We start from the raw sequence: 72,089 nt of genomic DNA on the forward strand, positions 1-72,089 counted from the left end.
CAGTCAAGAATGGCACTCGTCCCATTAAGCAAGCTCAAAGGCGCTTTAGGCCGGACTTGGTTCCCCTGATTGAAACTAAAGTTAACAAATTAATCGAAGCTGGCTATATTTGTGAAGTTAAATACCCAACATGGGTTTCAAGAATTGTCCCCGTAAGGAAGAAGAATGGCCAAATTCGTATGTGTGTCGACTTTAGGGATCTCAAGAATGGATGCCCTATTGATGAATTTTCGCTTCCTATTCTAGAGCTTATGATTGATTCTACCACTAGGTACGGGGCAATGTCATTCATTGATGGTTCTTCGGGCTATAACCAAATTCGCATGGCGCCAAAAGATGAAGAGCTTACTGTATTCCGTACCCCAAAGGTTATTTATTGCTACAAGGTAATGCCTTTCGGATTGAAGAATGCTGGTGCTACTTACCAAAGAGCTATGTAGAATATCTTTGATGACCTTCTCCACAAGAATGTCTAATGCTATGTTGACGACTTGGTGGTAAAATCAAGAAAGTAGAGCGACCACTTAAAAGACTTGTGAATGGTGTTTGAGTTGCTCCGGAGGTACTAACTTAGGATGCATACATTGAAATGTGCCTTTGGAGTTACTTCTGGAAAGTTCCTTGGTTTCATTGTTTGGCATCGAGGGATCGAAATTGATCAAGCCAAAGTGGATGCCATTTTGAAAATGCCTGAGACTCGGGATATTCATGAATTAAAACGTCTGCAAGGAAAGCTAGCGTACCTTAGGAGATTCATTTCAAACCTACCTGGGAGGTGCCAACCATTTAGTCGCCTCATGAAGAAAGGCGATCCTTTCAAATGGGACCAAGCTTGTAGAAATGCCCTTGAAAGTATAAAAACTTACTTGATGGAGCCTCCAGTTTTGGCAGCCCCTATACCTCGGATGTCGTTGATACTATACATTTTGGCACAAGAAAGGTCTGTTGGAACACTGTTGGCCCAAGAAAATAGTGAAAGGAAAGAAAACTCCCTTTACTACTTGAGCAGGATGATAAAACCAAACGAGCTGAATTATTCGCCAATCAAAAAGTTATGTTTTTCCCTAGTCTTCTCAATTCAAAAGTTGAATCACTACTTTCAAGCTCATGTCGTTCGTGTTGTTTCTAGGGAAAATCCCATCAAGTTTGTAATGTCAAAACCAGATCTTAGCGATCGACAAGCAAGATGGTACCTCTAATTTCAACAATTCGAGATTGTGTACGTTTCTCAACAGGATATAAAAGGACAATCTTTAGTAGACTTCGTGATATACCTGATGGTTGGGAGCTAAATGATGAACTACCTGACGACGACGCAATGGTTGTTGAAGTATAACCTCCATGGAAGATGTACTTTGATGGTGCTGCACATCATGGAAGAGCTGGTGCTGGCGTAGTATTTGTCATTTCTCAAGGGGAATTTCTACCTTACTCCTTCACTTTGACACAACTCTGTTCCAACAAGGTTGCTGAGTATCATGCATTAATACTTGGGCTTGAAATGGTGTCAATATGAAGCAGTTTCGATTGCAAGTCTTTGGTGACTCTCAGTTAGTGAACAACCAGGGTTTAGGTAGTTACGAGGTCAAGAAACATAAACTACACCCATATCATGATTATGCTAAGAAATTAATGGGGTGGGTCGGTGACGTGACTATTCAACATGTGCATAGGAAAGAAAATAAGAAGGCTGATTCTTTAGCTGCCCTAGCTTCATCGTTAACCCTGCCTAATCAAGCACAAGTTACTATCTGCCAAAAATAGGTAGTACCGCCACCAAAGGATGATGAAAGTAAAGAAAATGAACTAGAACATCTTGTGGCCATTTTTGAAGATGAGAAGGAAGATTGGCTACAACCCATTATTGATTACTTAAGCTATGGGATACTCCTAGAAAATCCAAGGAGAAGGACTGAAATCCATCGGCATGCACCTCGCTTCCTTTACTATAAAGATACTCTATATAGAAGATCATTTGAGGGAGTAGTCTTGCGATGATTAGGGGAATATGAAGCACTCCAAGCTTTGCAAGAAGCATATTCTCGGGGTATGTGGATCATATCAGTCTGGACTAAAGCTCTACTTTCATATAAAAAGTATGGGATATTATTGGCCAATGATGGAAAAAGACTGCTTGGTCTATGCTTGAAGATGCAAGGCTTGCCAATTCCATGCAAATTTTATTCATCAGTCACCTGAAGTGTTACATCCGACTATTGCATCATGGCCATTTGAATCTTGGGGACTAGATATTATTGGACCATTGCCAAAATCCTTTGTGGACACTTATACATCTTGGCTGCAACTGACTATTTCTCAAAATGGGCTGCAATTGTTGCTCTTAAGGAGGTAAAGAAGGAAAATGTTGCAAGTTTCATCCGAGTAAACATCATCTATCGCTTTGGCATTCCCCGTTACATAATAACGGATAATGGCAAGCCATTCGACAATAGGTTGATGAATAAGATTTGTGAGCTCTTTGGCTTCAAGCAACATAACTCTTCGATGTACAATGCTACCGCCAATGGTCTAGCAGAGGCATTCAAGAAGACTCTATACAACTTATTAAAGAAAGTCGTCTCCAAATCCAAACGAGATTGAAATGACCGTATGGAAGAAGCTCTATGGGCATATAGGACGACTCACCGCACGCCAACACAGGTGACTCCTTATTCACTCATTTATGGAGTCGAAGACGTTTTTCCACTAGAGCATCAAATATCTTCATTACGATTAGCTGTTTAAGAAGGGATCACTGATGAAGAAAATGCCCGAATTCGATTAGTAGAGTTGTAGGATCTTGATGAGAAGATGATGGAAGCTCCACAGAGTCTTGAATTTTATCATGCTCGATTATCTCGCACCTTCAATAAAAGAGTTCGCCCAAGATCCTTTCAAGTAGGAGATCAAGTCCTTGCCATGCGAAGACCCATTATTACTTCATATAAACCTGTAGGGAAGTTCACTTCAAAATGGGATGGGCCATATGTCGTGCAAGAAGCCTATTCAAGTGGAGCCTACAAGCTGGTTGATTTAGAAGGCATGAGAATCGGCCCTATCAATGGCAAGTTTTTGAAGAAGTATCATCCTTGAAGTTGTAACTCTCCTGGATGCACGAGCCTAAATTGCATGTCATGAAACTCTTCAAATTTGAGCAAAATCTTCAGGTTGTAAAGCTCCTCAAAATATGGCTTCAATTGCAAATCGCTACGTTCCTTAATGCAAGAGCATACACTGCATGCTACTCCTGGCCCGCAAGAGTATAAACTTTTTACACCCCCCCCCCCCAAAAAAAAGTCTGCTAGGTTGAAAACCTCGAAAGAGGAAGACTATGGAAAAGTTAGGACATAAAAAAAACCCATTCTGAACTACGGTATGACTTGATCCTCTTCACCGAGGTATGTAGGAAACTTAGAGTTTCATTCTAAGTTCAGTCGCATGAGTTCAAAAAATACATAGTGTCCCAATCGTTGTTCAAATGAGGTATGGTGCAATGTAATTTAGTCAATCAACACTTGAAAATTGAGCTGAGATACCATTGTTCTGTTAAACATTGGATCCCATTTGATTTAAAGAGGGCAAGCCGCTATGGTAAATTGGAGTCTTCAACAAAATGATTATAGTCTTTTGGGAGGCTATAAGGTATTTGCATTGAATTCTGGGGATTCTCTATGTCTTCATATTCACATAACTTTCAAATTTGTTGGTCTTCATAACCGCTCGCTGCCCTAAAAATAAGGGGAAGTGAAAAGAGGTGTCAAAAGGGAACATAAGTATAAGAAGAAAGATTGCTTGGAACAACGTTTCAAATTCAGTGAGAATTGAACCAAAGATATTTGTGAGAATGGAGCCCTTGAATTTTGATTGATAGCAAGAAAAATGTCTTGTGATCCTGAGGCTTCTATACCAAAACATAAAGGTTTTGGCGAAGTCACACCAATTCGGAACTGTGAGTATATCAAAATCTGATGTTGATTTTGAAATACTATCTGAAACTATCCTTAAGGTATTAAATACTAAATTTTGGATATATTTTAGATTTTGAAATCTTGTTTTCTATAAATAAAACGGTTTGTAATTTTCACGTTCTTACATCAAGATATAAAATATTTTGTGAAGTCGCGCATGTTTGAAATCGTCAGCATGTTAGTATTTTACGTTGAATGCAAAATTTTATCGGAAACTATCCTTAAGGTATTAAATCTTGAAACTTGGAAGGTTTAGATTTTGAAGTTTTGTTTCCAATATATCAAACGGTTTGTGATTTAGATGTCCGTACACTAAGATACAAATATGTTTGTGAAGCTGCACAAGTCTAAAACTATCAACATGTCGGAATTTAAAGTTAGTTTCAGAATAATATCTGGTACGATTTTGAAAGTGTTTGATTCCGAATTTTGGATATGTATTAGGTTTTGAAATCTAGTTTCCAAGAAATCAAACAGTTTGTGATTTCAACATTTTTGATGAGGCTGCGCAAATCTGAAATTGACAGCTTGGTGCAATATAAAGTTGGTTTCAAAATATTGTCTAGGACGATTCTGAAATTGTTTGATTGCGGATATTGGATACGAGTTAAATTTTAAAGTTTAATTTCTATGAAATAAAATGACTCATATTTTTGACATTCTCACATATAGATATATCCTTCCTACCGTAAAGCTACAAAGGCAAAGAACAATATTATCTTTAAAGAAAAAGGACGATATATCTTTAAATACAGAGAACTTCGAGAGATGAACGACAACAATGTTTAAAAGAGAGCCAAATTCTATTACGTAGACATCAATGCATCGTCCTAAGCAAGCAATTATTGATATTGATCCAAAAAAGGGAAACATCAATGAAAACGCACAATATAAAGTAAAACATATAGAGTTTTCATTTCCAAGAATAGTCGCTAGTTAACCAAATGCAAGAATAAAAAACAAGAGGCAAATAAAATACTCTATATAGGCTAATCTAAACACAACTTGTAATTGACTAAGTCTTTAAGGGTGGCCTCTAAGTGTTGTTGCTTCGTCTCCATGTCAGCCAAGTCATCAGCAGTCACCAAGGAAATATCAGAACATCTACGGTACTTCTCTTAAACCACTTCAACCTCTTTCTTGGTAGCATCTCAGAGAGCTCTTATCTGTTTCACCTTCTCCTTAGCCTCTTTGAGAGGTTGACTGGTGCCATGCAATTCCTCAACCTTCTCCCCTTTTTTAGTCAAGACAAGATCAAGAGATTCCATGGATTTTAAAAATAGCTCTAATTTTTCAACGTCCACAACCTTATCAGAAAGAATTGATTTTGCCTGGTCATATGAAGTGGAAAGCTTAAAGAAAGACGTCAATAGGTCTTTTAGAAGGGAAATATCCATACCCATTCCATCCATCTCCTCAAGAATCACTTGGATCTGGAATTGAAAAGAAGAAGCATTTTCTGCAGTAAGGTCGGAGAGTTTGGCATGAATTTTAGCCCAAACATTCAAGATGAAATCATTGCGAAGAGTCAAGGCAACCTTTCTTCCGTCAAAGATAGACTTTATTGGTTCTAATCATTGGTGATAATTTCGCCCCGATTTTGCTTTAAGATTAGGAATGGAAGTCGCCTCTAGGTCTGACTTAGATATTGGAAGTGATTTCCTCGAGTCTGGATCAGCCACAGATTCGCTACTACCCTATGGCTTGCTTTGGTGTGATGTTATCGAAATTCGATCACCGTTTGGCTGCATAGAAAACAATAGATAGACAGTTAGTGAAGTTACTTGTATATTATAAGATAATATGAAAGTTTGAAGCATTACCTCTTTAATGACCGTCAATGTCCTTGAAGCACTGCCAATACAATCAGTAATCTCGACTACACCCAAATCAGTGTCTCCTTGTTTGTTTGAATATGGCTTCACCCGCTTGAAGTTTTGATCGCCATGACTACTATCACTCTCACTTTTGGGATAGGCGTTTGTTGGAGGTAGGGGCAACAATGCCTAAAGGAAAGGAACCCTCATTGACTTGATGAGCTTGAGAAGGTCCCTTCTTTTCTTGAACTTCTTTATATGGAGGTCCTTTGATGTAGCGTGGTACAATGTCACAGCAGTGATTGTCCCAACAAAAATCACATAAGATTCTAAATAATCTTCAAGAAAGCTCCCATGCACTCTTGTCAACCAGGATCTGTACTATGACGAAAATAGATTTTTTGCCGTAGATATAGCTGGGGGAAAGTTCGCCCTCGAGTTGGGGGAATTATGTGACACACAAAAAATATGAGTCCTTCTAATGAGGCGCTACGAAGGTCATTTAACAAAATAACAGGCTTAGTCTGATAAAATCCAAATTGATGGCTGAATCAATGTGGACTATATGGTTCATGCATGAAAGAGTTCCCATACCTCAAAGGGAGATAACTAAAATGGATACTCATAAATTGGGAAAAGTGATTTTTGATATGCTCGAGCTGCGAGGACTTGCAGATCTTGTTCAAACCATAGTATATGCTCGCCAGAACTGGGATTACAAGGTTGAATTTCCATCTATATGCTATCATATAGATGGAATGAAATCAACATCTTGAGAGGGAATTACAAATCCACACAACCAACAAGATACGAATGGCACCAGATATGTGCCTTCTCTCTTTTCATGTCGAACCCCAAGAATAGCAAACATCGTAGCATCCGCACTAGACCATGCAACAACTTATGATATAACTCTAGTGGGATTGTGCGTTGACTTCAAATGGGTAGATTTTTTCTCCCTCCTTATTGGAGCAGGTTTATATCTCAAGTCCCTCTTGCACCAAAATTCAATCCACATGATAATGAGACCTTTGGATCATGACTCTCCTCTTCTTGAACATGGTTAAAGGTGGTAATTGGGTATCCATAAGCTCAAGGAGTAAATCATTCATTCTTCTCATTAACACCTGTGATTTCGATAGCTTCAGGCACAACTTCTTCGTAAGGAGAACCTCCAATAGGTAAACCACCAGTGGTATGTAAATCCCACAGAGATATTGATAGTTCTACGGCTGATATAAGTATGGTATTTGTTGTGGGACACCAAGCTTCATGAAATGCTAGCAGGATGTTTGAATTTTGATCATATGTAAAAAAAGAAGCATAGAAGGCATCATAAACTCTTGCTGTCACCAAAGCCCGTGGACTTCTACCAAGTATGTCTTCAGCCCATTCCCAATATCCCGAGATATGATAATATTCACCGTCAATTCTCAAAGTATCTCCCCGACGTATCTCCATTTGAATCATACGCCCTCCCAGGCAAGGAAGGGTACTCGCGATATTGAGTTTTCGTTGGTAAGGAGTCTGAAGAGACCACACTTTAGTTGTCTTTTGGTTGTGCTCTGAAGTACAATCTACCATATGGAGGGAATTCTGCAGAGGTAGCCACAAATTTGCATATCGACTAACTAGTGGAGTGTAAGTCAACAACTTGGTTATAACCCCTCCATTCTTAGAATCAGTTACGAGATACTTGCGCTTGGAGGATGGAGATGTGTATTCTTTGAAGAGAACTATCTCTTCAAAACTGTATAAGCGAAAAAACAATTGGTAAATATTAAGTCAATGACAATTGACAAAAGAAGAATAAAATTCTAGTCATTTGTGCTTTAGGCAAATTTCTATATGCAATTAAGAAATTGTTTCCTTCTATATGCTATCATGGGTTTAATCTTCTATACGTTGATATGGATTTGTCCATCTATATAGTGATGTTTATTTGTCCGCATATATGGTGATGTGGATTTGTCTATCTATATGGTGATGTGGATTTGTCCGTCTCTACGGTGATGTGGATTTATCTGTCTGTATGGTGATGTGGATTTTTCATCTATGTATTGAGATGTATTTGTCCTTTGATACGTTGCGAGGGATTTGGCCTGCTATATATTGTTGAGGATTTGATCATCTATATGTCGTGATGAATTTATCCTTCTATGGAACGTCATTAAGTTTCCCGTCAACTTAGCACTGAACGACTTCTCTCTTCTTGGCCTACGAAAAACAAAAAGAATATAAAAACGCAGAAGAAATAAATTCTCATGTCGATGATGGACTGGCTTGAGCGCAATACGAACTGATAATACAATTAAAAAGCACGTTGCTTTATATAGATAGCAAAGTACTAGTACCACTCTAGTAAACACCGCGTCCAGATGTACCTGGAACTGCACATGAAATGCAGAGTGTAGTATGAATACAACCAACCAAATGTACTTAATAAGTAATGGACTAACCTTGGGCTGCAAATAGTGACGAGGTCAGAAAGATACAGTCCGAATCAAAATAATGACAACACAGATTTAACAAAGATAATGACAGTAATAACTCAAAGAAACTTCCATATTCACTCGTTCACAATACAGAAATTTAGGCATGCTTTCTAGTTCAACAATGTAAGCCCAACACTTATAAAATGTGCCAAGTACAACTAGCATGAGGAATGCTACATCTCTATGCCTACATGTCAAATATGCATGTCAAATGTAATGTATCACAGTGACAATCACAGGTACTCACACTCTCGGAGTACTCAATTTGTCTATCTCAATTCCCACCAATCACACACAATCACTCAGCACTGTACAAGTGGCTGGCATCAATGCCACTCACCAAAGCACGTGTATATAAATCGTTGTGCCTGCACTCACTACTGGTATGCCATATTCTGGACGGGATGATCTTGTCCAAGCATTAATATAAAGCATATAAGGCCTGTTGCGACCTGCATCCCGATCCATAATAATTAATAAGCCAATAAGGCTCGTTGCGGCTCGCAACCTGCTCCAAAATAACACTCACAAATTCGGCTCTCAGGACTAACTCAGTCATCAATCTCTCTAGTCTCACAGGCTCACAAGTGGCATACTACTCAGCACAAACAATGATAACATGATGTAACAATAAATGATAACATAGACTAAGATATCATATGCAAATGAATAAACATGACTGAGTACATATTTGCAGTTTAAGAAAACATCTCAACAATAAACATAACCACAGTGGGTCTCAACAGAATAAGCACATAGCCTAAACATGATTTGTAACATGAATAACAACTCAAGTACTCTAACACATAGGAATTACATGGATAAAACAAGACTAGATAACTACACAGTACCACAAAAATCAACCGCATAATAATTACCACGGTGCACGCCCACACGCCCATCACCTAGCATGTGTGTCACCCCAACACCAACCATATAACATGTATTCCATGGATTCATACCCTCAGTACCAATATTAGAAGTGTTACTAACCTCAAAGTGCACAACTCAATGCTCCAACAAACCCTTGCCTCGCGATTCGGCCTCTGAACGACTCGAATCTAGTTACAAACAACTTAATATAATTAATACAAGCTATAGGAATCGATCCCATATGATGAAGCTAAATTCTTTAACCGAATTCAAAAAGTCAGCCCCGGGCCCATGCTTCGGAACCCAAAATAATTCACAAATTTCGAACACCTATTCAATAACGAGGCCAACCATGCCAAAGTCATCCTATTTCGACCATAAATCAAACCTCAAATCCTTAAATCTTACTCTCTAATACATAAACCACAAATCCCCCAAATTTTACCTCAAAACACATAATCTAGGTGGGAAAATCAATGGGGATTCAATATTAATGAGTAACAGTGATCATAAGTTGCTTACCTCATAATTATGGTGAAATCCCTCTCAAATATCGCCACTACCCGAGCTTCTAAAGTCCGAAAAGGAGAAAAATATCCAAATCATCGCTTTTAACATTCTGTCCAGCATTGTCGCTTCTGCAGGCTCACCGACCACATCTACGGCTCCGCTTTTGCGGAAATTCCTTTGTTACTGCAAAATTTCATTAACTTTCTCGACCAGCCGCTTCTGCTGCTGTCCATGGTCCGCTTTTGACACAACAACCTCCCCGTCCAAATCTGCTTATGCGACCACCTACCCGCATCTGCACGCTCGTAGGTGCGGAAAAAACCTCGCACCTGCGATCACTGCCCAACCTTGCCAACCTTTGCATCTGCGCCTTCTTGGCCGCTTCTGCGACTCCACACCTGAGGCCAAATCCTCGCACGTGCAGTTACACCAGATCTGCTGCCATCAGAAATTGCTTAAGTTTTATTATTACTCGGATTTCAATCTGAATCAAACACGAGGCCCCCAGGACCCCATCTAAACATACCAAAATATCCTAAAACATCATACGAACTCAGTTGAAGCCTCAAACGTATCAAACAATATAAAAAATACGAATCGCTCCCCAATTCAATCCTACTGAAACTAATGGATTTCCAAGTTCTACAATAGATGCCGAAACCTATCAAACCAAATCCGATTGACCTCAAATTTTGCACACAAGTCATAAATGACACAACGGACCTATTGAAACTCCAGGAAACAAAATCCGTGCCCGGTATCAACAAAGTCAACTCTCGGTCAAACTTCTCAACTTTTCAAACCTTCAGCTTTTCAACCAGTCAGCTCGTTACATTCTTCCCCTCTTAAACAAACTTTTGTCATCGAACGAGTCTAGAATCATACCTGGAGTATCAAATAGGTGTGAATAGCTACTACGCATCTCCCCCTCAGTCTCCCAAGTAGCCTCCTCGGCTGGCTGGCCTCTCTACTAAACTTTCACTGAAGTTATATTCTTTGATCTCAACTTTCAAACTTGCTGGTCAAAAATGGCCACCGACTCCACATCATAAGTCAAATCCCCATCTAACTGAACCGTTCTGAAATCTAGAACATGAGACGGATCACCATAAAACTTCTAGAGCATGAAAACATGAAACACTAGGTGAACACTCGATAGACTAGGTGGTAATGCAAGCTTGTAGGCCACCTCTCCAATCCTCTCAAGCACCTCAAAAGGGCCAATATACCGAGGGATCAACTTGCCCTTCTTTCCGAACCTCATCACACCCTTCATGGACGATACTCAGAGCAATACCTTCTCTCCCACCATATATGCAATATCACAAACCTTTCAATCAGTGTAACTCTTCTGTCTAGACTGTGTCGTGCGAACCCGATCCTGAATCAACTTGACCTTTTCCAAGGCATCCTAAACAAGATCCATTCCCAACAACCTGGCCTCCCCCGGCACAAACCACCCAACTGGAGATCGAAACGGCCTCCTATATAAAGCCTCAAAAGGAGCCATCTGAATACTCGATTGGTAGTTGTTGTTATAGGTAAACTCTATAAGAAATAGAAATTGAACCGAAGAACCCACGAAATCCATAACACAAGCGCGTAGCGTATCTTGCAATATCTGAATGGTGCGCTTGGACTATCCGTCCATCTGGGGTTGAAATGTTGTACTCAACTCAACCCATGTGCCTAACTCTCGTTGCACTGTTCTACAAAACTGCAATGTGAATTGTGTGCCCCTATTAGAAAAAATGGACACCGGCACACCATGAAGACAAAAACTCTTGCGGATATAGATTTCAACCAACCACTCTGAAGAATAGGTAGTCACGATCGGAATGAAATGTGCGGACTTAGTCAACTGGTCCACAATCACCCAAATAGCATAAAATTTCTTTAAAGTTCGTAGGAGTCCAACAACGACGTCTATAGTGATACGCTCCCATTGCCACTCAGGAATCTCAAGCCTCTAAAGAAAATTGCCCGACCTCTGATGCTCGTACTTTACCTGCTAACAGTTCAAACACTAAGCCACATACTCCACTATATCGTTCTTCATTCTTCTCCACTAATATTGCTGCTTGAAGTCCCAATACATTTTTGTGGCACCCGAATGAGTGGAATACCGCAAACTGTGGGCCTCCTCAAGAATCAACTCACGTAACCCATCCACATTAGGCACACAAATCCGACCCTGCATCCGCAACACCCCATCATTTCCAATAGAAACCTCCTTGGCATCACCGTGCTATATCGTATCCTTAAGAGAAAGCAAACGGGGGTCATCATACTGACGCTCTCTGATGCGCTCATATAAAGAACATAGAGAAACCACGCAAGCTAGAACCCGACTACACTCTGAAACATCCAACCTCCCGAACTGATTGGCCAAGGCCTAAACATCTGATGCTAGCGGTCTCTCACCAAGTGGAATATATGTAAGGCTACCCATACTCACTGACTTTCTACTCAAGGCATCGGACATCACATTGGCCATCCCAGGATGATACAAAATGGTAATATCATAGTCTTTTAACAACTCCAACCATCGCCACAGCCTCAAATTTAGATCCTTTTACTTGAAAAAGTGTTGTAGACTCCAATGATCTGTAAGTACATCACAAGACACGCCGTAGAGGTAATGCTTTCAAATCTTCAATGTATGAACATTGGTTGCTAACTCTAAATCATGAACGGGATAGTTCTTCCCGTGGGGCTTCAACTAGTGAAGCATAAGTAATCACCCTACCCTCATGCATCAAGACACACCCAATATCAATCCGAGAAGTGTCATAATACACCGTATATAAAGCCGATGCTGAAGGTAAAACTTGTACTGGAGTTGTGGTTAAGGTAGTTTTGAGCTTCTGGAAGCTCTCCTCAAATTCATCAGACCATATGAATGGGGCACCCTTCTGGGTCAATCTAGTCAAAGGTGCAGCAATGGACAAGAAACCCTCCACAGAACGACGATAATATCCTGCCAAGCTAAGAAAACTCTGAATCTCAGTAGTGGAAGATGGTCTGGGCCAACTCTGAACTGCCTCGATCTTCTTATGATCAACCTTTATCCCTCACTGCATATCATGTGTCCCAAGAACGCCACAGAATCAAGACAGAGCTCACACTTGGAGAATTTAGAATAAACCTTCTTCTCCCTCAACGTCTGTAATACAATCCTCAGATGCTGCACATGCTCCTTCTGGCTATGTGAGTGCACCATAATATTATCATTAAATACTATGATAAAAGAATCAAGATATGGCTGGAATACACTGTTTATCAAATGCATAAATATTGCTGGGGCATTGGTCAGACCAAAAGACATCGCGAGGAACTCGTAGTGATTGTAGAGGGTCTTGAATACCGTCATCAGGATATCAGAATCCTGAATCTTCAACTAGTGACACCTAGACCTCAAATCAATCTAAGAGAACACTTTCGCACCCTGAAGCTGGTCAAATAAGTCATCAATGCAAGACACTTGGTACTTGTTCTGAATTATAACTTTGTTTAACTGCCTATAATCAATGCACATCCACATAGTACCATTATTCTACTTCTCAAACAGAACTGGTGCACCCCAAGGTGACACACTAGGCCTAGTGAACCCTTTATCGAGAAGCTCTTGAAGTTTCTCTTTCAATTCCTTAAACTCTACTAGCACCACATGATACAGAGGTATAGAATGAGCTGAGTGCCCGACACCAACTCAATACCAAAATCAATATTCCTGTCGGGTGGCATGCCTGGCAGGTTTGTGACGAGTGCAAAACACACACTTAATTTATGCCCGATAATCAAAGATAGTATAGTATAATATCGTATCCACATGGATTGGATTTAAACAATATTCTTGTATTTTCTAGCTAGATTTCTATTCAGGAGGATCAACAGTTGAGATTTATATGAGTAATAACTAAAATTAACTAAGAATCTAAAGGTATTGACTAGTGACTATCAAGACAAAGGCGAAGCAAACAAAGTTATCAGCGGGAGAAGATAGGGTTTTGATAGATAGGTGCAAGATAGTTATTCGGGATATATATCTAGACAATTCACTTCTAATGTTCAAGTGAGTCTCTCGAATTCACTCAATTATTAGTTCAAACGTTAAGTAGAAACTCCTCTCTCGATTAAGTCTTAACCTCACGAGATGAACCAATTTAAGCACTGTGAAGATATGCAAGAATGCATAGTGGATTGGTCTTTAGGAAAACCTCTTTCGATTATTCTCCTAACTAGGTTTAATCAATGATTAAACTTGCCTCTTTCGATTATTTAGAAGAATCTATGAACTCAACCAACAAAATAATGCAAAGATATCACAAGTTATGCCTCTTTAGATTACATGAACTAGTGAATATAGATGCAATAATTAAATCATCCAAAACGTTTCTATACATAAAACAACAACAACAACAACAACAATCCAATATAATCCCACTAGTGGGGTCTGGGAAGGGTAGTGTGTACGCAGACCTTACCCCTACCATATTGTAGAGAGGCTAATTCCAATAGACCCTCAGCATCCTTCCCTCTAAGAACTCTCCACCTTGCTCTTGGGGTTACTCGAACTCACAACCTCTTGGTTGGAAGTGGAGGTTGCTTACCATCAGAGCAACCCCTCTTGTCTTGAAACTAGAGTTATAATCCACAAACAATCATCAATACACTAAATCCATCGAACCCTAAAGGCAACTACTCCATAGATATGGAGAAATTCATCACAAATATAATTAAATTATAGGAAAACATAAATTCGATCCAAACTACGGTCTTGACTGAGAAAGAAATGATATAATCCTTGTGCTTATGTTCTTCCAACTCTTCCATAGCTTTATTCGGTCGAACGTATGTCAAAAGTACAGAAAATAACGTTTCCATGTATTTATACCAAGTAGGGTCGGGCTAGATGAAATCAACCTTTCTTAGCCGAAGTAGGATTTTCACTCTGTAAAACTTGCAGAGGTGCGCCGCATGGGGCGACACGCCATGCAAGGCATTAGTAGAGAACATCAGGGGGCTACACAATTGACAACATGCTGGATTTGTACAGCCGCAGCGCACCACGCGTCGCCCCACACACCGCGGCATTGCACATTTCTCATAGTACGACTCTGAGCTTCATTTTTGACGTCCAAACGTGGTCCTCGACCCCAAAACATGATCCCAGATTAATCCCTTGAGCTTTTACTCAAACTAAAAATATCCAAATAGCTCGAATTAGCTCCACAATATCTACATAGTTAAGAATAACTCCTACAAGGCATAAAACCCACAATAAGTGTAAAAAACTACCAATTAAAGCTCAACACAAGTAAAGTGTAGTGAATTAGAGTGCAATAAGAGACTAAAACACGTAATTATAGCCTACCATCAGTCTATAGGAAATACATCCGGAAAGCCTCGCACTACTGGAACGGAATCAATGGTAGGAGTATCAACACCAACACAAAGGCCAAATATGCCAGAGATCTCTTCCCAAGCATCCGTTGGGCCTTCAAATGTGAAATCACTCTACTAGGAACATAGTCCTGAGAACCTCTCCACTTAATCCTAAGAAATCCCGGCATCGCCAATAGGATAACCAATCCATTCCAAGAATCACGTCAAAATAAATCATGATAAGCATTAAGAGATCAACTCTTGTCTCCAACCCCCAATATTCACTACACACAACCAATACACGTGGTCCACAATAATATAATCACCCACCAGCGTAGATACATGAACATGTGTAACTAAGGAATCATGGGGAATATCCAAATAACGAGCAAAGTACGATGATACATATGAATAAGTGGAATTAGGGTCAAATAATATAGAAGCATCCCTGTGGCACACTGGAGAAATACATGTGATAACTGCATTTGAAGCAACGACCTTTGGACTTGAAGGACCTTTGAAGTAACGACCTTTCGACCTGAGTCTCACCCGAGTTGGCTGAGCGGGTGGTGAAGTAAGTAGTGCAGAATTCATAGCCTGACCTCTCTGCTGAACTGGACCTCCCATAAGAGGGGGACAATAACTTCTCACATTCCCCAATGCTCCACAATAGAAGAAACCTTGATCCGACAATGGCAACGGGGATCGAATCGGACCCCGAGAACCAGAATAATAACTAGAAGAACCTAGTACAAATGAACCCTGGATTGGTGGAGCACGAGATGAACTTTGAGCTAGGAGGGAGCTAAAATATGGATGATCTGAACGAGCACTGTATGAACCATGGCTAGCTGATGCACTTCGATGAGCCTGACGAGCCATCTTAGCAGGCCTATAAGGACGGCTCTACTGTGGTGGGACTATCCTCCTAATGAGGCACTGTTGAAACCACCCAAACCACGAGGCCACTTGGACTCTCTCTCCTTACGCTCCTGACTATGAACCAACTCTAGGTGTCTAGCAATATTAACCACCTCATCAAATTTCACACCCGTCGTAATCTCCCGAGTCATGATGCAACGCAGTCCATAGTTGAGGCCATCAATGAACCTCATAATACTCTACCTATCAATGGGAACCAACAATACCGCATGACGAGCAAACTCTGAAAACCTCATCTCATACTGGGTTATTGACATACCCTCTTGGCGTTACTGATCAAACTGCCTACACAACTCCTTGAAAGAGGGTGTAGATTTATTAAAGTCTTTAAAAGAATACTTATCTCTTATGATTGAAAGAGTATGTCTATAGTGTTTGTGTTTTTAAAAAAACCTTATGAGATATGGCTAAGTTATAAAATATTTTGTCTTTAAATGAATATGGCTATTTATATATAACTCTAGTAAAGTAAGAGTATTGTAAAGAAATGAGTCAAAGATATAACTTGGTTTTCAAATCTAATTTTCTAACATAGAAGGAATCATTAGAAGCCCTTTGGCTGGGCATCAACACTTGTTGTTTTTTTTGTAGAAAAATGGCGATTTAGGAGACAAATTTTCAAATTCCGTTTCTGGTTTATCTACTACAAAGTCTAATATTTCTTTTAATCTTATGCTTTTAGGGCTTGTCTAGATTATCCACATAATTCAAAGATATAAAATAAAGCATTCAATCAAATACGGTAAGTGTTATATACATGTGTAAAACAATAATAAACATAAATAAAGTAGTAGAGAAGAAGTAGTGAACTCTGGTTTGGGCTTGAAAAGAAGCAGGCCCAGCAGGTAGCAAGAACAGACAATAGCAACTTCCGACTCCGATATGCGCATGTATAGGACTTGGGCCTAAGTTCTTTGGGAATTCGAATTGTTACACATGTTCAATTGAGAAAAAGAAGGTCATTATATATTCTACTCAATGTACATAATTACACATGAAATAAACTAGTATGGGCCTAAGACAATTGATAACAATCAATAACAATCCAGAATATGAGAACTAGTGTGGAGTCATAGATGGTAAAGGGGTTCACAATGAAAGCCATTGTTTTCATTAAACAATAAACCTAAAAAGGATTAATAAATATCAATAGACTAGAGGCTAAGGGCAGAATTCCATTCATGGCCAAGGTACTCGTTGGATCACTAGCATATCAAAGTTCCATGGGTTCTCGAGGCCCAGGGCAGTGCTTGTGTTAGAGAGAGTAGCTCAACCAAGAACTAAAATCTACTCCCAAATACCCCTGACTACTAACACTTACTCTTCCCTACATGTTTGAGTGCTAATTAGGTACTCAATGTAGATCCCTATACCATAGTGATACCATACCACTGAAATATATACATTTCTCATAACATCTATACAAAATACCACAAGATCATAATACATCCAATTTCACATTGTTTTAATAACAAGTCAAACCTAAGTATATGATTATAACATGTTAGGCATTCTAAAAGAAATTAACTGCAGACAAACAAAAACAAGATAATTTAGTAGATTACTTTTAGAAACCTGAATAACTGAATCACATGTCTTAAGAGTAGAGTAAATGCATGGTTCAAACCTACAAAAGTCCCTCGGAATAGATACAGTCTCTTAACAACCTTCAATTAGATTTGTCAAGGATTGGTTTAACTAAGTCTTATCTGCTAGCATACACACAAGTTAACAATTTAAATTGAAACTTCTAAAGAGTATTAACAAATATGCAGGTTAACAACATCAATTAACACTTCTACAGAGTATTAACAGAGGTATAGGCTAACAATCCTATTTTATTCTAAAGCAAATAGCATGATTACTTCTTTATAAAAGCTTTTAGCTTTATACTAATCTCATTGGAGAATAAAGCATGTATTATACTTAAACAGTAGCAATAGAAGATTTACCTCAGGTTCATAGGTTAGACCTAATTCATTTAAGTGAGCTTAGTGAAGATTTTAAGGACAATATAGATATGTATATGATTATGAAAGACAAGAATATGTATTGAAGAACAAGATGAGTTTAGGGTATCTAAGAGAATACCCAAATTGGACGTTTAACCGGGGTCACATCATTACAAACATGAATAGAGTGTTGTGATCAGGAAATCAGGCTAACAGTGTCACTGCATGAGTTTCAGAAAAGGGGTAGGGGTATCATTGCATTAAGGATCTGTTATGCAAATAAAGTGTGGGGTTTCAGATATAGTGAAGCTTAATTCCAATACTTTAGCACAACAAATGAAATATCATAATATGAACACATCTTAACCAAACCTCATAGCTTCAGTTAAGTTTATGGCAATTATCAGAATACACACAAAGGTGATACAAGAATCCAATAAGCTTAGGACATGTTTATATAGTGTTATCAAACAATCATGAGTTTAATCAGATGATCAATGACCTTCTAAAAATTAACAGAATCACAGAGGCATGCCAGAAAAGAGAGATTGGTTAAAATGTTATGAACTGTTGTTCCTAAACTAAGGTGACAATCTTATCTTCACTACTAAACAAGTTCATATTCACTTTAGTCTAGTTTATCAGGTGAATCACTATAAAATGCAAATAATATCCAAGAAAGATTAGTATAGTAGTCATGGTAGTTCCAATAGAACATCAAGGAGGTTGGAAGCTAGCTATTAGAATTGTTTGAGAGTTGTTTAGTTATTTTCAAAGCTTAACAATGGATATGGGTTATGAGATGTTCATTAGGACCAATACACAATTCTCATTTCAACAACTTAAGGAAACTTATGATTCCAGAATCCATTTATAAGCCATATGTCATTGACAAACACACAAAACAATCAACCATAGATTCTCAATAATGCCATTAAGTAAAAGATAACATAACAAGTCATGCTTAAGAATTCAAACGATTAAAAGGAAGTATAAAATTGAGGTTTTACTGACCTTTTTTAGGGAAACAAACCAAACAAAGGACTTAATTTAGCCGTTTAGGAATCCAAGACTCAGACTCCAATCAGTGAGTAGCTCAGAACCAGAAAAGAAAGGAATCATAAATCGAGTGAGAAGTTAACCTCCATTGAAAAGATCCTAAACACTATGTATTAATTCTTTCAAATTGTTAGGTGTTGTTGGTGATGTTGGGTAAGAGCATTAAAGGCTCCTATTTATTGTGGCCATTGAAGCCTTAGGATTCCAGTATATTCAAGTTAGATAGTGGAAGATGATGAAGGGTGGATGATGATAGCAAGGCAGGTGAATCAGAGAAAAACAGAGGAAGGATAATCATCAAGGAAATTTACCTTGAAACAAGGATCAAAGATTTGATCGTTGAGAGTGAGGATCCATCGATCAAAGCTCCATGTCTAGAGGTCATTGCGTTTGACCTCCGGATAACAAATGATGATGATGAATCTGGAGATATCAACCATACATGCTTCGATTTGAAAGAACGAGTGAGAAAATCAGACGAATCAAGTTTCATCTTTTAGGACTAGGGTTTCAAATTGGGCTTTTGAATTTAATGATGAATGGGGAAAGAATCAGGCGCAATTCACAGATATAGGAGACAAATTGATTGTTGTAAGATTCGAAGTTGTGACCTTGCACCGATTTGTGAAAGGTTTCATAATTGATGGGCATGGAGGGTTTGAGAGAATAGATAGGGAAAGAGGAAAGCGGGGCGGCCGATCAACGTGGTAAATGATTAGAGTTAGAGGTCTGGTCTCTAAGTTAAAAATGCAAGACAGAGTCTGGGCCGCTGGATCATTTGATCAACGACCCTGATAATTGAGGTCTTAATGTTTTAAAGAAAAGGTTATTAGGAAACAATGGGGTCCGTTTGATCGGGTCTGTTAGATATGTATGATCAAACAGTTGAGATAATATCTGGCGTGGGGTTAAAAATAAAGGGAAAAATAGGATTAAATGTGGACCGTCAATGATTTAGATCGATGACCCAGATCAAATGTGTTTCTTTTGTGAGTGTGTGGATGGGTGACGTGGCATGATCTTATTGGACAAGAAGAGGCAACACGGATTGCCAAGGTGGAGACGAGGGAATTTGACATGGGTCAGATTTGGCTTTGGGCTTGCTAATTTGGGCCAAAATAATTTAAATGGTAACCATATTTAAAGAATTACAACTATATCCTTATAGCCTTTTAACCTTTTTGAAATCAATTTAAGTAAACTTATTTATTTTCACTAAAATGTAGAAAAAGTTATAACTATAGTATATGCTACAAATTATTGTAATTAATTATTTGTAAAATACTTTGTCTTCTAAATTATGACACTAATTTTGAATTATTAACATAGTAGTCTAATTAATTAAAAATTAAGGACTAATTCATTAAATAAATTATAAAGCCTATGTGTTGTATATAAAATTTATTTAAGTAATATTAAAATAGTAAGTATGATATACTTGTAATTACATAATACTAAATCATTAATTTCAACACTATTAATACTTAATTAATTTTGTAAAATAGGTATTTTTGCTTGAAAATAATTTCAAAGCATTCATTGCAAATTATTAACTATAAATAATTTAATTTTAAAAGGGAGTGTCAAAATTGTCCATCCACAGCTACCCCTCTTTGATCGTTGACGATAAAAGCGTTTGCGGACAAAGATATTCAACCAAGGCCAATTTTATCCCGACTTTAGGCATGCCTTGCATGAATGTCTTTTAGATTAAGGAAGATTATGAGTTGTAGGGTTATGGGTTAAGAAGGATTCCAGGAAGATTTTTGGGGTGTTCGGGCCGAATTATGGCTTTGAATTACTTACAAACCTCGAGCTTAATGAGGATCTGGCCTCATGTAGTTTTGTAGTGAAGATTTTGGGGAAGAGATGCTCTCATGAATTCTCCCAGAATCATATTATGACGATATCGTGAGATGGAAGACTTGGTACCCAATATATCTTTGAGTTGCAGCTTGATTTGAAGAATAAGAGTTCCACTGATCGTATTTGAGTTTGAGCTCGGATCCTTGGCCTGCTTATGAGTTTGATGTCCCTCATAGCGTTGTAGCTTGGTTTGATGCTTAGAAGGAGTTCCACGTTGCGATCTTTGTTCCTGCAAAAAGAATGAAATACACACATACCAAGATATTGGAATGCAGAATATACTAAGATGAAATATAAATGATGCAAGAATGATGATGCCTAGCTGCCGGCTAGCCGCTATTTGGTATTGGGATGATGAGATACTTGAATTTATACTAGATTGTTAGCCGGGCTGTGTACCATCCCACAGCTGTCAGAGAATTAAGTCTCCTCATGTTGGGAGTATCTCCGCGCGATGGGAGTAGTTGAATTGTAATGTATATGCATCCCCGCTTACTGGGTGAAGTTGCATTCAAATGTAAAGTATCTCCGCGTGATGGGAGTGATTGAACTAAAATGTAAAGTATCTCCACACGATGGGAGTTTCTGACTTAAAAAATGCAATCATGCATGTAAGCTGCATGAGCAAAATGTCAAAACGTTCGAGATAAAATAAAGAAATGAGGAGCATGCCCAAGAGGCACTCTTCACTAAAAAACTAAATCATGGACGTCACTTGGCAGAATGTTGGTGATGAGGTTTGCAGCTATCTATTCTTATCTCCGATGTGGCAGAGCGGCGGTATGGATCACTCATCTTGGCAAAGCGAACAATTTGCTATATACAAGGATTTGATTGGCGAAGCCGAGGTTCGACTAGACAGTTTGCAATATACAATATGCTTCTTCTAAGTCAACAACCTGTTTCCAAGATACATGCACAAATCTGAGAGTTAGTTTTTAGTTATATAAGGAAAAATTGAATAAGGAAAAAATGGTGATAATTATGAGGGAGTGGCGGAACCGTCATTGCCTCAGTGTGTTCCAGCACTTCTTTATGTCATGTTGGCCCTGAATTAGAAGAAATATTCTTAGCAGGGGGTGTTGGTTTGTGTTGACCATCGTCCTGCCTTTGCCCCGGTCCCGATGAGGTTACGCCATGAAGTTTGGTAGGTGGAGCGAATTATGATATCTTTAGAAAATATTTTGGATGTCATCTTTCCGGATTATGACATGTTTCAGAAGTTCCTCAAATATGAGCGTTGTTTCTTGATGAATCTATCCTATTGATGTCTATCCCCCATGATGCTTATGACGATGTGGATTCTTGCTGTTTTACTAGGGTTATGACCAAACCCTTTCAGGTTTTACTAGGGTTATGACCAAACCCTTTCAGGTTGCCTACATATCTGAAATGGAATAAGGTATGAACATAGCGCGTGGGTAATGGTAAAGAAAATAAGATGAAGATGACCGAGCCTAACTCAGACAGTCTACATATCCAAATAGAATTAGGTCAAAACGTAGTCCGATTACCACAGATGCAAAATGATGAGATTGAAAATGAAGTGGCTGAGTATGACTCTGACTGCCTACGTATCCAAAATGGAATCAGGCCATAACGTAATTCAATTACAAAAGATGGCTGAATCCAATGAGGATTGCCTACGTATTCCTTCACAAGAAAATCAAGTAGTGGCGTAGTTCCGATTACATACAAGATGATATTTGGATCTCCTATTACAAAAGAGGGGGGGGGGGAGAGAAAAAATTAACATTATGTCGGTTGCCTACGTATCCCTCCATGGGAAGTCAGGTTGAGCGTAGTTCAGTTCAACCAAAACCTAACTCTATTGTCTTCAAACATAACATCTTTTGATTGCATCCGCATTGATAGGGTTTGTGTTGATTCTTTCATCTATCTCTGCCAAGATCAAAGCTCCCCCCGATAACACTCAGTGAACCACGCAAGTAATTTGCCAATTTTGTGCGAACCTTCCTTTGGCCTCATCATGATGAGGGGAATATTTTCTTCAAAACCAACTACCCTGATATGAACTGGCGAGGCTTCACCATTTTGTTGAGTGCATTGGCCGTCCTATTTTGATACAATTGACTATGGCATACCGCATCCATTCTCTTCTCGTCAATGAGCATGCGTTGCTCCTACCTGACTCGTATCCATTTTGTGTCGTCTAACATGGCTTCTTGAATGACTCTTAAAGATGGTATCTCGACCTCTGCGGGTATCACAACATCAATGCCGTATACTATCATGTATGGTGTTTCCCTAGTGGATGTCCACATTATTCTATGATAACCTAGTAAGGGGGAGGATAATTTCTCGTGCATTAGCTATGATTGTCCACTATCTTTAGTATAATACTTTTGATGTTTTTGTTGGACGCTTCAACTTCTCCATTCATTTGCGGTCTGTACGCTGTAAAGTTACGGTGGACAATTCATAACTTCTCGCAAATTTCTCTCATGAGATCAATGCTGAGATTTGCTGCATTGTCAGTGATGACTGAATTGGGTATCCCAAACCGACAAACTATGTTGTTACCGATGCAATTCGCTAGTACTTTCTTTGTGACGGCCTTGTATATAGATGCTTCGACCTATTTGGTGTTTTAGTCAATGGCTACCAAGATAAAATGGTGCCCAATTGATGCAACACACTCTATAGGTCCAATCGCATCCATGCCCCAAGCAGCAAATGACCAAGGCGAACACATTACTTTTACCTCTTTAGGCAGAACCCAGATAAAATCCGTGTGGATCTGGCACTGGTGACACTTATGCATATAAAAGATACTATCTATTTATATAGTTATCCAAAAGCATCCAGCTCTGTATTTTGTATTTGCTAAGGTGAAGCCATTCACATGGGGTCCACACGTTCCTTCATGTATTTCTTCTAGAGATCTAGTTGCTTCAACGACATCTACACATCTTAATAGAGTTAGGTTTGCCAGCCATTCACATGGGGTCCTCCTATAAAAGACTTCCCCGTTAAGGAAAAATTGATTTGCCAGCCTTCTGAGTGTTTGCTTCTTACTATTAATAGCATTCTCTGGATACTCTCTTATTTCAAGGAATCTTTTGATGTTGTTGTACCATGGATTATCATCTAGCTCTGTATTTATATGAAAACAGTACGCATGTTGAACCTTGATCTCTATCTTGATAGGGTCGATGTAATTTTTATCTGGATGCTGAATCATGGATGACAAGGTTGCAATGGCTTCGGCAAACCCATACTGGATCCTGGAAATGTGCTTGAACTCGATCTTTGTGAACTTCTTGCTTAGCTCCTACCATACAATGCATGTATGGTAGTATCATGACATTCTTGGTAGTCCATTCTGATTGAACTTGATATATCAATTGATCAAAAGATCTTTGATATTCATGTCAACCTCCATCCTGATCCCGATGATACATATTTTGTACTTGGCCATATTATTGGTGCAAGGGAACCTTATATTTGTTGATGCCGGGTAATGATGTCCTGATTCTGAAATTAGAATTTCCCCTATTCCTACTCCTTTGAAATTCGCCGATCTGTCGAAGAACATTCCCCACCCTATGTATGACTCTGTGATATCTTCTTCGGCGAACAACACCTCCTCATTTAGGAAGTACGTACCGAGTTTCTTATAATACTTGTCCATTGGATTCTCTGCAAGGTGATAAGTTAAGGTTCGTCCTTTGATGACCTTCTGCGTTATGTACATAGTGTCAAATTCACTGAGGAGAATCTGCCATTTGGCTAGTTTTCCTATAGGCATTATCTTCTAAAAGATATACTTGAGTGGGTCGATTCGGGATATGAGATGCGTGGTGTATGCTGACATGTAATGACTTAAGTTCTGGGCCATCCATGTCAAGGTACAACTAGTGCGCTGTATCAGATTTTATTTGGCCTCGCATGGTGTGAACTTCTTTCTTAAGGAACACATGACCTACTCCTTTCTTCCAGTATTATCATGTTGTTCCAAAACACATATAAATGCATTATCCAAAACCAACAGGTATAACAACATTGGCTTCTCGGGAGGAACCAACACTGGGTGATTTGACAAGTACTCCTTAATTATGTTGAAGGCTTTCTGACACCCTTATGTCCATTTTGTAGTGGCATCCTTCTTTAGTAGCTTGAAGATAGGTTCACAAATTATTGTGGACTGGGCGGTGAAACGACTGATGTAATTCATCCTACTAAGGAAACTCATTACATCCTCTTGCTGTTGGGTGGCGACAACTATTTTGATACAACAGACTATGACATACCGCATCCATTCTATTCTCTTCAATGACCATGAGTTGCTCATGCCTGACCCGTGTCCATTTTGTGTCGTCTAACATGGCTTCTTGAATGACTCTTAAAGATGGTATCTCGACCTTTGCGGGTATGACAGCTTCAGTGTCACAAACTAAAATGTATGGCGTTGCCCCAGTGGGTGTCCTCATGGTGCTCTGATAACCTAGTAAGGTGAAGGATAATTTCTCGTGCCATTGGCTATGATTGTCCACTATCTTTCGTGTAATACTTTTGATGTTTTTGTTGGACGCTTCAATTTCTCCATTCATTTGCGGTCTGTACGCTCTAGAGTTATGGTGGTCAATTCATAACTTATCACAAATTTATCCCATTAGTTCAATGCTGAGATTTGCTGCGTTGTGAGTGATGACTGAATCGGGTATCCCAAACTGACAAACTATGTTGTTACCGATGCAATCTGCCACTACTTTCTTTGTGACGGCCTTGTATGTAAATGCTTCGACCTATTTGGTGTAGTAGTCAATGGCTACCAAGATAAAACGGTGCCCAATTGATCCAACACACTCTATAGGTCCAATCGCGTCCATGCCCCAAGCGGCAAATGACCAAGGCGAACACATTACTTTTACCTCTTTAGGCGGAACCCAGATAAAATCCGCGTGGATCTGGCACTGGTGACACTTATGCATATAGAAGATACTATCGCTTTACATAGTCATCCAAAAGTATCCAGCTCTGTAATTTGTATTTGCTAAGGTGAAGCCATTCACATGGGGTCCACACGTTCCTGCATGTATTTCTTCTAGAGATCTAGTTGCTTCAACGACATCTACACATCTTAACAGACCCAAGTATGGGGTCCTCCTATAAAAGACTTCCCCGTTAAGGAAAAATTGATTTGCCAGCCTTCTGAGTGTTTGCTTCTTACGATTAGTAGCATTCTCTGGATACTCTCTTATTTCAAGGAATCTTTTGATGTTGTTGTACCATGGCTTATCATCTAGCTTTGTATCTATATGAAAACAGTAGGCATGTTGAAACTTGATCTCTATCTTGATAGGGTCTATGTAATTTTTAACTGGATGCTGAATCATTGATGAGAAGGTTGCAATGGCTTCAGCAAACCCATTCTGGATCCCGGGAATGTGCTTGAACTCGATCTTTGTGAACTTCTTGCTTAGCTCCTACCATACAGTGCATGTATGGTAGGATCCTGACATTCTTGATAGTCCATTCTGATTGAACTTGATATATCAATTGATCAGAGTCCCCTGTGACCAAAAGATCCTTGATATTTATGTCAACCTCCATCCTGATCCCGAGGATACATGTTTCGTACTCGGCCATATTATTGGTGCAAGGGAACCTTATCTTTGATGATGCCGGGTAATGCTGTCTTGATTCCGAAACTAGAATTGCCCCTATTTGTACTCCTTTCAAATTCGCCGCTCCGTCGAAGAACATTCTCCACCTTGGGTATCACTCTGTGATATTTTCTTCGGCGAACAACACCTCCTCATCTAGTAAGTACGTATTGAGTTGCTTATAATATTTATCAACTGGATTCTCTGCAAGGTGATAGGCTAAGGCTTGTCCTTTGATGACCTTCTGCGTTATGTACACAATGTCAAATTCGCCAAGGAGAATCAGCCATTTGGTTAGTTTTCCTGTAGGCATTATCTTCTAAAAGATATATTTGAACGGGACGAGCCAGGATATGAGATGCGTGGTGTATACTGACATGTAATGCCTCAATTTATGGGTGATCCAATTCAAGGTACAGCAAGTGCGATGTATCAGATAGTATTTGGCCTCACATGGTGTAAACCTCTTACGTAAGTAAAACATGACCTGCTCCTTTCTTTCGGTCTCATCATGTTGTCCTAAAACACATATAAATGCATTATCCAAAACCAACAGGTATAACAACATTTGCTTCTCGGGAGGAACCAACACTGGGTGATTTGACAAGTACTCCTTAATTATGTTGAAGGCTTTCTGACACTCTTCTGTCCATTTTGTAGTGGCATCCTTCTTTAGTAGCTTGAAGATAGGTTCACAAATTATTGTGGACTGGGCGATGAAACGACTGATGTAATTCATCCTACTAAGGAAACTCATTACATCCTCTTACTCTTGGGCGGCGACAACTATTTTGATACAATTGACTATGACATACCGCATCCATTCTATTCTCTTCAATGACCATGAGTTGCTCATTCCTGACCCGTGTCCATTTTGTGTCGTCTAACATGGCTTCTTGAATGACTCTTAAAGATGGTATCTCGAACTTTGCGGGTATGACAGCTTCAGTGTCATATACTAACATGTATGGCGTTTCCCCAGTGGGTCTCCTCATGGTGCTCTGATAACCTAGTAAGGTGAAGGATAATTTCTCGTGCCATTGGCTATGATTGTCCACTATCTTTCGTGTAATACTTTTGATGTTTTTGTTGGACGATCAATTGCTCCATTCATTTGCGGTCTGTACACTCTAGAGTTACGGTGGACAATTCATAACTTATCACAAATTTATCCCATGAGATCAATGCTGAGATTTGCTGCGTTGTCAGTGATGACTGAATCGGGTATCCCAAACCGACAAACTATGTTGTTACCGATGCAATCCGCCACTACTTTCTTTGTGTCGGCCTTGTATGTAGATTCTTTGACCTATTTGGTGTTGTAGTCAATGGCTACCAAGATAAAACGGTGCCCAATTGATGCAACACACTCTATGGGTCCAATCGCGTCCATGCCCCAAGCGGCAAATGACCAAGGCGAACACATTACTTTTACCTCTTTAGGCGGAACCCAGATAAAATCCGCGTGGATCTGGCACTGGTGACACTTATGCATATAGAAGATACTATCGCTTTACATAGTCATCCAAAAGTATCCAGCTCTGTAATTTGTATTTGCTAAGGTGAAGCCATTCACATGGGGTCCACACGTTCCTGCATGTATTTCTTCTAGAGATCTAGTTGCTTCAACGACATCTACACATCTTAACAGACCCAAGTATGGGGTCCTCCTATAAAAGACTTCCTCATTAAGGAAAAATTGATTTTCCAGCCTTCTGAGTGTTTGCTTCTTACTATTAGTAGCATTCCCTGGATACTCTCTTATTTCAAGGAATCTTTTGATGTTGTTGTACCATGGCTTATCATCTAGCTTTGTATCTATATGAAAAGAGTAGGCATGTTGAAATTTGATCTCTATCTTGATAGGGTCTATGTAATTTTTATCTAGATGCTAAATCATGGATGAGAAGGTTGCAATGGCTTTAGCAAACCAATTCTAGATCCCGGGAATGTGCTTGAACTCGATCTTTGTGAACTTCTTGCTTAGCTCCTACCATATAGTGCATGTATGGTAGGATATTGACATTCTTGATAGTCCATTCTGATTGAACTTGATATATCAATTGATCAGAGTCCCCTATTCGTACTCCTTTGAAATTCGCCGCTCCGTCGAAGAACATTCTCCACCTTAGGTATCACTCTGTGATATCATCTTCGGCGAACAACACCTCCTCATCTAGTAAGTACGTATTGAGTTTCTTATAATATTTATCCACTGGATTCTCTGCAAGGTGATAGGCTAAGGCTTGTCCTTTGATGACCTTCTGCGTTATGTACATAATGTCAAATTCGCCAAGGAGAATCAGCCATTTGGCTAGTTTTCCTGTAGGCATTATCTTCTAAAAGAGATACTTGAACGGGAAGAGCCAGGATATGAGATGCGTGGTGTATACTGACATGTAATGCCTCAATTTATGGGTGATCCAATTCAAGGTACAGCAAGTGCGATGTATCAGATAGTATTTGGCCTCACATAGTGTGAACCTCTTACTTAAGTAAAACATGACCTGCTTCATTCTTTTGGTCTCATCATGTTGTCCCAACACGCATCTAAATGCATTATCCAAAACTGACAGGTATAACAATAGCGGCTTCTCGGGCTCGGGAGGAACCAACACTGAGTGATTTGACAAGTACTCCTTAATTATGTTGAAGGATTTCTGACACACTTCTGTCCATTTTGTAGTGGCATCCTTCTTTAGTAGCTTAAACATAGGTTCACAAATTATTTTGGACTGGGCGATGAAAAGACTAATGTAATTCAGCCTACCAAGGAAACGCATTACAACCTCTTGCACTTGGGCTACGACAACTCTTGAATGGCTTTGATCTTTGAAGGATCCAGTTCTATCCATTTCCTGCTTACGATGAATACTAGCAATTTTCTATTTGGGACTCTGAATGCGCATTTTGTAGGATTCAACTTCAACTATACCTCCGCAATCATTCGAAAAACATCTTCAGGTCGTCCAATTGTTCTGAACTCTTTTGATATATGATGATGACGTCATCCATACATACCTCATTCTCATTATGAATCATGTAGTGAAAGAGGTTTGTCATGGACCTCATGTAAGTAGCGTCAACATTTTTTAGGCTGAATTGCAAGACTCTGTAGCAGTAAACTCTCCAAGGCATAGTGAACGACGTCGTTTCTGCATATTCTTCATGCATCAGGATCTGATGGTATCCAACAAAACAATCCATGAATGACTACAGCTCATGCTTTGCACAGTTGTCGTTGCGGATATGAATGTTTGGTAAAGGGAAATCATCTTTCGGGTTGGCCTTGTTAAGATCTCGATAATACACACATATCCTGATCTTCCCATCCTTCTTTGGTACCAGGACGATATTTTCCAACCATGTTGCATAATTGGTGACCCTCACTATGTTCGCTTCTATTTTCTTGGTTGCTTCTTCTTATATCCTCAAAATCAAACCTGGTTTGAACTTTCTGGGTTTTTGTTTGACTGGTGGTCTAGCAGTATCGGTAGGCAATCGATGCGAAACAATTTCAGTGCTTAACCCAGGAATATCATCATACGACCATGCGAACACATCGATGTATTGTCGGAAGAGCTCGACCAATTCTTCTTTATGCTCTACTTCCAGATGGATGCTGATTCTTGTTTCTTTCACATCTTCATCATTTCCCAGGTTGACCACTTCTGTCTCCTCAAGGTTAGGTTTTTCTATCTTTTCAGCTGTTTGATTTCTTGTGGGAGATTATCTGACATCATGCTTTCATCATATTCTTCGTAATCTGGATTGCTTTGTTCGAGGGTTTCGTTACATATCATTATCGTGGAATGCTATGTGTTTATCATTTTGATTACTAAAAAGAAAAACTAAGTATAAATGAAATGATAAATAATTTTTCAATAATTTTAAGAAAGCATTTATTTTTATTTCATCAAAAGAGGAACGTCTAAGTGTTCAAAGAGGTGAATGACAAAAGGGTACAAACACGATTCAAGCCTCAATTAACCGTGTGCTCTTTTCAAAACTTTTACAATTCCATACTACTAAGACTCCCGTCGAACCAAAGACGGGATGTCAGTCCATTTCTGCAAGTCCTCTCCTGGTTCGGCATTCCGTATGGTCGGTGTATTGATATCAATTTTATCATAGCATTCCTCAATCATGGTCACAAACAAACTTTCCATTCCATCGACAATGTCATCCTCTGGTGTTGAGCTCTAACCTGTACCTGAAACACATTCTGGCACAAAAGCTTTCTTCCCAAAGCCACCAGTACAAGTCTTTCCAGTGTGGGGCTGATATGTCGACTCTACATTTCTGCCCACTCGGCTCAATTGACTCTGTTATCCCGTCTGATCGGGCTCCCAACCCGGTTCCTGGTTTGTATCCGTACTTCATCATTTCTCTCATTGCCATCTTTGACCTATATGGTGACTGCATTCCCTGATTTTTATCGGTCTCTTCTATTTTCATGGTCTACATGATCTCAACTCTATGGAAAGCGACCCCATCTAATCTTTCTATGAATGGAACTGCATGTTACAGATAAGCTGATTGGCTCCATTCGGGGTCGATTACAATCTCTTGCCCACTCAGACTTCATGCACTGGTGTAGGGTATATGGGACTACACCAGTGTATCCAAGGTCTTCCTAGCAACAGGTTGTATGAAGATGAAATATCCATCACTTGGAATAGTATGGGAAACTCAACTGGTCCAATTTGCAGAGCCAAATGTATTTCTCCAATGACGTCCTTCTGTGACCTGTCGAAAGCTCTTACCCTCACATGACTTTCTTTTACTTCTCTCAGATGGATACCAAACTCTCATAGGGTAGAGAGACGGAAGATATTGACTCCGATCCTCCATCAACAAGTACACGGGACACCACCTTATCTCCATATTTGACAGTGATGTGTAAACCTTTATTGTGACCCACACCCTCTATAGGAAGTTCATCTTTCCGGAAAGTGATCATATTTTCTTCTACCATCTTCCTGATGGTTGCTTCCAGCGCCTCGCTAGTAGTGTTGCTCGGCACGTTCACCCCACTTAACACTTTCATCAGGGCGTCTTTGTGACTTTCAGAACTCATCAGCAGATCCATGATTGATATTTGCGTTGGGGTTTTCTTCAGTTGTTCCTCCATGGAGTATTCTTTCGTTAACATCCTCTTCCATAATTTTGCAGACTCCGGATCTGTTATATTCCTTCTTTTAATCTATTCTCTTCCTGAATTCCCTCGGTTTACATCCTCAAGAGTGTAACCCCCCTGACCTAGTCATTCTATGAGCCGCCGCAGAATCCATTATCTTGGCTTTCTCTTTCTGTTGATATGTGCACGCGATCACTGTAGAAGCAGTGGACAGTTGCTGGTCAGTTTGGACCATCACTGTAGGTTTTAATTGTACTATGATCACTGGAGTACTTCGAGGTGGGATCCTTGCGGCCTCCGCTTTCCCTATTCTGATGATGGTTCCTTTCAAGTCATAATCTTCATCCAGGGTTGTCACGACCCAAATCCTAACCTGCTGTGATGGCTCTTATCGATAGTACTAGGCAAGCCGGCATTTCCAAAATACTTCCAATATTTGACAGAAAATAAATCAAGAAATTTTAAACGAGCAAATTTTTCATAAACAAGGGTAAAACACAAAACACAAGCGCGAAAAATAGCTCCCAATATCGGTGAGTCACTGAGCCCATGAGCATCTATACATTACCAATCTAGAAATGAAGTGTCTACCCAAGCCTGTATCTAAATACAAGAGAAGAAAAAGATAAGGAAGGAGAAACAAGGACTGCGAACGCCAGGCAGCTATCTCGATATCTCCAACGGTCAGCTATGTGAATTATCACCACCCTGCGTGTCTAGAAACTCCTGGATCTGCACACGAAGTGCATTGTGTAGTGTGAGTACAACCAACTCAGTAAGTAACAATAATAAATAAGGAACTGAAAGATAGTGATGAGCTACACAATTATAATTCATTTACAGTAGACTCAACAAGGAAAATAGACATGCTTCCAAAATCCGGCAAATTTAGTCAAATCAGTTTGTTCATGCCAAGTTCAAGTAAAACCGGATAAAAATATCTTTCAGAAGGTTTCAAAACAATGATATAAGGAAACTATGTGCAATAACAATGAAATTATATACAGCCTCTCAGGGCAACAATCATTCAGTCCTCTCATTTACTCCAACCACACAATCACTCATTCCTCACATTCACTCATTCCTCACGGTCACTCAGCACTCGGCACTTATACTCGCACTCAGTAGGTACCAGCGCTTACTGGGGATGTGTACAGACTCCGGAGGGGCTCCTTCATCCCAAGCGCTATATCAAGCCAATCATGGTATAAATCAATGAAACATGCTGCGACGTGCAGCCCGATCCCATAAATATCATAACAATTAGGCGCTCGGCCTCACTTAGTCATTAACCTCTCTAGTCTCTCGGGCTCTCATAAATCAAGAAAATCATCCCAAATAGCAATAACATGATGTATCAACAAGAATAATAGAAATTGAGATGTGATATGCGAGTAAAAACTGAGACTGAGTACAAATAGCATTTAGCATGTAATTCAACATGAAACATGACCTCTATGGGTCACAACAGCACCAACACATAGCCTAAACATGGTCTCTAACATGATTCACAGTCAAATATCTATAACAGATGGAGAGTATATAGCTAACAACAAGTTTATTTAACTTTTCAGTTTCACGGAATGGACCAAGTCACAATTCTCATGGTGCACACCCACACGCCCGTTACCTAGCATGTGAGTCACCTCCAAAACAATCACATAACATAAAATCCGGGGTTTCATCCCATCAAGACCAGATTTATAACTGTTACTTACCTCAATCCGAGGAAAACTCTACTTTAATATGCCGCTGGCTCGTGAATCGGCCTCCAAATGTCCCGAATCTAGCCACAAGTAGTAAAATACAATCAATACGAGCTAAAGAAATCAATTCTACAAGAAATTACGAAATCACTTCAAAACATGAATTGCACATGGATTCAAGCCTAATGAACTTTGAATGTTTTCAAATTCTACAAATGACGTCTAAACCTATCAAATCTCGTCCGATTGACCTCAAATTTTGCACACAAGTCAAAAATGACACCACGAACCTACTCCAACTTCCGGAAATCTAATTCGACCCCGATATCAAAAAGTTCACTCCCGGTCAAACTTTCCAAAATTCCAACTTTCACCATTTCAAGCCTAATTCTACTATGGAACACCAAATCACAATCTAGACACACTCCTAAGTCCAAAATCATATAACCGAGCTAACAGAACCATCAAAATTCAATTTTGAGGTGGTTTACGCATAAGTCAACATCCAGTCAACTTTTCTAACTTAAGCTTTCAATTAAGAGACTAAGTGTCTCAATACACTCTGAACTCTCTCCGGACCCGAACCAACCAACCCGGTAAGTCATATAATAGTTGTAGAGACAAAAAATAGCATAAAATGGGGGAATAGGGATAAAACTCTCAAAACAACCGGCTGGGTCGTTACATCCTCCCCCTCTTAAACAAATGTTCGTCCTTGAGCGTGTCTTGAAACATACCTAGAGCCTCAAATAGGTATGGATATCTGCTCCGCATCTCCCACTCGGTCTCCCAAGTAGCCTCCTTCACGGCCTGACCTCTCCACTGTACCTTCACTGAAGCTATATCCTATGACCTCAACTTTCAAAAATACCGATCCAAAATGGCAACCGACTCCACATCATAAGTCAAATTGCCATCCAAATGAACCGTGCAGAAATCCAAAACATGATACAGATTGCCGATATACTTTCGAAGCATCGAAACATGAAATACTGGATGCACACTCAACAAACTATATGGCAAGGCAAGCCACCTCCCCAATCCTCTGAAGTACCTCAAAAGGCCCAATGAACCGAGGGCTCAACTTGCCCTTCTTCCCGAACATCATGACACCCTTCATGAGTGAAACCTTCAGCAGAACCTTCTCCCCAACCATGTAAGCCACATCATGGACCTTCCTTTCAGCATAGCTCTTCTGCCTAGACTGCGCCGTGCGAAGCTGCTCCTGAATCAATTTAACCTTGTCCAAAGCATCCTGAACCAAATATGTACCCAAAAGCCTGGCCTCACCGGGCTCAAACCAACCCACCAGAGATCTACACCACCTCCCATGCAAAGCCTCATACGGATCTATCTGAATGCTCGACTGATAACTGTTGTTGTAGGAAAACTCCACGAGAGGCAGAAACTGGTCACACGAACCCCCGAAATTAATAACAGAAGCGCGTAACATGTCCTCCAATACCTGAATAGTGTGCTCGGACTGTTCGTACGTCTGAGGGTAAAATGCTGTACTCAACGCAACTTGAGTACCCAACTCTCGCTGTACAGCTCTCCAAAACTGCAATGTAAACTACGTTCCCCTGTCTGAAATGATGGAAACTGGCACACCGTGAAGGCGAACAATCTCTCTGATGTAAATCTCAGCCAACCACTCTGAAAAATAAGTAGTACCAACTGGAATGAAGTGCACCGTCACCCAAATAGCATCAAAGTTCCTCGAAGTCCGTGGGATCCCAACTACAAAATCTATGGTGATTCGCTCCCACTTCCACTCTGGGATCTTTATCCTCTAAAGCAACCCACCCAGTCTCTGATGCTCATATTTTACCTTCTGACAGTTAAGACGTCGGTCTACAAAGCCAACTATATCCTTTTTCATTCTCCTCCACCAATAGTGCTATCTCAAATCCTGGTACATCTTCGCAGCACCCGGATGAATGGAATATCGCGACTTGTGGGCTTCCTCAAGCATCAACTCACGTAGCCCATCTACATTGGGAACATATATCCGGCCATGCATCCTCAACACCCCATCATATCCAATAGTCATATCTCCGGTATCACCGTGCTGAACCATGTCCTTGAGGATAAGCAAACGAGGATCATCATACTGGCACTCTCTGACGCAATCAATTAAAGAAGACCGTTTAACCATACAGGCTAGAACCCGAGTGGGCTCCAAAACATCTAACCTCACGAACTGGTTGGCCAAGGCATGAACATCAACTGCAAGAGGACTCTCACCAACATGAATGAATGCAAGACTACCCATACTCACTACCTTCCTACTCAAGGCATCGGCCACCACATTGGCCTTCTCGGGTGATACATAATAGTAATATCATAGTCCTTTAGCAGCTCCAACCATCTATGCTACCTCAAATGTAAATCCTTCTATTTGAACAAGTACTAGAGGATCCGATGATCAGTAAATACCTCACAAGACACACCATAGAGATAGTGCCTCCAAATCTTCAATGCATGAACAATGGTATCGAACTCCAAATCGTGAAGCATAAGTAATCACTCTAGCCTCCTGCATCAAAACACACCCAATACCGATCAGAGAAGCATCACAATATACTATATAAGAATAGTAAGATGATGGTAGAACTAGAATTGGAGTTATGGTCAAGGTAGTCTTGAGCTTCTGAAAGATATCTTCATACTCATCTGACCCCTTGAAAGGAGCACCCTTTTGGGTCAATTTGGTCAAGGTCAATGCAATAGATGAGAAACCCTACACAAAGTGACAATAATAACCGGCCAGCCCTAGAAAGCTCTGAATCTCCGTAGTTAAGGACGGCCTGGGCCAACTTGGAGAATTCTTCAGATCCACCTGAATACCCTCACTAGACACCACATGTCCCAAGAACGCCACTAAACTGAGCCAAAACTCACACTTGGAGAATTTGGCATAAAGTTTCTCCTCCCTCAACTGTTGCAACACAACCCTCAAATGCTGGGCGTGCCCCTCTTAGTTACGATAGTACACCAGAATATCATCACTGAACACAATAACAAACGAGTCGAGATAAGACCAAAACACACTATTCATCAGATGCATGAACGCTGCTGGGCGTTGGTCATCCCAAAAGACATCATGAGGAACTCATAATGACCATAACGGGTCCTGAAAGCTGCCTTAAGAATATCTGAGTCCCGAATCTTCAGCTGGTGATACCCTGACCTCAAATCAATCTTAGAGAACACCTCGCTCCCTGAATCTGGTCAAATAGATCATCAATACGCGGAAAAGGATACTTGTTCTTCATTGTGTCTTTGTTCAACTTCCTATAATCAATGTACATCCTCATAGTGTCATCCTTCTTCTTCACAAACAGAACAGGTGCACCGAAGGTGACACACTAGGCCTAATAAACCCCTTATTAAGGAGTTCCTGAAGCTACTCCTTCAACTCCTTCAACTCAGCCGGTGCCATATTGTATAGAGGAATAGAAATGGGCTGAATCAATACCAAAACAACAATAATATGATGTATCAACAAGAATAATAGAGACTGAGATGTGATATGCAAGTAAAATGTGAGACTGATTATAAATAGCATTTAGCAGGTAATTCAACATGAAACACAACCTCTGTGGGTCCCAACAGTACCAACACATAGCCTAAACAAGGTCTCTAACATGATTCACAGTCAAATACCTATAACATATGGAGAGCATATACCTAACAACAAGTTTATTCAACTTTTCAGTTTCACGGAATGGACCAAGTCACAATTCCCACGGTGCACGCCCATACGCCCGTCACTTAGTATGTGCGTCACCTCCAAAACAATCATATAACACAAAATCCGGGGTTTCATACGCTCATGACAAGATTTATAACTATTACTTACCTTAATATGAACAAAACTCTACTCCAATATGCCTTTTCCTCCCGAATCGGCCTCCAAATGTCCCAAATCTAGCCACAAGCAGTACAATACTATCAATACGAGCTAAAGAAATCAATTTTACAAAAAATTATGAAATTATAGCTCAAAATCTGAAATCGGCTCATACCCGGCACCCGGACCCCCATCTCGAAATCCGAAAAAAGTCACAAAATATGAATGCCTATTCAACCACGTGTGTAACCATACCAAATTTACACAAATCCGATAACAAAATCCCATTCAGAACCTCAAAAATCTAGCCCAAGAATTCTTCCTCATTTTCTCCATGTTTCCACCCCAAATCACAAATTTAATGGTAGAATCAAAGGCATAATCATGGAAATTAACCAAAACTAGATAGAAATCACTTACCCCAAACACCCACGCAAGAATCTCTCCAACAATCGCCTTCTACCGAGCTCCCAAATCAATTTTTATGTTTTGAATTAAAAACCCATTTTTTTAAATCTTTTATTCTACCCAGATATGCCTTCATCACGATCGTGGAACATACATCGCGATCGCGAAGCACAACTATGATGCCCCATAATTTAACCCTACACAAACGCAAAATCACCCACGCGAACGCGATGCACTGCCCCTCTAACTTACGCGATCGCTGAGCACAACTATACTTCCCTACAATTTAACCTTACGGCCTCACGCGTTCACGATGAACAAAACACTTGGCCTCATATCCTACCCGTTTCCTCTTCGTGAACAAAACACTAGCCCACGTGTTATCGTTTCACTACTTCTCAAAGCTAGGCAATCACGGTCCTCCACTCGCGAATGCGTAGGGCATATTCCATCAGTGACTAGCTTAACCTACGCGACCGCGGACTTGACCACGCGATCGCATATAAGGAAACCAGAAAATTAGACTAGAAAACTTCAGCTAAGAAGCTAAGTCCAAAATGATCCGTTAACCACCACAAACGTACCCGAATCCCCCGGGACCTCAACCGAACATACCAATAAGTCCCAAAACATCATACGAACTTAGTCAAACCCTCAAATCACCTCAAACAACATCAAAACACGAACTGCAGATGGATTCAAGCCTAATGAACTTCGAAATTTCAAAATTCTACAAATGACGTCGAAACCTACCAAATCATATCTGATTGACCTCAACGTTTGCACACAAGTCACAAATGACACCTTGAACCTACTCAAACCCGGATATCAAAAAGTCCACTCCCTGTCAAACTTTCCAAAATTCCAACTTTCTCTATTTCAAGCCTAATTCTACTACAGAGCTCCAAATCACAATACAGAAAAATAAATCACAATCCAAAATCACCTAACGGAGCTAACATAACCATCAAAATTCAAATCCGAGGTCGTTTACAAATAAGTCAATATCCGATCAACTTTCCAACTTATGTTTTCAATTAAGAGACTAAGTATCTCAATTCACTCTGAACTCTCTCCGAACCTGAACCAACCAACCCGGCAAGTAATATAATAGATGTAGAAAACAAAAGGAGATGAAAACGGGAGAATAGGTCTACAACTCTCAAACGGTCGGTCAGGTCATTACAAGGGTGATCATATTTTCTTCTTGATTCTGATGGTTTGGCAACGGGTTGTGGTTCACATTGGGCGGAGCTGGGGTGCACTGAATGGCTCCACTTTTGATCAGTGACATAATTTCATTTTTTAGTTTCAAGCAATCCTCCGTATCATGCCCCAACACGTTTGAGTGGTAGACACACCGTTTTGTTGCATCAAAGTATTTTGAAGGATACTCAGGAATGCTTCCTTCTATTGGATGTATCGAGCCTGCTCTCCTCGGTATTTCAAATAGTTAAGCCAAAGGTTCAAAAATCGGGATGTAGTTTTAGGGACCTCTTTCTTCAAAATTTGGGCAAGGTCGAGGTGCATAGATGGGTCAGTTTTGATGAGTGGCAGTTTGAACTGGAGTGTATAGTCGTGATGTTTGGATTTGTATGGGTGTGAGGTGGGTTCTATTGAGGTTGGGGTTATAGTATGGTTATGTTGTGTATACTAGAGAATAAGTAGGTGGGTGTGGGGAATGGGTATTTGGAGAGTAAGAGGTGTTTCCATGGTGTGGATTGGACTAGTAATAGGAAATAATTGTTGATACCTCTTCCTTTTTCTTCTTTCCGCTGCCAATTGAACAATATTGGATTGCTTTGCTAGTTTCTTGCAATGTGGCCATAGATTGTACCTTGCCGGATTTTATACCTTCCTCTCAAAAGTCTCCCATTTTTACAAGTTCAGGGAACTTATGCCCCATCACGCCCATCATTTTCTGAAAGTAGATTCCTTCCCTAGCCCTGATGAAATACATTGTCAACTCACTATCATCTAATGGGTTTTGTGCCTTGGTGGCCTCTCACCTCCATCGATGTGCATAGTCTTAGAATGATTCAGACGGTTTCTTCTGCAAGTTTACCGGTGCGAACCTATAAGGGGTAATTTTTGTGTTGAACTGAAATCAATTTATGAAATCTTCTGCCATATTGTGCTACTCCCTCTAGTTTCGGGGATCTTGGCAAGTGTACCAAGTAAGTGCTTCCCTTGTCAAACTCCTTTTGAACATCTTCATCTTTAATTTCTTATTTCTTGCTACTCCAACTAACTTAGCACAGTAGGATCTCAAGTGTGCATGGGTATGACCTGTCCCATTTAATATATCAACCTTTGGAGGCTTGTAACCTATCATCATGTCTGCATCGGGATGGATACACATATCCTCATAGTCTAGACTTTTTCTCCCTCGAGCGACTTGAAGTTCTTCATTTATTTTGTCAATACTAGTGATTGTTCGGACACTGATTACTCATCCTTATACTTAGCTTCCCTCTCCATTTCGGCATATTTACCGACTTCAAAAAGCATCCCGACTGTGACAGGTGCTGTGAAGGTGGATTGTGAAATGGCATATATGAGAGGAACATATTGCCCATGTGCAGGGGTATGTGCCGCGGGTATGTGCTGGTTTTGGCTAGTGGTAAAAGTGACTCCATCACAAACAGGGGTATGAACTGTGTTTTGTGGCAAATGGTGGGTTTTGTGGTGTTTGAACATAATTTGGTACTTAAGGAGTGTGTATGTGAGGGTTTGGTGGATTTTCAGGGGTTACTGGAGGTATAATCTGGGTGGTATAGAGTGAAGTCGCGGTATGTTTTGCTTGGCGAGTAGTGGGAGGAAAGTGGTCGAGGATTGAATCTAGATAAGGAAAACAAGGTGGTTGTGGGAGCTTCATCACAACCAGATATGCCAATTCTCGAAGGTGTTGTACTTCCTCCCTCAATTATTCCATCTCTTGGGCCATCCTGGCCACATGTTCGTCATTCTTTGTATCATCCTTCTCTCCCGATCATCCTGGCCTATCAGCTATTACCAGAGCGTGTTCGGACATGTTATTTGTCACAGACATCTTCCCTTTCGATCTTATGTTATATGGTGGTTCTGCCAGTTTTGGGTTGAAAAGTAATATAAGAAGAGAAAAAAAAGAAAAGAAAAAGAGCAAAAGTCTGTTTCAGTGTTTGCACAAATAATAGGCACACAGAGCAGTTAGTTAATGTATTAAGGCAAGTGCATTTTCCTAAAATTCAAGGGACCTCTCTTTGCCTTAGGTAGGTCTAAGTCGCGAATATTTGACAAACAATTAGATTTGACACATTCAAATACGAAGCAAATTTTGATTTTCATTGATAGTATTTGGATTGTAATAGGCGGAAGCAGAGGTTACATCGTACTTCCAACATTCATATAATTACATGGGCTCAAAGAAACGTGCCCTTTTAGGGAAGTGAGAAAGTGCGGGATAAAGATACAAAGTGGGAAAGGGGTGAAATCAACCAACTTCTAGTAACCATTCCCTGAATTATTCCCCACCTCTTCTTCTTTTTTCGGTTCTTTCTCCGGGTCTTCTTAAAATTTCTTCTTCATCATCATTGACTCGGACTCTTCCTATAGATCTTCCTCCGGTTCAGTCGTAGACTAAATCTATAAACATTCAACTACTCGATCATCATCCTCGGCAGGTGGCAGCATGTGATCAATTGACCCTGGACCACGTAGTAGTGCATGAAGGTAGTCACGAGGTAGTGTGGCAAAATCTCATGATAGATTTGCAAAGCCGCAACTACATCCTCCAAATAGACTATTCTTTCCCTGCTTGGTCGAGCTAGCTCGTCTTCTTCATTGATCCAGACATAATATTCTGGAGTGCACCAGAAATTCTGACTCATTGGCATTGTGACTAGATCCTTCCACTCCTCCTGAAGCCTCCTTATCCTTGGTATTGGGATCTCCCCATTGTATTCGTCTTCATACAGTGTCGTCCTCGTCTAGAGAGGTACATCCTGAATCAACCCTAACTGCCTGAGAACTCGTAGGGGTGAGTATGGCTGGATGCCCTCAAGTCCTATCAACTCGATGAAATACTTCTAGGGAGTCCTTAGGATTTCCCTTCTGCCCAGCCATGCCAACTCCAATTGATCCATTATCCTCTTAAGTTGGTCAGCATCTCTCTCCATTCTTCAGGTCCATGCAGGGAGACCCAATGCGTCACCCTCTTGGTGTGACTTCAAATCATGTTGCTGACAACCATAAAGTAGTCAACTGTGGCCTCTCTCTAAAAGAAGTGCTCTGTGGCCCAGATTTAAAGTAGCAGGTTATAACCCTTGAAGATATCATATTCCCGAGAACATGCGGACAAAGCTATGAGCATCTTTACTAACACCATGATGTACCAAAGTGTCTTAGAGGTTGCCTCGGAATGTTGCCAAAACACAGGTAGCAAGTTGATATTGATCTGTCCTCTTCTTTGCGGGAAAACCAGCAGTCCCAGCAGTGCCAAAGAGAAGGTTATGGGTCGGAGACTTTCCCACATTGCCTGGTCACACTGAAATTCTCCAAAGTACCATTCATAGCTTTCATGATGTCCGAACCTGTCGAACAATTGGTCTAGGCATGCCCATCCATCTTTAATGTTTCTCAAAACCCGACTGTTTGCTAGACCCAAAGCATCAAGAAACCTTGTAAGCATAAGCACTTTGTCAACTCCTTGTAAACGACAGCTCCGTGAAACTGGTAACTTCACCAACTCACAATTGCCAAACTTGAAAACAACTTTGGCCGGGTCCCAGAACTCTATCAGCAAGCATAAGCACTCTGTCAACTCGAATGTTTAGCAACACAGTTAGTGCTCCTAGGCGTGTTCAAATTTCGTCCCCATGTTCTCTATGGATCATCTTTCGTCGTTGCTTTAGCTTGTGTGGTGCTCCCATCACCATATTGATCTCGGGAGTATTTTGGTTAAATTCCATTTCTGAAGAGGGTAGAGAATAAGGGGTTTGATAAGTGTTTGCTTCGGATCTTAAGTGTCTCGTCATGATTGGTTCGTCTTTCCAAAATATTCATATCATTTGGTGCGTGATCCATTGATATTAGGGTGGCTTTACTAATTATGTGTTGATCCCTAGGACCGACCCACTAAGGTTTATGCAATATGACCTATGTTTGCCAGAGTAGAGTGTTTCTAAATTTTGAATTGGGCTGAATACTGCGAGAAGTTATGTCAGTTGTCCTGACAAAGCCATTCTCTAAAACTAAGGAATTTTGAAAGAAGGTTCAGAAGGGTGTAAAAGGCAACCCTCACGTACCATTGTGTGTGATAGTGTATGACCAAGACTCAATACGAAAGAGTGTGATGGAATTATATATAAAGTGGTAATAAATAGCTATATTAGTAATAGCATTTTAAATAAGCAAATAAGCACATAACGAGCAGGTAAGGTAGGTAAGCATACAGTTGCAAATTAAACACAGTTAATGTAGTGTACAAACAATCATAAATTCCAGGTCTAGTATAAGTCTTCTAAGATCAAAACCTATGTGTGAATTCCCCAGTAGAGTCGCCATGTTGTTACACCCTATTTTGCACGAGTCAAAACAAGATTCAACTAGTGGTTTCCCTGTTGATCATAAAAGAAAGTCGTCGCCTAATATTTAAAGGTATTTTAGGGTACCTATTTATTTACTAAGATCATTTCTCTATTAGTCTGCTAACTGGTGATATTTTGGGTAAGGGTTCTTGTTCCTATAAGGAGAAGGTGTTAGGCACCCCTTAAAAGCTACCCGAGGTAGCTCCAAAGGACTTTGACTAGATTTAAAGGTTTTGTTATCCATACTCTGCTTAACTAGTGTTAAAGTGTGGCATATTGTATATCTAATTTAGATATTAATGCTAAAAATGTACATGTGATTACGAAAGGGGGTATTGTTGCGCCCCCCGTTTTTCCCAAAAGCGGGTTTCGACCTGTGACAACTCTTTAAATGCATATTAGAAGAGAAGAGTCACCACCTAATGATTTTAAGGTGCGATATGGTACCTATTTGCAAATAACTATGTTTTAAATAGTTCATATTACCACAACTGTGGGTCCCGGCCGAACTTAAATTATATGGATTAGTCTATGTGATCAAGTGAGCAAAGAGAGTACAAAATCTAAGAATTTTATTACAACGAGATCTTGAATAGGGAGGTGCAGCTATTTTTCCATTCTAATAGAAAAGAAAGAATAAAAAGGGGGGTCCTATGTTTTTTAGCCTAAAGGATCACCCCGTGCAACATAAATAATATTTCGTAACTCTCTTAAGATAGGGTGTTACTCATATTATTCAGCGGGCACAGACTACCATCACCTGCTACCCAGTTACTATGCTAAAGTTACTTAGATAACGCTCTAGTTCAATTCTAGGCCTTATCCTATATGTGCACTACTCGTCCCATGCCTATGGCCCAGGAGGCCGTTGGACCTACAATTTGGGTGGTTCTAAACTTTTCTTAGGGTGCACAAAATAATAAAACTAAGCGCATATTCAAAACCACTAGGACTACACATAGAGACAATGAATGGCTCAAGTTAGGCTCCACACATAAGCAACAAAAGCACGCAAACAGATTTCAGATTATGCAGTAGGCAGTTTAGAATGGAGACGTATTGGAGTTGTTTACAAACCTATAGGCATGGCTTCTATGTGACCACACAGCTTAAGAACATATCATCGGCAATGTCATTGTCCATATTATCAAAATTACATATTACAAGTGTTATAAAAGCCTATATACATGATCTCTAAATAATTTGCGCTTGGGGCAACGATGTCGTGAAAAACTTGAGATTACTCGTGTTTGATCCTATTGGCATGGTTTCTAAGCGAGTAACAATATCTTATTGGCAAGTTCTGTAATAGTTTGTATTTGAACATAGATTTATCATGCTTATTCCTATGGGCAAATTATCTAGGCGGGAAGTGAGATAAGAACAACAAAACGACCAATTAGTTAATCAATTAAGGCCATATAGACATGGTATCTAAATTAGTATTAGCAAAAGCATATACTAATACGATCCTATAGGCATGTTATCTAATAATAACACTGCAATTGCACAAGTTGAACAAATAGTCATTGGTGTTTGATTCCTATAGGCATCATATCTAATAGCGCATAAAAGTAGACATATGAACAAGTAAAGCACTTAAGTTCTTACAAACATGTTTTCTAACAGTGTACATGGACAGGATATGTAAAGCAAGTGAAATGCTTAGGCCCCTATAGGCATATTCTCTATCAGTGTATAAATAAAGCATGTCAAACAAAGTAGCAAACAAAGCATGTAGACATGCTTTATTTATAGTAACACTGCCCATTCATGCGAAAATTAAAGTATCCTAGCCCCCCACTTTCATTGCTTCCCCATTATTCATTATTACAGATTATTACAGGCCCAAATAGAATAGAGAAAAATTACAGACTTAATAGGGTAATTACAGGCCCAAATACAACAACTTCGGGTCCAGCACAAAATAACACAGCGATGCTTTCTGGGCCTTCACATAGGCTTTCACATACCCAACAGGTCCAATACCCAGGCTCACTAGGATGATCGCAGCATGCCTGACCAATACTCATGCCCAACGACACACATGGCCCAATAAGCCAGGCCCAAACATGAAGGGAGTTTACTTCAAACCCCAAACACCAAAGACAGGCCCAACACACCAGGCCCAAATGATCGATGTAATTAAGCTAATGGATGCAAAATTTATCCATACAAGTAACAAAACTACCCATAGAATTATGTAAACTAACTTAACCACTTAGTTCTTAGAAATGAAATATCATCAGCTTCAATCCAATAAACAGAACCATGCTAAGCACCAAAGACACATATGGCAAGTGATTCAAAAAAGCAAATCTTAGTAGTGACAAGATAGGATAATATAAGATAGAAATACATTGCAAATGGTGTTTGAAAGTAGAACCAACCCAAAGAACTTCAGACGACAGCTTAGTAGAATCGTAGACAAGAAAACGGTGGAGCACAATCTTCATATGAGGAGTTTAACATGAAAGCCTAGCATAAAAACATACTAGTAGCACAATTTGTTGAACATGAAGCTTGGCTATACCATAAAATTCTAAAGAAATCATAGTAGGTAGAAGAACATGTCAACTTTAAGCCAACGGGACAAGCAGACATTAGGATTCATGATAGATGAAAATATCAACTCTAGTTAACAAGATATGTAATTATCAAGCCTAGTGTCAATTGATCATATGCAGGAAGAGGCAAAACATTGAGATTCACCCTAGAAAGTCTGGGCAACATTTAAAAATACAGCATTGAGCAGGTCAAAGAGCACACATTAGAATTACATAAAACATGTCATGCTTGTTTTAGAGATTCAGGAAATAATGACATTCATAAATTACATGATCATCGAGATAGTTTAAAAGCTACACATGAATGATCTAGTAGAAGCAATGCATCCAAACACATTTAGGTTAGTGAACAGGTTCGTCAGAATAGTCTTGAGTAAGGTAGGAGAAAGGCTCATAGCAGATAGTAGGCATAAGTACTCAGAAACACACAAAATAGTAAGCTAAACATGCTTAAGGAATCCAGGATCATGGTTAACAAACAAGGCAAGTTCTAGTGTTAGAAAAAGTTGAGAATCACAAAATAAATTTAAGACAAGTAGGGATGTAAGCAGAGATAGCATGGTAACACCTTGGTTCACAAAAAGTTCATGAACACAAAGAAAAGATGAAATTGTGAAGGCTAAAGAACTTACCAGTTACCAATTGACAAATAAGTAAACAAGAAGAACAATTTCAGCAATATCTCAATCGTCAATAGCAAGGTGAGCGACAGAACCCAAGAATCTCAGTGCGTCAGAGTTCCCAAGGGTTTCAGATGAACCCTGGGCAATGCTCACTCTAAGAAAGGTCCAATAATTGAATTTCGATGGCCTTGGCTTTCAGTCGTCAAAGCGATTAAGTTTCAGAGTAGTATAAGACCAGTGAAAGTGAGAGAATAACAGTAGTTGCTAAGGTCTGTTAGGGAAACATGGAAGGGGATTTATATAGAAGTTACGTCAAACGAGTAAACAAGGAAAGAAAATGAAGAAAATAATAAGGGAAAGAAAAATATACATGCAATCAGTAAAGTAATAGGTAAGAAAAGAAATCAAACTCCAAACCCTAGTTAGGGTTCAATGCTTAAAATCGGCCAACTGGTATGAAGAATCAGGCCTTTCTTCATGTATAAGAAGAAATACTGTCCAAATCTCAAAGATTGAGGTAGATTCCAGTACGATCTAGGAGATGGTACTTGCAAAAATTAGGTAAGTACCTAAGTAATACCACAAACGCATGACGAGTAGCGGGGGAACATAGGGTTCTTCAGAGAGAAAGAGAGGATGAGAGAATACATAGGCGGTTGAAAGGGGGAATGTGGGTACCTAGATTTAGGAGTGGAAGATATAAGGAGAAAGAGAGGTTTATTACGGCCAGTTGATCATTTAAGACAACGACCAAGATCAAAGGGGAAGTGGGCGAGTTATTCAATGGGTCGCAATCGAGTATAGTAAAGGGTCATTTGGTTTGGGCTTCTGAGGGTTAATTGGGATTGGCTAAGTGTTTTGGGCATTGATTTTGGTCCGAAATTAGCTCAAAATTGGGTTACAATTTAAATATATGAAATTCATTAAAAATAAATTATAAAAAATGACTAATAAATAATTTTTACAAAATATTATTTATGCAATAAAATACTTAAAATAATAGCTTAACATTATAAAAATATAACAAAAATGCTATTTTAGCATAAATAATATAATAAATGCAATTATGTATAGAGTATAGGCTATTATTGTAACTAGTGTAGATGAAATGGATAAAATGCAAATATAATTATATAAAAATAAGATAAAATATTATAAAGTGCATGTGGGTATAAAATGATATATTTTGATGATTAAATCACCCTAAAGATAATTTGAAGGCAAAATTGATAAATATTTGAGCAAATTAAATGCAAGAAAATCAATTTTTAAGCTTTAGAAATTATAGAAAATACTTATATAACTCCTATAAATCGGGCAATAGTGCAAAATGATAGTTTGAAAGTATATAGAGCACTTTATAAAATATGAGGGCAAAATTGGGTATCAACAAGTATAAATTTATGAAATTCTTTATAAAAATACTTATCTCTTATGATTTAAAGAGTATGTCTATAATGTTTGTGTTTGTAAAAAAAAACTTATGAGATATGGCTAAGTTATAAAACATTTGTCTTTAAATAAATATGGCTATTTATATATAACTCAAGTAAAGTAAGGGTATTGTAAAGAAGTGGGTCTAAGATATACCTTGACTTTTAAATCTCATTTTTTAACTTTGTAGGAATTATTGAAGCCCTTTGGCTGGGAAACAACACTTGTTTGATTGTTGTTTTTGTAGAAAAAGCGCGAATTAGGAGACCTATTTTCAGATTCTGTTTCTGGTTTTTGAAAGAGACGATTGTCGTTCTTTGCTAAAGCTGTTTTAATTTCAAACAACTTCGTAAAAACATTGTTAGTAAAGATTAAAACACAAACAATATGAATGATTAACGAATTAGGATTATCTACTACTAAGTCTAATGTTTCTTTTAAACCTATATTTTTAGGGCTTGCCTAGATTATCCACATGATTCAAATATATAAAATAAAGCATTCAATAAAATATGGTAAGTGTTATATACATGTGTAAAAAATAATAAACTTAAATAAAGTAGTAGAGAAGAAGTAGTGGACTATGGTTTGGTCCTGAAAATTTCACGACCCCAATTTTCCACCTCAGGATGTCATGAGGGGCACCTAGTCTTTAAGACTAGGTAAGCCTAACATATGTTGATTCAATAACAAAATTGAACTATTTAATCATTTATCATAAACCATTAAATGACATACATAGCCGCAAGCGGCCAATAGTTATCCATTTCCCAAAACCAGTAGTACGAAGTCATAAGCACTATTGAAACACACTACAATTTCTAAACACAATACTATTTTGAATTACAATTTAACAGTAACATAATAAAGCAAGATTGTGACTCTGGGGCCTGCGAACGTCAAGCAGGTATACCTTGAAATCTCCCACGGCGCAGACGCAACTCTCAACAACATGATCATAATACCTAGATCTGCAAAAAAAGGTGCAGATGTGTAGCATGAGTACACCACAATGATACCCAGTAAGTATCAAGCCTAACCTCGGTAGAGTAGTGACGAGGTTAGGTCAAGACACCTACTACACATAGAAACATGTTCAAGATATACATAAGCTAACAATGGAAAGATCGTCAATGTAAGACCAACAACGGAAAAATTATTGATTAACATCCAACAATGAAGTAATAGAAACATAAATGGTAGCAAGTAGTAAACGAGTAATAAAGAAACAACATAATTAGAATACCGATGAGATATAAATGAACTCAAATAAGGAAAAACGGATGACAACAAGAATGCATGGACTTACAACAAGAATTACCCCGAGGCATCATACATCATAAATCACAAGTCATAGACCACAATTTCCAAATCTTACACATATGGCACCTTGTGAACACAAAAACAATTTCCTTCGCATGGCAAAGCCCATGTGCTACCATGTACTTTGCAACCGTAATAAATATTAATTTAGTTGAACGAAAGATATATTTTTGAACACCATAAAACATAATACCAAACTTGAATAAAGTAAGGTGTGAAATTAATAATGAGTTTATTTTAGAAATCAAGTAAAATAAAATAATATACAATTTGTACAAAATAGAGTATAAGATGGGTTTAGTTTAGAAATCAATAAAATCTAGTAAAAGTATCATTTTTAAACAAAGCAAAAATAAGTTAAATTAACGAATTAAATTTAGAATTTGTTAAGAAAAAACATGATAACAATTTTAAGTAAGGTAAACATCTAACAGGGTGATGAGTATAATTTGAGAACCCAATTATAGTGAAAGTGTGATAACCATTTAGAATAAAAAGGAACCGAGTGGGATGACGAGTTCTAACTTAAGAGGCACATAGAAGAAAGCATATTAAAAATTCGTTTATTTAAACCACTATATTACCAACAACTCAACAGAATATGATATAGTGACTCCATGCAATTAAATTCACATTGACAATCAATTCACCAAGTTATAACAGAGGCACATATTGGCATGTTAAAGCAACACAATAAATCACATAGAATGCATGACTCACACAAGAAAACACAATCATTCCAACACTGAGATAACAACGAATAACCAAACACAATCAAAATGTGGATGAATGATTGAATGAAGAACAATGACCGTTCAAATCAACAAGTTATTCCAGCATGGAATGTACAATGAAAATCACAACCAAGGTACCGCCTCGTATTCATATTTCACAATCTCAATCAAAATCTTTTCTTATATAACCACGTGTGCCTTGCATTTACTTTTCAATATTATTTTCCCTAAATAGCTACACGTGTTTTAGCCCACCTTATCTCACTGCGTGGATTCAAGTAGTTCCCCTACTAGTAATATGCGTATAAAGCCCACCTTATCTCACCGCATGAGTATCAACCCCTAGCCTTATACCACCACATGTGAATCAATATCACAACACAATCACAACTCACACCACAAGTGCCCATATGCCACAACTTACAACAATGTCAACAACACAAATATTTCGACAACAAATAACTCATGGATCAACCACAATGTATACAAGAATTTCAACAATAACAAAATGAATGAAAATGCTCAACAAAGAAAGGTATCTCTACAATTAACAACTTCGCCTCAATGTTATAACAACTATTACAACTTCAACACCAATAACTCAATGAGATAATATTCCACAAAACAACAACTTCAATTAAGAGAGATTCAACAATTAAAAGGTAACAAGACAATAAGGAAGGAAATAACTTCAACTAAAGCATATAAGATCAAAATAACAAGTAAGAGATAGAAAAAGTGATAACAACGTCAAAATATACCATGGAAGACTAGATTAACAATGAGAGATATAACATGTCATGACAATTCAATTAAAGTCATGGAAAGAGTCTAGATAATCTAAACCGGTAAAATACCAAATATATCTTGTGTACCCACTCGTCACCTTGCGTACACGGCTTTCACATAACACAAATAGCACAATCAACCCAAATCCTACGGGGTAGTTTCCGCCACATAACGTTAGGCAAGATACTTACCTCAACTAAGCCAACTCAACCCTCTCAAATAGCTTTTTCCCTAAAATTTGCCTCAATACAACTTAAATCTAACAAAAATGACTTAATAACATCAAACAACGCAAGAGAAACCAATTAAAATAAATAAAGCTATGATCTTTACATTTTCTCCAAAAAGTCAACAATAGTCAATTCTGTGCTCACCTTGGATTCCGAATCCAAGATTACTCGAGTGAAGCCTGAACCAATACAAGCTCGCACACATGAAAATCGACTCAATCAGAGTCTGATAGCTCAACCAATTCGTCAAAACATCGCTCTTGGGTGTTCATAACCAAAGAGTCCAACCCACACTATTGGATCCCATAAATACTCCTCCAAATCTTGCCAAATTCGAGTATGTTGTTTTCCTAATATAGGAGAACAAGACCCCAAAAGGAATCAGGCAATAAATTGCTCTAACTCATTTTTAAAATTTAGGCCATAACCCTAGGTCTTGATTTAAAGAATTAAATGGGGTTTCAATTAAAATCATTGATTAAAGCTTAAACCAATGGAGAATCAGAGGGAGATACTTAGGTTATGGTTTAGATCTTACCCCATAAATGAAACTTGAAGAACATCCTTGAATTCTCCCAATCTCAAACTTTCAGGATGAGAAAAACTTCAATAACATTAATAGCTTAAAACACTCAGCTGCTCTACCTCGTTTCTTGTGCCAAATGATCCTGAAACTCACTTTTGATGCTTTAAATGGAATCCTCATGAAATTCCATTTAGGTTAGGCTTTTGAATCACTCCATTAAACCTTATAATGAAGAAGATATATTGGTTTCAATATTTGGAAATAGTACAGATATTTAAATATGAATTCAGTGGCAATTTCATAATTAATCTAAAATATCTAGCAACCCAATTCTTAGTAAAATGACCATAAATTTCTTATATGATGTCAAAACTTGATGATTTCAGTTGCTATGATTTCAGAATTACGATACGAATATGATGGTTTAGTCGAAATACCAATCAAAGGCCGTTTGATCAATATGGTAACCTTTATGCTCAAATCGACGTACGAAGTTAAAACAATCACCATACAACCCAATCTTATCCAAAACTCATCAAAATTTAAGCAAACTTTCTGGACATATCCAGAATCATCATACAAACTTATTGGAATAATTAAAACCCAATTCCGAGTCCCTTTACCCAAAAGTCAAACATTAGTCAATTCTTTCAACTTAAAACTTCTAAAACAGGAATCATTCTTTCAAATCAATCTCGAACCACTCAAAAACTAAAACAATAATACACGCAAGTCATAATACATAATATGAAGCTACTCAAAGTCTCAAACCACAAAAATGGAACGCTAAAGCTCAAAATATCCGATCGGGTTATTTTAGAAAAGAAGCAGGCCTAGCAGGTAGCGATAACGGAGAGTAGCAACTTCAGACTCCCATAAGAACAGGTACAAGATTTGGGCCTGAGTTCTTTGAGATTTGGAGAGGCCGAATTGCAACACATGTTCAAGAGAGAAAAAGAAGGTCATTAGATATTGTAACGACCCAGCTGGTCATTTTGAGTGTATTAGTCATGATCCCTTATTTATTGACTTCTATGTGTTATTCTCTGGTTGCGTGACTTGCTGGGATATTTGTTTTTGGTTTTGGGTGAGTTTCGGAGTGAAATAGGATACATAGTCCCTAAGTAGGAAGATTAAGTCGTCGGAGTTGACCATACATTGAATTGTGTGAAGATGACTCCAGAATTGAGTTTTAACGGTTCCAATAGCTCCATAAGGTGATTTCGATCTTAGGAGCGTGTCCGAATGTTGATTTGGAGGTCTGTAGGTTGTTTCGGCGTATATTGGCAAAACATGGAAAGTTGGAAGACTTTTGGAAAGTTTGACCGGGAGTGGACTTTTTGATATCGGGATCGGATTCTAATTTTAGAAGTTGGAATAGGTCCTTAATGTCATGTATTACTTGTGTGTAAAATTTGGTGTCAATCAGAGTTGTTTTGGTACGAATCGGTGCTGGTTTCGAAATTCGGAATTTCATAAGTTCTTAGGCTTGAATAGATGTGTGATTCATGATTCTAGTGTTGTTTGATGTGATTTCACGCTTTGAGGGTGTTCTTACGATGATTTAGGACTTGTCGGTATGTTTGGTTGAGGTCCCAGGGGTCTCGGGTGTGCTTCGGACCATGTTCGGCGCATTTTGGAAAATCTAAGATTGCTGAATCTGGTGGTTTTGGTTTCCTTATACATGATCGCGAGAGGATTAACATGATCGCGAAGGGTAGTTTGGCACTGGTAAGGGATTGCCCTTGACTCAGGAGGAGTGTCCACACCTGTGGGAGATTCTGTTATTGCTCAATATGGTAGATTTTGATGTTATTTTGGGCATGGACTGGTTGTCACCCTATCATGCTATTCTTGATTATCATGCCAAGACCATGATGCTGGCTGTGCTAGGATTACCACGGTTAGAGTGGATAGGTACATTATATTATGTTCCTAGTAGGGTTATTTCATTTCTAAAGGCTCAGCGGATGGTAGAGAAAGGGTGTGATGCGTACGTATCATATGTGAGAGATGTCAGTGTTGATACTCCTACCATCGAGTCAGTTCTGGTAGTGAGGGATTATCTAGATGCATTCCCGACGGATCTTCCGGGCATGCCACCCGACAGGGATATCGACTTTGGTATTGATTTTTTATCGGGTACTCAGCCCATCTCTATTCCTCCATATCATATGACCCCACCAGAGTTGATGGATTTTAAGGAGCAGTTGTAGGAGTTGCTTGATAAGGGCTTCATTTAGCTTAGTGTGTCACCTTGGGGTGCTCCAATCTTGTTTGTAAATAAGAAGGATGGTTCTATGCGTATGTCTATTGATTATCACCAGTTGAACAAGGTTAGAGTGAAGAACATGTATCTTTTGCCACGTATTGATGACCTATTTGATCAACTACAGGCTGCCAGAGTGTTCTCTAAGATTGACTTATATTTGGGCTATCATTAGTTGAAGATTCAGGAGCCAGATATCCCGAAGACTGCCTGCAGGACTCGATATGGTCATTACAAGTTCCTTGTGATGTCATTTGTGCTTACCAATGCCCCAACAACATTCATGCACTTGATGAATAGTGTATTCCGACCCTATATTGACTTTTTACTTATTGTGTTTATTGAAGACATTAGGGTGTACTCTCGAAGCTGGGAGGATCATGAGCATCACTTGAGGACTGTGCTTCATACCTTGAGAGAAAAGAAGTTATATGCAAAATTTTCAAAGTGTGAATTCGGGCTAGATTTGGTGACATTTTTGTGTCATGTAGTGTCGAGTGAGGGGATCAAGGTAGATCCAAAGAAGATTGAAGCAGTGTAGAGTTGGCCCATACAGTTTTCAGCTACGGAGATCCAGAACTTTCTTTGTTTTTCGGGGTATTACCGTCGATTTGTAGACGGTTTCTCATCTATTGCAGCAGCTATGACCATATTGACCCAGAAGGGTGCTCCGTTCAGGTGTACTGAGGAGTGTGAGGAGAGCTTTCAAAAGCTCAAGACAGCTTTGACTACAGCCTCGTTGTTGGTGTTTCCTTTGGGTTCGGGATCGCGGTCTTATACTGTATACTATGATGCATCGCGTATTGGTCTCAGTGTCGTGTTGATGCAGGACGGTAGGGTGATTGCCTACACGTCTAGACAGCTGAAGGTACATGAGAAGAAGTATCATGTCCACGACCTCGAGCTAGCAGCTATTGTTCATGCCTTGAAGATCTAGTGGAACTATTTGTACATTGATCCTTGTGAGGTCTACACCGACCACTGGAGTCTACAACAACTGTTCAAATAGACGGATCTTAACTTGAGGCGGCGTAGGTGGTTAGAGTTGATTAAGGACAATGATATCACCATTTTATATCATTCCGGGAAGGCCAATGTTGTGGCAGATGCCTTGAGTCGCAAGGTAAGGAGTTTGGGAAGATAAGCATATCTAACGGTAGCAGAGAGGCCATTAGCCTTGGATATTGATGCCTTGCCCAACCGATTTGTTAGATTGGATATTTCTGAGCCGAGCCAAGTTTTGGCTAGTGTGGTTTCTCGATCTTCTCTTTATGATCGTATCAGAGAGCGCCAGTATGATGACCCACATCTGCTTGTCCTCAAGGACACGGTTTAACACGGTAATTCTAAGGAGGTAACTATTGGAGATGACTGCGTATTATGGATGCAGGGCAGGCTATGTGTGCCCAGTGTAGATGGCTTGAGGAGTATGAAGAAGGACATAGTGGAATATGTATCTCGGTGCCTAAACTATCAGAAAGTGAAGTATGAGCATCAACGACCAGGTGGGTTTCTTCAAAAGCTAGAGATTCCAGAGTGGAAATGGGAGCAGATTACTATGGATTTTGTTGTTGGGCTCCCACGGACTCAGAGGAAGTTCAATGCAATTTGGGTGATTGTGGATATGTTGACCAAGTCATCTTACTTCATTCCAGTGGTGACTACTTATTCCTCAGAACAGCTGTCTCAGGTTTATATTCATTAGATTGTAAGGCTGCATGGCATGCTGGTATCTATCATCTCTGACCGGGGTATGTATTTTACATCACGGTTCTATAAGGCCATACAATATGAGTTGGGCAAGCGGGTGGAGTTGAGTACAACATTTCACCCTCAGACAGACAAACAGTCTGAGTGCACTATTCAGATATTGGAGGATATGCTTCGTGCGTGTGTGATGGAGTTTGGGGGTTCATGCGATCAGTTTTTTCCACTTGAGGAGTTTTCCTACAACAACACTTATCAGTCGAGCATTCATATGTCCCCGTATAAGGCTTGGTAGGGTAGGCGATGCCGGTCTCCGGTGGGTTTGTTTGAGCCGGGTGAGGCTGGGCTATTGGGTACAGACTTAGTTCAGGATGCTTTGAAAAAGGTTAAATTGATTCAAGATCGACTTCGTACAACCAATCTAGATAGAAGAGTTATGCAGATTGGAAGGTTTGCGACATTGCATTCATGGTTGCGGAGTGGGTCTTGCTCTGTGTTTCGCCCATGAAGGGTGTTATGAGTTTCGGAAAGTAGGACAGGTTGAGCCCTAGGTATATCGGACCTTTTGAGATTCTTGAGAGGGTTGGAGAGATGGCCTATAGATTTGCACTACCACCTAGTCTGGCTGCAGTTCATCCAGTGTTCCATGTTTCTATGCTCCGGAAGTATCACGACAATCCATCTCATGTGTTAGACTTCATCTCAGTCCAGTTGGACAAGGATTTGTCTTATGTGGAGGAGTCGATGGCCATTTTGGACAGGCATATTAGAAAGTTGAGGTCGAAGAACATTGCTTCAGTTAAGGTTCATTGGAGGGGTCAGCCAGTCGAGGAGGTGACTTGGGAGACCGAGCATGATATGCGTAGCCGTTACCCGCATCTTTTTTCAACTTTAGGTATGTCTCTATACTCATTCGAGGACGAATAATTATTTTAAGAGAGGGAGAATGTAACAATACGGCAGATCATTTTGAGTGTATTAGACTTGATCCCCAATTTATTGCCTTCTTTGTGTTATACTATGGTTGCGTGACTTGCCAGGATGTTTGGTTTTGGTTTTGGGTGAGTTTCAGAAATGGGACACGTAGTCCCTAAGCGGGTCGTTTAAGTTATAGGAGTTTACAATAGTTTGAATTGTATGAAGATGACTCCGGAATGGAGTTTTGATGGTTCCATTAGATCCGTAGGGTGATTTTGGTCTTGGACCATCCTGGATGTTGATTTGGAGGTCTATCCGTCATTTCGGTGTTTATTGCAAAAGTTGGAAAGTTGTAATATTTTTGGAATGTTTGACTAGGAGTCATCTTTATGATATCGGGGTCGGATGCCGATTTCGGAAGTTTGGAATAGGTTTGTAATGTCATGTGTGACTTGTGTGCAAAATTTGGTTTCGGAATTCGGAAGTTCTTAAGTTTTTAGGCTAGAATCGATGCACGATTCGCGATTATATTAATGTTTGATGTGATTCGATACTTCAAGCATGTTCATATGATGTTTTAGGACTTCTTGGTATATTTGGTTGAGGTCCCGGGCGCCTCGGGTGTGCTTCGGACCATGTTCGGCGCATTTCAGAGAATATAAGATTGCTAAAGCTGGTGCTTCTGGTTTCTTTATACGCGATCATGAGTGGATTAATGTGATCGTGAAGGGTATTTTGGAACTGGGGGATATTTTATCTACACAATCGCGAGAGGAGGTTTTCCATTGCGGAAGGTTGGTGTTTAGTGAGTCACGAATGCGTGAAGAAAGTTGCGTTGTTGCATTCACGTAGAAGGATTTGGGGGCTGCAGGTTCTTGCGCGTTTGTTCATCGTAGTAGCGTGGTGTGTTCTGTGATCCTGTAGCTTCATGCGGCAGTGTTTCACATTCACATGTGGTCTTTCATGATGGCAGAGTATTAATTTGGCAGTCTGAGACTTTGTGCTTCGCGATCGCGAAAAAGAATTTATACCTCGGCAGAACTTAAATTTCAAAACGAGGGTTTATTCTCTTATTTCACATTTTGCACTTAGAGAGCTCGGTTTGAGGCGAATGTTTGAGGTATATTCAGAGAGATTGTTGGGGTACGAGTTCTTAACCCATTTTTTAAATTAAATACTACTAATATATCATTGATTTCATCATGGAATTGGGGATTTGGGGTGGAAACATTGGGGAAAAAGTGTAGAAGTTCTTAGACGAATATTTTGTCCTTTGGAAGGCGAGTTGTCGTATTTGAATAATTCTTGTATGGTTAGACTCGATATTGAATGGGTGTTCGGATGTTATAATTTAGGTCGGGTTCCGGGACTCGGGCCTGGGGTGACATTTTAGAGAGATTTTTCAATTCTTTGCTAAAATAATAATTTCATTATTTAAATTAGTTTCCTATAGTTATATTTATAGTATAAAATTGTTTTGGCTAGATTCGAGCCATTCGGAGATGAAAAATCGAGGGAAAGGCCTTTCTAGTTGATTCATTTAGCGTGGTTGAGGTAATTGACTTGGCTAACCTTGTGTGGGGGAAATTTCCCTTACGATTTGGTATTTTTGTGATAACTGTGATATGTGAAAGCCGTGCACGCAATTGGACGAGTGTGTACACGGGCTAAATGTGAAATTCTCGGTTCTTAGCTATGTAGTTACCTTTCATGCTTTAATTGAGTTGCTTTAACATGTTGTAGTAGTCGTATCTACTCTAATTTCACATGTCTACATGTCTTATCTCTTATTTGCAACTTGTACTACATGTTTAGTTGAATTACTTGCTTTCTTAACAACGTATTCATTATTTCACTGCGAGATTTTCTACTTGAAATTTGCTATCCTAGAATGATTTTTGTGTTGAGTTTGGTGTTGAGTTGAAAAGGCCGTAGTGTCCATGGATGCAAGTTGTAAGTTGTGAAATATCACTTTATTTAGTTGTTATGTCTTAGCATTTGTGTTATTATTGATATGATGTTTGGTTGTGTGCACGAGGTTTCTGACGTGTTGTTGTTATTGTTTGCACGAGGTTTCTGTTGTGCGGTTGTCACTATTTTCACGAGGTTTCTGCCATGCCGTTGTGATTATTGATACACATGTGGTGGTATAAGGTTTGGGTGTTGAAATGCATGCGGTGAGATAAGGTGGGCTGGATACGCGTGGCTAGTAGGGAAACTACTAGAAATCATGTGATGTGATAAGGTGGGCTGAAACGCTGGATGCTATTTCGGGAAAATAATTTTAAAAATAAAATATAAAGGCTCCCGCGGTAATATAAGGAAATACTGTGAGTTCTTTTTATGATTTTGGGCAACGAGGTGGTACCTTGTGAGTGCCCTTGATGATCTTCTCTATTTGTTATACTGTTTTGTTGATGTTCCTTAATATGTAAAACTCTTGTTTTCCTTTCGTGTTGTATTAGCTTCCTTGATTCTGTGTTGTTATCTTTCCGTAAATTCGTTATTGTTCCATTTACTTGTAAATACCATTATATTATTATATGTTCTGCCTTATTTTCTTATTATCTTCAGTAGGGCCTTGACCTGCCCTCGTCACAACTCTATGGAGGTTAGGCTTGACACTTACTAGGTACCGTTGTGGTGTACTCATACTACGCTTCTGCACATATTTTGTACAGATTCAAGTACATCCTATCAGCCTCGGTATTAGCGCGTTAAGTTGCTTGCTTTGGCGAATTCAAGGTACACCTACCCACATCTACTGTCCTCGTAGTGCCCTTCTATCTCGTTCTTTTCAAATTTCTTTACATCTTCATAGACAATGATGTATAGGAGTGTTCAGTACTGTATCTAGAGCTTGTGACTTGTATTTACACCGAGTTTTGGGAGATGTACATGTTGAGTTACAACTTTTATTTTATATAGTTGTTGATGATTGAGCTTTTAAATTATTATTTCAGATATTCCGCATGTTTGTTAGGCTTAACTAGTCTTAGAGACTAGGTGTCGTCACGACATCCTACAGAGGGAAATTGGGTCGTGACATATATGCTACTCAACGTACATTACTCATGAAATCAACTAATATGGGCTTAAGACAATTAATAACAATCAATAACAATCAAGAATATGAGAACTAGTGAGGAGTCACAGATGGTAAAGTGGTTCACAATGAAAGCCTATTTTTTCATTAAACACTAAACCTATAAGGATTAATAAATGTCAATAGACTAGAGGCTAAGGGTAGAATTCCATTCATGGCCAAGGTACTCTTTGGATCCCTGGCACTTCAAAGTTCCCAAGGGTCTCGGGGCTTAGGGCAGTGCTTGTGTCAGGGAGAGTAGCTCAACCAAGAACTAAACTTTACTCCCAAATACCCCTAACTACTCACACTTACTCTTCTCTATAGGTTTGGATACTAATGAGGCACTCAATATAGATTCATATACCACAATGATACCATACCACAGAAATATGTACATTTCTCATAACAGCTATACAGAATACCACAGGATCATAAGATAGCCACTCCACATTGTTGTAACCACAATTCAAACCAAAGCATATGATTCACTTTCATATTAGACATGCACAAAGAAATTAACTTCAGGCACACACAAGAACAAGAGCATTTAGTAGATTACTTTTAGAAACCTGAACACCTGATTCATGTCTTAAGTGTAAAGTAAATGCATGGTTCAAACGTACAAAACACCCTGGGCATAGATACATTCTCTTAACAGCCTTCAATTAGATTAGTCAAGTATTGGTTTTAACTATATCTTATCTTCTAGCATACACACAGGTTAAAAGTTTCAATTGAAACTTTAAAAGAGAATTAACAGAGAAGCAGGTTAACAACTTTAATTAAAACTTCTAAATAACAGAGGTATAGGCTAACAATCCTATTTCACTCTAAAGCAAATGGCATGATTACTTCTTTCTAAAAGCTTTTAGCTTCATACTAATCTCAATGGAGAATAAAGTATGCTATTATACTCAAACAGTAGCAACAGATAATTCACCTCAGGTTCATAGGTTAGGTCTAGTTCATTTAAGTGAGCTTAGTGAAGTTTTTAAGGACAATATAGACATGTACATGATTATGAAAGACAATCAGAAGTATTGAAGAATAAGATGAGTGTAGGTATCCAAGAGAACATCCATGGGGGTCATTTTGTAGTGGTCATATCATTACAAACATGAATAGAGTGTTATCATCATGAAATCAGGCTAATAGTGTCACTACATGAGTTTCAGATAAGGGGCAGGGGTATCATTACATTAAAGATCTGTTATCCAAATCAAGTGTGGGATTTCAGATATTGTGAAACTCAATTCTTGCACTTTAGAACAACAAATGAAATATAAGAATATGGACATATCTTAACCACACCTCATAGCTTCAGTTAAGTGTATGGCAATTATCAGAATACACACAAAGGTGATACAAGAATCCAGTTTGCTTAGGACATGTTATATAGTGTGATCAAATAATCATGGGTTTAATCAGATGATAAATGACCTTCTAAGAATTAACAAAATCACAGAGGCATGTCATAAAGAAGAGATTGGTTTAAATGTCATGAACTGGTGTTCCCAAACTATGGTGGCAGTCTTATTTTCACTACTAAACAAGTTCATATTCACTTAAGTCTAGTTTATTAGGTGAATCACTACAAAATGCAAATAATACCCAAGGAAAATTTGTATAGCAGTCATCATAGTTCTAATATAACATCATGGAGGTCGAAATCTAGCTATTATGATTCTTTAGAGTTCTTTAGTTATTTTCAAAGCTTATCAATGGATATGAGTTATTAGATGTTCAATAGGATCAATACACAATCCTAATTTAAACAACTTAAGGAAACTCAGGATTCCAGAATCCATTTTTCAGTCATATGTCATTGACAAACACATGGACCAATTAGTCATACATTATCAATAACATCATTCAGTAAAAGATAACAGAACAAAACATGCTTGCAAATTCAAACGATTAAAACGAAGAGTAGAGTTGAGGTTTTACTGAAATCCTTCAGGGAAGTAAACCAAAAACAAGACTTAGTTTAGCAATTTAGGAGTCCAAGACTCAGACTCCAATCAGTGAGTAGCTCCGAACCAGAAAAGAGAGGAAGCAGAAACCAAGCCAGAACATAGCCTCAACTGAAAAGATCCTAAACAATATGTATTAATTTTTTTAGATTGTTAGGTCTTGTTGGTGATGTTAGGTGAGAGAATTGAAGAATCCTATTTATAGTGGCCATTGCAGCCTTAGGGTTCCAGCAGATTCAAGTTAGATAGTGGAAGATGACAAAGGGTGGATGATGATAGCAAGGCGGGTGAAATTAGAGAAAAATAGAGGGAAAAATCATTAAGGAACTTTACTTGAGCACAATGATGAAGGATGTGGCCATTGAAAGTGAGGATCCATCGGTCGAAGCTCCAATGTCCAGATGTCACTGCGTTTGACTTCTGGACAACTGAATCTGATGATGAATCTGGAGATATCAACCATGCATGCTCCGATTTTAAAGAACGAGTGGGGAAATCAGATGAATGAATTTTCGTCTTTTAGGTGTAGGGTTTCAAACATGGGTTTTGAATTTTAATGATGAATAGGGAAAGAATCATGCGAGATTCAAGGATATAGGAGACACATTGAGTGTTGTACAGTTCGTATTTGTGACCTTGCACTAATTTCTGCAAGATTTCATGATTGATGGGCATGGAGGGTTTGAGAGAATAGAGAGGGAAAAAGGAAAGAGGGGTGGCTATTCAACGTGGGAAATGATTAGGGTTAGACATCTTATATTTGAGTTAAAAATGCAAGACATGATCTGGGCCATTTGATCATTTGATCAACAACCCTGATAATTCAGGTCTTAATGTTTTAAAGAAAATGTTATTATGAAAAATGGGGTCTGTTTGATCTGTGTGATCCAACTGTTGAGATAATATATGGCGTGGGTTTACAATAAAGGGGAAATAGGAATAAATGTGGACCGTTGATGATTTAGATCAACGACCCAGAACAAATGTGTTTGTTTTATGAGTGGGGGGACGAGTGATGTGGCACGATCTTATTGGACAAGAAGAGGCATCGGGGATTGCCAAGGCGGAGAGGAGGGAATTGGACCTGGATCAGATTTGGCTTTGGGCTTTGTAATTTTGGCCTAAATTATTTTAAATGGTAGCCATTGTGTTTACAATTAAAGAATTATAATTATAGCCTTTTAGTCTTTTAACCCTTTTGAAATCAATTTAAATAAACTTAATTATTTTCAGTAAAATTATAATTATCAAATATACTACTAATTATTGTAATTACTTATTTGCAAAATACTTTGTTTTCTAAATTATGACACTAATTTTGAATTATTAATATAGTAGTCTAATTAAATAGAAACTAAGGGGTAAATCGTTAAATAAATTATAAAGCCTATGTGTTGTATATAAAAGTTATTTAAATAGTCTTAAAATTTTAACTATGATATATTTGTAATTACATAATACTAAATCATTAATTTTAATACTATTAATACTTAATTAATTTTGTAAAACAGGTATTATTGCTTGAAATAATTTTTCAAAACATTCATTGTAAATTATTAAGTATAAAATAAATTAATTTTAAAAGGGAGAGTCAAAATTGGCCATCAACAACTGCCCCTCTTTGACTAGTCTCCAAAATACCTGCCATGCGAAATATCCGCTGGCACCTGGCTATAAAATCCTGAGCATCCACCGACTCGGCCCCACTAAACTATGGAGGCTTAAGCCTTCCAAACCGCTCTAGTCTCTTCTGCTCCTCATCACTCATAGGTGGGCCATCCTGGGACCGAGCAGCTGCAACCGGATGAGATAGTAATTCCCCCTAGTTTCTGGAGTCACTGAGTTACCTGCTCTGGAGTACGGGCGACGGGAGTCTAAGCACCTCCCACGGCCTCAAAGTGGCTGGTGCAGCCGGAACCGAAGCCGCGTGAGCAAGGCTCATGCATACAGTCAATATCTGGGCCAAAGTCTCCTTAAGGTCTGAAATCAAAATGGGTATATCTAGTGTCTGACTGGTCTCACTGGCTCAACCATATCTTGGTTTTGCTCCTACATTGGAGAAACTGGTGGCTTCAGGGGTGTTGCTCTAGCTATGGTACGCGTTGTACCCCGGCCTCTACCGCGGCCCCGCCCTCTCGTGGCCCTAGATAGTGGTACTGGTGGCCGTCCTACTGATCTTGTCGCACGTGTCCCCACCACCTGTGAGGGAATAGAAGAATAGAAGTTTAGTTTCCAGAATCAACAAATCCGCACGCCAAGAGTACATGAAAGTGAAGTTTCCTAATGGTTCGATAGCCTCTCGAAGATAAGTATAGAGGTCTCCGTACCGATCCGGAAGACTCTACTAAACATTTTCATGAATTATGAGACCTAAGAAACCTAGTTCTTTGATACCAACTTGTCATGACCCAAAATCCCAACTTGTCGGGACGACGCTTAACACATTACTAGGCAAGACGACAATCACATTACAACTACACACTGTGTCACGACCAAAAATTCCCTCCGTGGGAGGTCGTGGTGGCACCTAGTCTCTAAGACTAGGTAAGGCTATCAATGCGAAATAATAATAAATATATGAAATAAATAAACTGCAATTCAAATATTTACAACTCCCTAAAACCGGTATAAATAAGTCACACGCTTCTAAGAATTTATTCTCTATGTCTCTATACATCTGAGTCTAAAACAAATAAGGAAGACAACATGGTAAGATAGAAGGGGACTCCGGAGCCTGCGGACGCTGGTAGATATACCTCGATGTCTCTTCGTACAGCTAGTTTACTGATGCCTGGTCTGATAAGATGTACCTAGATCTGCACAAAAAGATGTGCAGAAGCATAGTATGAGTACAGCGGTACCTAGTAAGTGCCAAGCCTAACCTCGATAGAGTAGTGACGAGTTCAGGTCAGACCCTACTGGAAAATAAATAATGACATGGTAAAATATTTAACAATATAATAAGATTAAATGACAATGAAAATGAATCAAGTAGTATGTCACCATTTTATATTACACCAAATAATGGCAATTAATACCTCGTGGAAACAAAATAGAATTTTTTTCAACTTTAAGAAAATCACAACAATAATCAAAGGCAATTGCGACCATATATCAATATCAACAAGGGCACTCCCGAGGTACCTTCTCGTAGTCCCAAATCATAAATAAATCACAATATCTCATTTCCTTATATCACTGCGGGAGCCTTCACAATTTATTTTAAAGAAAACATTTTTACCGAAATAGCATCCCGTGTTTTAGCCAACCTTATCATACTGCATGACTTTTAGTAGTTTCCCTCACACGTATCAAGCCACCCTTATCTCACCGCATGCATTTCAACACCCAAACCTTATACCATCGCATGCGTATCAACATTACAATATATCATAATTTGCACCTCAAGTACCCAAATATTTCAATTTGCCAAATCAAATGAAGAACAATATTTTTCCATAATAAAGAGCTCACGGCTCATGCCAAAATAATTCATGATAATAATTTTCCACAATAAAAAGCTCACGGCTCCATCACAATTAGTACGAAAATCTAACAAAATATTCAGCAAATATAATAATTCACAAATTTACTAACTTGTTTTAAACATCAAATTTTTAAATGTAAAATACTTTTTTTTTATAATATTTGAAATTAATGAAATTCCACATTTAATTAATACACCGAATAAAAGAAATCAAGTTTCAGCTAACAGGTAAAAACAATTAGTAGGAGAAGATCAAACAAATTTAAATTATATAAATCACATCAATGATGAAGAATATAACATGATTTAATAATTTAATTAATATGCAACAGTGATCTACACAAATTAAAAACATAATCTTTCACATTTAGCCCGTATACACACTCGTCACCTCGCGTACACAACTTTCAACACATTTCAATTTATCACTTCAATACCAATCCTAGGGAAAATTTCCCCCACACAAGGTTAGACAAGTCACTTACATCGACTTGCTCCAATTTAACAAACTAGTATGCCTTCTCCTCGACTTTCCGACTCCGATCGACACATATCTAGTCATAATTAATTCGATAAAGTCAACAAAAATTATAGAATCAATTCTATAAGAAAATGCTATATTTTAAAATAAAATCCAAAATTAACTCAAACATTGCCCGTGGGGCCCATGTCTCGGAATCCGGCGAACGTTACGAAATATGAAAGCTCATTCAACCACGAGTCCCACCATACCATTTTTACTAAAATCCGACATCATCTTGACCTCCAAATCTCACATTCTCATTTTGAAATTCCTAGGCCCAAATCTTCTAATTTCACCTTAAAAACATGTAATCTATTCGAAATATTCAATGATAATCAAATATAATTGACTAACAATAATCATATGTGACTTACCCCAAGTTTCTCCATGAATTCTCTCTGAAAAAATTGCTCAAAACCGTGTTGAAAATGTCCAAAATGACAAAAATGTCGGAACCCCTCTGTTTTTATAATCTGTCAGATCTTTCGCACCTGCGATGCACGTGACCGCATCTGCACTTTCGGATGCGGAGGCCTCCCTCGCTTTTGCGGCTAGCTTCGCTTCTGCGATCCCTCGTCCGCATCTGCGATCCCGCAGATGTGGTATTTTCCTTTGCATTTGCGCCCACTGCTCCACTTTCCCTTTTCCGCTTCTATGCTCCCACACTCGCTTATGCGAGCTCGCACCTGCGAGCCAAATTACGCAGGTGCGGTTGTATCAGTAGGCAACGGCAAGTTTCAATTGTTCTAAGTTCAAATTTGATTCGTTAACCATCTGAAACATGCCCGAGCCCCTCGGGACCTCAACCAAATATACCAACAAGTCCTAATACATCATACGAACTTAGTCGAGTCTTCAAATCACATCTAACAACACTAAAAACATGAATCATGCATAGATTCAAGCCTAATAAACTTTGAAACTTTCAATTCCTACAAACAATGCCGAAACCTATCAAATCATGTCTGATTGACCTCAAATATTTTGCACGCAAGTCATAAATGACATAACGGAGCTATGAATATTTTCAAAACTGGATTCTGACTACGGTTTCAAAAAGTCAACTCCACAGTCAAACTTCTAAACTTAAATTCCTATTTTAGCCATTTCAAACCTAATATAACTATGAACTTCCATATAAAATTTTGAACACGCTCCTAAGTCCAAAATCACCATACGGAGCTGTTAGAATAATCAAAATTCTATTCTGGGGTCATTTTCTCAAAATGTTGACCGAAGTCAAACTTAGCATTTTATGGCCAACTTAAGGAACCAAGTGTTCCGATTTCAACCCGAACACTTTCAAATCCCGAACCAACCATCCACGCAAGTCATAAATTTATAAAAGCACATACGGGGAGTTTTATTCAGGGGAACGGGGTTCTAAAAGTAAAAATGACCGGGTGGTTCATTACACACTTGAATTCAAAACATGATTTAGTAAGCTCAACAGTGGAAAGTCTCATAAATATCTGATAAAAATAAATGTAACTCTACTACAACTATCACAAAATCCTTGTGTCACCGAGTAAATGAGATACTAAGTGTCAACATAGCCTGAAGCTCTTGTACAATTGTCTTAGAAAATAGAACAGTACTGAATAAAAATGAAAGGAAGGAGAGTCAAGGTCTGCGGGAGTCATAACAGCTATCTCAAAGTCTCCGAATAGGTATTAGCACCACTCTAGCAATTGTTGACGGCCAATTATGACCTCTCCCTTTTAAAATTAATTTATTTATACTTCAATATTTATAATGGATATCTTTAATGCATTTTCTACATATAAATACTTATTTTTACAAAATTAACTAGGTACTAGTTTTGAAATTAATAACCTAGCATTAGCATTATTATAAATACATTTACTATTTTAATATTATTAAATAACTTTTAAATATATCACATAGGTTTATAATTCAACGGTTTACTCCTTAATTCCTAATTAATTGGGTTACTATGTTAATAATGCAATTAATGTTATTATTTCGTAAAAACAAAATATTTTGTAAATAATTAATTATAATAATTAGTGGTATATTTGATATTTATAATTTACTATATTTTATTGTAAATAATTAAGTTTATTTCAAAAGGTATTTAAAGGGCTAAAGGTTATAATTGCAATTCTTTAATTAAACATAAGATGGCTATCTTTTAAATTTATTTTGACCCAAAGCCAAGACCAATCCGGACAATACCCAGCCCAACAACCCATCTCTCTTCCAACATGGCAATCCATGACCTCCCCTCTGAACCAATGAGATCACGCTGTGTCATTTGCCTTTCTCACGAAGAAAGCATAACAAATCTGGACTGTTGATCTGTTTCATCAACGGTCAACCTTTAATCTCCATTTTTTCTTTTATTTCTTTAACCTTTCATGATTTAATCTCAATCGTTAGATCAAATGATCCAACGAACCAGATCCAATCTCACATTTTTAACCTTAAGGAGAACCCTAACCCTATATTATTTTTCTTTAGAGACCGGTCGCCTCTCTTTCCCCTTCTATCTCTGTTCTCTCAAAGCTGCACCCCCATCAATCACTGAAGTTTGTTTAGCTGTGAATCACCAAAGTTCACAAATCGACCAAGAAATCATGTTGTTTGTCTTCCCTAGCCATGAATCTTGCCGATACCTTCCTCGTTTCGTCACTTCATTTAAAATTCCCTCAAATCCAAACCCTAACCTTCAAAGATGAAACTTCAACTCACCATCAATCTTTCTAATCAGTGGCATGCATGGCCATTCGTTTTTCTACTGTTTCTCAGATCTCGTTACTCTTTCCATTTTGTCATGACCCAAAATCTCACTTGTCGTGATGGCGCATATCTTAATACTAGGCAAGCCAAAAATCTAAATAAACCACCTTATGTTTTAAGTTTGAGAATAAAATAATTAAATTCAGCGGAAGAAACTCAAAATTTCGAATATAACACTCCCAAAATCCGGTGTCACTGAGTACATGAGCATCTAATATGAATATAAAGTTTGACGGATAAAAATCATTATCTGTAAATATAAAACAATACAATAATTAAACAGGAAAGGAATCGAGTCTGCGGACGTCAAGCAACTACCTTGATAGTTCTCAACAGAATTAACTTCAAAATCTAGCAGCCGCCGTATCCGGGGGCACCTGGATTTGCACACGAGGTGCAGAGTGTAGTATGAGTACAACTAACTCAATAGGTAACAAGACTACCTCTGGGCTGAAAGTAGTGACGAGATCCGCAGGTACAATCTAGTATAAATAATGGTACAACAATGTAAGTATGCTTTCAAGTTCAGCTCATTACAACTGAAATAGATCAATACTGCATGATATGAGGAATACGTCATCTCAGTAGAAAGACCTCAAGTAAATATTGGTCACCAATTATTCGGTCACTCGGTACTGTTTATGGCCAATACATCACAGGGTTGTTCCAACCAGTATATATATACACATCGACTGACAGTCAGTCACTCAGTACCGTATAAGGCCAATCCAGCCCTGGGGTAATTTATCCCCAAATGTAAATGATACAGACAAGATCCATGTCCAGGTAAATTCATTACAATATAAATAAGTAAGGCAAGCCCATCCCTAATATATATAATCATCTACGTTCACTGGGGTGTGTATAGACTCCGGAGGGGCTCCTTCAGTCCAAGCGTGATATAAAGCCTATATGGCCTACTGTAGGCTGGCAGTACCGATCCGTATAATAACAAAGCCTATAAGGCCTGCTGCAGGCAGGCAGCCCAGATCCATAAAATAATAAATCCTATAAGACCTGCTGCAGGCGAGCAGCCCCGATCCATATAATAATAATAATGTATAAAGCCATTCTAGCCTGCTGCAGGCGGGCAACTCGATCCCATAAATATCCTCACAATGGACGAATATGATTAAGTTTGAAATGTATATTTTTGAAACAATTAATTCAACAGCAACACGACCCCATGGGTCCCAAAATATTGGCACATAGCCTAAACATGATATTTAATAAGAGCCTCGGCTCAATTTCTCTAACACGTGGAACATGTTCAGATAATAACATGATCCATTAATTTTACAACTGCACAGGATTTATTCAAGACACAATTTCTATGGTGCACGTCTACATGCTCGTCACCTATCGTGTTTGTCACCTCCAAACTATTTATATCATACCAAATTTCGGGGATTCATACCCCCAGAACCATGTTTGGAAGTGTTACTTACCTCAAACCGTGTAATTCTTTACTCCGCTATCCCTTTGCCTTGTCAATTGGCCTCAAAACACCTTGAATCTAGCCAGAATTAATTCGATTCAGTCAATAAAATTTATTGGAATTAATTCCACAAGAAAATACTAATTTTCCAACAAAATCCAAAATTTAGCTCAAAAATCACCCATGGGGCCCACCTCTCGGAATCCGATAAAACTCACAAAATCCGACAACCCATCCAATTACAAGTTCAAGCATACTAATTTCACTCAAATCCGATTCCGAATCGTTTTTCAAATCTCGAAAATTAATTTATGGAATGTAATCACAAAGGAGTCAAGAACCCTTACCCCAAGTTGTGTGGAAATTTTCCTCTCCAAAGTCGCCCAATCCGAGCTCCAAAATCCGAAAATGAAGAAAGAAACCAAAACCCACGATTTTATCTTCTGTCCAGTCATTTACTCTTCGCGATTGCAAAGCACAAAAATTTCTAGCCCAAAATTTGCCCTTTGCGATCGCGAAGAACAAGTGCCCAGCTCTTCTAGACAACCTCTAGTTTAATGGTCATAACGTTTTGTACAAAACTCAAAATGTCAAATAGTTTAACCTTATGAAAACTATACTCCAAGGGCTATAACTTTAATTTGTTGCTCACCTCCCAATTCCTTATAGATTGCAAGATATAAGCTCTCAAAGTCAGCCTTGTGCAACAGAGATTTCCAAACTCCTCCCAGACATCCTATAGTGAATCCACCATAACATTTTGTACGCAACTCCAAATGACAAATTGTTTACCTTTCTGAAACCTAGACACAAAGGACTACAACTTTTATTTTTGGATCATCTCCAAATTTCTTATAGATTGTGAGATATAAGCTTCCAAAGTCGGGTTAGTGCAGCGAGATTTTCCTCTACGCGATCGTTAAAAGGCTTCCTCGATCGCGATTCACAGTGCCCAAATAGAAAAATTGCTCTTCGCGATCGCGATCATTTGTCCGAGATCGCGATGCATACCTCTGTGGCCAAAAACTAACAACTACGAATGGCCTAGAAATGGTCCGAAACCACCCCAAAACTCACCGAGCCCTTCGGGATCTCAACTAAATATACCAACAAGTCCTAAAACATCATACGAACTTAGTCGAAGCCTCAAATCACATCAAACAACGCTAAACCAATGAATCATGCCCCAATTCGAGCTTAATGAACTTTGAAATTTCAAGTTTCCACAAATGACGCCGGAACCTATCAAATTAAGTCTGATTGACCTAAAATTTTGCGCACAAGTCATAAATGACATAACATACCTATTAAAATTTTCAAAATCGTATTTCGACCCCTATATCAAAAAGTCAACTCCCTTGTCAAACTTCCCAAAAATTCAACTTTCGCCATTTCAAACCTAATTCCTCTACCGACCTATAAATAATTTTCCGGACACGCTCCTAAGTCCAAAATTATCATACAGAGCTATTGGAATAATCAAAATTCAAATCTGAGGTCATATACACATAAGTCCACATCCGGTCAACTTTTCGAACTTAAAATTTTCAATTATGAGACTAAATGTCTCATTTCACTCTGAATTCCCTCAGGACCCAAACCAACTAACCCGATAAAGCATAAAGTGAGCAATAAATGGGGGAACGGGGCTATAATACTCAAAACGACCGGCCGAGTCATTACACATTTTCACCATTCAGTTTCAAATCCCTGATCGAAAAGGTCATATCAAAAAGATGAAACTTCAACTTGCCAGATCTCTTCCTCCGTCTTTTAAAATCGAAGAGAGTTCGAGACACTTCTGGCTTCAATGTTGATATTCCACACCTAGAGGTCAAATGCAATGACCTCTAGGTATTAGGGTTCTGACCAGTGGTCTCTCATTCCTTAACGGTTAGCTTCCCTCCTCTCAGTTAAAATCCCTAATGATTTCCCCTCTGCTCACTCTGATTTCACTCGCCTATGCTTGCATCATCTAGTAGTCGTCATCTTCCACTACTGAATTTGAATTCTATTGAAATCCTAAGCCATTAATGGCACTATAAAAGGGGCTTTCAATGTTCTCACCTAATACACAACAAGAAAGACCTAACATCTTCAACCTAAAGAACTAACAAACCCAATAGACAAAAAAAGCTATCACAAAATTACTTAGAAAGATCTCTCTTTTAGTTTTGGGTAGCAAATTGAGCCAAGGTTCTAATTGGTTTCTTGTTTCTCTCTGATTCTGAGTAATACCCTAGTCGGGTGAGTTCTTGATTTTATACGACTAAACAATAGCCTTTTGTTTGGTTTGTTGCTCAAGAGGAGGTCATTATACCTCCATCCTCTCTTAATTGCTTCATTTGAAAATCATGAACGTATTATAATTTTTATTTAGCCTTTAATTGTTTATTTTGGTTCACCGGGACTTGTTAATGATCAATGATAAGATGTTGTGTTTATCTCATGTTAATTAGGTAGCTGTGTGACTTTAATGACCTCAATTTCTGTATTGAATAGCCCATATGTTTAATTTTC

At 38.8% G+C, this 72,089-nt stretch overlaps 1 protein-coding gene across 1 annotated transcript; it reads right to left on the reverse strand.

Moving 5' to 3' along the window:
• Window positions 1-25,843: 25,843 nt before the first annotated feature.
• Window positions 25,844-27,495, reverse strand: LOC142163971 (uncharacterized). The gene is made up of 2 exons (XM_075221127.1): window positions 27,316-27,495; window positions 25,844-26,320 (listed from the first exon to the last, which is right to left on the reverse strand). The coding sequence occupies exons 1-2, from the start codon at window positions 27,493-27,495 to the stop codon at window positions 25,844-25,846; spliced, it is 657 nt and encodes a 218-aa protein (XP_075077228.1).
• Window positions 27,496-72,089: the final 44,594 nt, after the last annotated feature.

The sequence above is a fragment of the Nicotiana tabacum genome, chromosome 9 (assembly GCF_000715075.1).
Source record: "Nicotiana tabacum cultivar K326 chromosome 9, ASM71507v2, whole genome shotgun sequence".
NCBI classification, from domain to species: Eukaryota; Viridiplantae; Streptophyta; class Magnoliopsida; order Solanales; family Solanaceae; genus Nicotiana; species Nicotiana tabacum.

Bases quoted from the DNA above. Each gene is read 5' to 3' on its own strand.
- LOC142163971 (XM_075221127.1), bottom strand. From the start codon at position 27,495: ATGAGGAGACCCACTGGGGAAACGCCATACATGTTAGTATATGACACT. The intron at 26,321-27,315 runs GTATGTCATAGT...ACTGTATGGTAG, and splicing joins AAGAGAATAGAATGGATGCG to GAGCTAAGCAAGAAGTTCAC.